The 72,089-nt window shown below is 40.8% G+C and overlaps 1 long non-coding RNA gene and 1 pseudogene across 2 annotated transcripts; one reads left to right on the top strand and one right to left on the bottom strand.

Moving 5' to 3' along the window:
* Positions 1 to 14,398: 14,398 nt before the first annotated feature.
* On the bottom strand, positions 14,399 to 30,551 carry LOC114263170 (uncharacterized). Of its 2 annotated transcripts, XR_014350699.1 has the most exons (3): positions 30,341 to 30,536; positions 30,105 to 30,254; positions 14,399 to 14,679 (listed from the first exon to the last, which is right to left on the bottom strand). It is a non-coding gene; the product is annotated as an uncharacterized LOC114263170 (long non-coding RNA). The 2 variants fall into 2 exon arrangements; XR_003629558.2 differs by lacking the exon at positions 14,399 to 14,679 and having other exon boundaries at positions 30,016 to 30,254; positions 30,341 to 30,551.
* On the top strand, positions 23,455 to 28,137 carry LOC145807855 (protein KINESIN LIGHT CHAIN-RELATED 2-like; annotated as a pseudogene).
* Positions 30,552 to 72,089: the final 41,538 nt, after the last annotated feature.

Genomic DNA, 72,089 nt, shown 5'->3' with positions numbered 1-72,089 from the left:
TCTAAACACATACTAAAAATTTATTTGGTAAAAAAATAAAAATGTAAAAGAGTTATCATTTTTATATAATTTTTTCTTTGGTGGGTGAAAATAATTTTTAAAAATTTTAAAATAATTTTTTGATATTTATTTTGTCAAACTAGTTTATATTTTATTAAATTGATGACTTTATCCTTGAAATGGAGCTATAGTACTTTCAATTGTTTTTATTTGGAATGAAATTCAAAATTCAATATCAAATGTATCACAATTAAAAGGTCAATAACCAAACCGTTAGTGTAATTCGCCCATATAACTATATTCATTTATATTTTGTGTCGGTATTTCATTGCCAACCAACTATAATTTTTGTAATATAACATTAATAGTTTTTACAATTAAATTTTATTTTAATTAAATTAAAATTATTATTCATATTAAATGTGGGGTAAAATTGAAATAACATCTACTATGATGAAGTAATGAATATTTTGAAAATAATTTATAAAAAATAAGACACAATTGTCTATGTTAAAATTTGATAGGACTCAATAGTAATCTTAAGAATAAAATAAGATTTATTGATTATTTTCCCATTAATTTTTTGTATATTGAATTTTTCTTCATTATAAAACAACAAAATTATATTTTATTTTTTTGAGCCTTTGTAATGATCTCTTGATATTTTAATAATTATATTCAACAAATTTTGTGGGGATACTAGAAAAAAAAATTGTAAACATTTACTATTTCATTAACAATTTATTTTTTTGGCAGGACTCAACTTGAAATTTCGCTTAGAGCCCACCTTATTTCTCGTCTATTTTACTTAATGGAAATAAGCAAATGATTTATATTGAAAATAAATTAAAAAATTAGAATTTAAATTAATAAAGTTAAAAAAATAGAATTTATTTTAGAGAAAATTAGTGAAACGTTCAAATTTTTTTTTATTAGCTTAGGTCCCTCAATATTTTCACAGAGAAAATTCGACGCAGATAAATTTTGCCCGACTTATAAAAATTTTGACTGACTCAAAAAAATTTCACCCGACTCAAAAAAATTTGGGCCTCGACTTAGAAAATTTTTGAAATTTCTCTGATACAATCACAAAGAAATTTCAAAATTTCTCTATGAAATCAGGTAAATTTTTCTGTGAAAATTGAAATTTCTCTGAGTTAATGCAAAATTTATTTGAGCCAGATAAAATTTCTATGAGTCAAATTTTTTCTGAAAAAATGTTGAGAGACATTAACTAGTATGGAAATATTGTATATCCTTTATCTTATAAAATCTTAATATTAGGGACCTTAAAAATAATTCCCCTTTATTTTGTTATAAGAGTCCAACTTTGAATTTGTTTATAATTTTTTCAAAAAATTATGATTTTATAGTTTAATTTTTATATAATTTATCATTAATGTGAGGTTACTTTTTTAAACTTACAATGTAATGAAATCAAGAGGATAAATCTTTTTTTTTTTTCTTGCTCTTTGATCAAATAATAAAAAAAGGTTATTATATTTTTGCACCCTGTTCTCTACTTTTATATGAACTATAATTTTTTTAGTTCGTATAATTCAACTCATTTAGAGGTGATAAATTAGGATTTGGGATAGATGATATCCCTTCTAAACACAATATCGTGTTGTGAGTCTTCCAGGATGTGTTTCAAATTTATTTCAATAATTCAAACCATTCATAGTGTATGGTTTGTTGAGAAGGTCATCTATGAAAAAAATCAAGCTAATTAGACATTTGTTACCCACAACATGACCACGTATATGTTTAAAAAAAAATAAACGGTTAACATGATTTTAATAATTTTTTAAGGGTATTATTCAGTTTAATCATGGTGTTATACTTATCCGATTAAATTTATTTTTTATATGAAGGATATACTTAACGAATTCTATAATATAAATGGCTTAAATCAACAAAATATGATCCGAATAAACTACACGGAGCGTGATAGCATGGGTGTTGTCACAACACCCACCCCAAATCCAATAAATTAGGTGGATGTAGTATTTTTTTTTTATTCACAAATGTATTTCATTTTATATTAAAGGAAATTAGGGAGACATCACTTTACAAATTTATGTAAGAGTTTAAGGATACTAACAATTTTCATTCTAGTTAATAGTTTAAGGACACTAACAATTTTCATTCTAGTTAAAGTCACTAAGATTTGAAGTAGTAAGACAAACTTTAACCTATATAATCCAAAATGCTTTTGTAGTCTTAAAAACCCTAATCTTTTTTGTTATACTTCTCATAACACCGTTTTTCTCACTTTTTACATTGTTTAAGTGATTTTGAAATTTTAAATTTTTCTCACATTATATTTCTCATAAACATGTTTAAGTGATTTTAAAGATTTGAGTTTATAATTTTATTAATCTAAATTCTAAATTTAATTTATTTCCAATTTAAATCAATATTCTATTTTTATTAAGTAAAACCGATCAAAATATAATATTTTAGCCATTAAACTCAATGTACGTGTACATGTATAAAATATTTTTTTATTGAGTTTAAAGATTAAATAGAATTTTAATTATGAATTTAATGTGAAATAGGTTTTTTTTTTTCAAGAGTCTTATATTACAATAAAATTATAAATTCTTAACGAGATTTTATTTTTTATTTTTATTTTCCCATTCTTAAAACATCATCCCCTTAAATTTATCAGGGTAAGAGAGTGGAGTTTTAATTGATTAATTTTTAAACAAATTAAAAACTAATATACAATATCCATGTGATTAGCAATAAATTTAAAAGTAATATTTAAAATTTTCTACCAAAATATTCATTGTTGCTTTTGTTATAACACTTGTATAATAATTATTGACTGTCAAAGTGACGTGATCATATTACAAACTAATCTGATTATTTTTGAAAAAAACATCATTCTATATATTTTTTAAAAATAAATTATAGATTCATTCAAAATTTTATAATATTAATAAAATTTACCATTCATATATAATTAATTTTTTTTAAATACATTGTAATTTCCTATAATTTGTCATGGAAGAAGAAGAATTTTATAAATTTTATAGGGGGAATATGAAAAAATGGAAAGTATGAAAAATAATTGCAAAAGAATAAATGCACAAATAAATAAAATTTACCATTCATATATAATTAATTTTTTAAAAATACATTGTAATTTCCCTATAATTTATCATGGAAGAAGAAGAATTTTATAAATTTTATAGGGGGAATATGAAAAAAATGAAAAGTATGAAAAATAATTACAAAAGAATAAATGTACAAATAATTCATATATTTAATTGTACAAATAAAACTTGTAACTTCATAATTTTACAATTATATTTTTTACCCATCACGTTTTTTTTTAAAAAAAAAAATTCCCAATTTTATATAGTAGCATTTGTCAAAAGAAAAAGAGAAGAATTCCCCTCTCTTTCTTGCTCTCCATCCTCCATGAGAAGAGCTTCTTCCAGTGTCTTCTCTCATCTCTCCCCACATCCCAAAATCTCTTTGTATGAAAGGGTTCAAGAACATTGTTGGAAAATTCAAAGATCTTCGAAGAAAATTCAAATTCTCTAAAAATGATTAGAGGCTTACATTCTTCAACGGCCACAACTAGGAACACAATAGTAAGGAGATGGTGGAGATAGCAGATTGGATGAAGAAGAAGGCAAAGCAATTAGAAAGAAAATAATGGCAAAACGCTCCTATGGATGTCCCACTTTCACTCTCAAGGTTAATAATTGAGAAGGGAAATTAGTTCTTTTCCAAGAGTTGTCTCTCCAAAATCCCTCATTTGTAAAGCTATAGGTGGGTGCTATTTATAAGCACCTCATGATATAGGATGGAGCCCATGTGCAAGGCACATGACAAATATTCTCTCTAACTACCTTATCTGAGGAGATGACCTCTCCGAGAATGATGAAAACCTCGAAGAGGAGATCAACCTCTAGGCGATCCATTCTTCTTAGACACACCTAACCAATGATCCCCAATTATCCCAAAGGGTCAGGGGTAGTCCCAGAGGACACCCTACGGCAGAAGGGTCAGGGATAGTTCAAGAGAACACCCTGCCGCAAATATTGTCGAGTCTTAGGGACCCCCTAGATCGTGCCACCTCAATTCGGGTACAGGCTAGTTTAACCGAAAAATGAATTTATCTCCACTCACCGTCCTCGGGATCGAGTCCTTTGTTCGGACTCCATTACGCCCATGGTTCTGGTGCGTAGATCCCGGAAAGCTTCGAGCCCGCAAGTGTTCTGGGACACATTAACAGAGCAACTTCTAGATAAAGTCCGAATCCGTTCGAATTCAAGTACTTTAGATCTCTAAGTTCAAAGATCTGAACCCTTTCGAGTCCGAGCTCAAATAGGTCTCTAGGTTCGTGGTTTCTGTAACGCTCTCAAAATAATACAAAAAACCCAACTCATAAAAGAAATGAATATGACATAATTGGTACACTTTCATATATCAGAGTTCATATTATAAAAGGTACTCTCTCCGTCCTAAAATATTAGTCCCTTATTCCATTTTTTATTGTCCCAAAATATTAGTCCCTTTTCAAAAATCAAGAACAAAAATAATATAAATTTCTTATTTTTCTCTTCTTTTAAATACATTAACAACATAAAAAAAGTACAATTATGATATTGATATCCTCCAAAAAATGTACTATCAAATGGGTAATTTTGGAAAATTATTTTTTTTTAAAGTGCAATAATTGTATTACAAAAAAAAATTTAATTCTCCAAAAAGGACCATTATTTTGGGACAAATGGAGTATTACATGCATTATACATTCATAAACGTTCATTCTAAATCTACAGCATGTAACACAAGTTAATAACTACAAAATAAATGTCATAAGGGCTTACATCTTTCTTACATCTTTCCAAGATTATACTTGGTTAAAACAAAAGAGAGACATAGGCTCTATACATTTAAAACTCTTGGCTTGAATAAACATTTAAACACAAAAATAACCAAATAGAGCCTTCAACTCCTAAGTCCTCCCAAGCTATGTCCTTAGAGGAAGCATATCACCAGTACTTGAAAATGGTTTCCCAAGTAGAGTGAGCCAAAGCCCATTAGAGATAAACTAATACAATATATGAGGTTCAACTAAGATATACGTGTCAGATAAATGTTCAATATTCATGACCAACTTACATTCTTCCCATGACCATTTAATATTGATATCCACATCTTAATCCATTTCCATTCATTCATTTCAAGTTAATTCATCTCATTTCGAGTCAATTCATAAGTCAAGTTCATTGTTATCTATACAACCCAAATGAGACTACAACTCAGTGGTTCACAAATCAATACAACCATTGTTCAAACACTTCACTTTACCATTTCACGGAATTTTCGTCCAAGGGAATCGGCACCCATATATACACAAGATTTCGGGACTTTCACCCTGGACACTCTAACCAACTTAATTTTAAATAGAGTCCATCCCCTATCTCCTCCCAAACAATGGAGTACATCCCCTATCTCCTCTCAAATAATGATACATATACAATGTATTTAAAAGCATCGTCATATACAATGACTATCCACAACACATATTCAATATTTCAATCATATCGTCATATTCAATGACATAATTTAAATGATTAGTTTCAATTCACCTAATCCTTATGTAATTTTTACAATAATCATAGCTATCCTCTACCGATAGCCTAAAATATATATTTATAAACAGATATACAATCTTTATAATAGGTAATTTATCAATTGTTCATAGGTGAGTAATATAACAAATCCAATTACACCACTCATTCATACATCTTCCCAATTTCACATTTTCCATACCAATTCCATTATTTACACAAAATAATTATTCAACATAAATTAGAGCAAATTTCCCCATTTTCCAACTATCAACCCAAATGCTAAATCCCACAATTTTAACACAAGAAAACTTCATATTCAAAGCCCCTTATTCATTTTGTAACCCAACATGGAAAACCCATTTTTTTAATTTGAGCCCAAACCACAGTTTACCCAAAATCACTCCCACATCTTATCATTTATACATAACAAAAAATATCTAGGTTAAAAATCATATTAAAGTGTAGAATATCCCTACCTCAAGAGTAGAAGCCCAAAGGAGAAAAGGAAGAACTTCAAGAATGCCCAAACTCAACTTTGTTCGGATCAAAAGGAAGCCCACAAAATGCTCTATCTTTTTAACAAAGGAAATAGGGTTGTGAGATCCCTAAATCTAGGTGTGTTTGTAGAGAGAGAATATTTTAGAGAGAGAGAGAGTCGATTTAGGGTTTTGAGTGAAAAGAAAGTCAAAAAGTGATGTAAAACTACTCTGCTGCGAACTGATATATGCGAGGCTCGCTCGAGTGAAGGAGTTGTCACTCGAGCGACTAGACACAATAAGTGACCTTGTTCAAGCACAAGAAACGTCACTCGAGCGCAGAATACATACCTTCAGAAGTTTTACAGACGCGCACCGTCACTCAAGCGCAAGAAGCCTCACTTGAGCGAAGAACTTTATCTTCCCAGAAATTCTGCAAGTCTGGGAAAAACAATGGGAACTCTCAAAGCTCGCTCGAGCGCAAGAAATCTCGCTCGAGCGAAGAAGCAAATTTCTAGACAACTACCATTTGAATAACTAGTAACCAACATGTTTCAAACATGCCCAACATGTTCCAACAATCAAATAGGAAGGGGAAAAGAGGGAAAGAGACATGAATAATAATATTAAACCTCACGGCCCGAGTCCAGAATACAATAAAGGTCGGGTTAAAATCGGAATCGCTATAACATCTGTAACGCCCTCAAAATCAACCCATTATATACATATATCACTGACATTCATTATTTAAAGAAAACAATTTATTCATTCATTCATCAGAGTATTACTAAATAAAAGCTTTACATGTAACATCGAATAAAATGCCCTACAGGCTTACATCTTTCCAAGCCAACACTTGGATACAAAAAGATGAGTTCTAACTCAATACAAGAAAAGCCCTAGGCTTGGATGTTTACATGTACTAATAAATAAAGACAATTAACTAAAGATAGTCTTCAAAATCCAAGTCCCTTCCAAGCTAAGTCCTTGGAGGTAGCTTATCACCTGAACCTGAAAATGATGTTCCCATATAGGGTGAGCCACAGCCCAGTAGAAATATACTAAACCACATATAAGCAATGAATAAAGCAATAGCATTCAACAGATGGTTAACCAAGATAATTAATTACTTCATTTTACAGTCTCATGACACTATTGTCTAAGACACGTTTTACCTTCCAATTTTATCAACATGGCTCAGAACCTGGCCAAACTTACAACAGTGAATTATATATATCATTTTCACATTCTCCCAATATCAACAAACAAATGAGACTCAAGCTCAATTCAAAACACTTCATACTTTCAGATTGATACACATTTTAGTGCTGTATCAATAAAACACTTCTATATAAATAAGCACACATAAAAGTGATGCTAATGGAGTCCATCCCCTATCTCCTCCCAAACAAAATCCGGTTTAGAGGTCCATCCCCTATCTTCCCCTAAACCGTGGAGTACATCCCCTATCTCCTCCCACACACAAAACAATGTATGCAAATGCAATGCTCAATCAATACACGTATTTTCTGTATCAATGCAATAGTCAAAATTAATGACTTAACCAATGTGATTAGTTTCAGTTATTCCTAATCCACATGCAATGTCTACAACAATCACGACTATCCTCCACCGATAGCCCAAAACAGTTATTTCTAAACTGAAAATAACCATGTCAACAATTCAATAGACAAATGATTCAAATTATCCAACTACGCCATTTAATCAATGAATTCCCCAATTCCATGAATTTAACCATCTTTTCCCAATTCCATGAATTAATTATACAAATTAATTTAATAATACAACTAGGGTTTTTCCCAAAATTTGCAAAGTATCCCCAACATATCAAAATACCAAAACTTAGAACAAAACCTATAAAATGGAGTAGGAAATCCCTACCTCAAAGAAAACAACCCAAATGGTGAAGACAGAGATGAGTGCCCAAATACCAATGTGCTCCAAATCGCCAAATGTTCAGATTAAATGAAAGCCCTCGACTCCCTCTATATTTTTAATAAAGCAACTAGGGTAGAAACACCCTCTAAATAGATCAAATCTAAGAAAGAAGGTGAGTAGGGAGAGAGAGATGTCGGACCTAGGGTTTGGAATCAAAAGAAGATGAAAAAGACTGATCAAAACCCGTTGCTGTGTATATAAACTGGACAGGCTCGCTCGAGCGAAGACTTGGTCGCTCGAGCGACCAGACACAAAGAAGCTACGCTCGAGCCAAGGAAGCCTTGCTCGAGCCAGCAACCCAAAAGCTCGCTCGAGCGAAAGAAAACTCGATCGAGCGAAGAACTCAAACCCTCAGGTCTGAAACCAGACACACGCTCAAGCGAAGGAACTATAGCTCGAGCGAAGGATGAACTAACTCGCTCGAGCGAAGAAAAGCTCGCTCGAGCCAAGAATGCAAAGCTACAGGTCCATACTGGACGCCATCTCTCGCTCGAGCGACCAAACCCCAGCTCGAACGAAGAACCAAAACGACATCTCGCTCGAGCGACCAACTCCTCGCTCGAGCGAAAAACCAAAATCTGGACAGCAACACTTGGTTTCTAAACCCAACCAACCTGAAACAAACCTGCCCAACACATCCTATAATTCCAAATGAGAAAATAAAGGACAACAACAACAATTATACAATGACAGAATCTACGGAACCTAAGTCCGGATACAATAATCAAATGGGAAAAGACCGGGGTCGCTATAACATCCCTCCCTTAAAGAATTTCATCCCTGAAATTTCAATATAAGTGCCAAACCATTCATATTATTCCCCACTATGGTAGTCCATCAATTCCAATCATCATGACTCATTCTCCGATCATCCATTCTTATTAACTCGATGCACAAGTTTCAACATTGAATTATAACTCATATATTTCCAAAACATTTACAATGTTTATGATTTACTCAAGTTCCCCAAATTTATACAACATATGCAATGTTTCTAAAAAGATACAACACACATAATATTCCATATTTTCAAGACATATGCAATGCTTATTTTGAATCCAAGTTCCCAAGACATCCATAACATATACAATGTTCATATTAACTTGTGTTTTCCAAAACATACTCAACATATACAATGTTTTCGCACTTTAACACATATACAATGTTTCTACATTTCATGAACAAAACTAGAATCTCAACATATGCTCAAACATCAACAAGTAAGTCCGGATATTTCTCATAGACTTCCAATTCACGCTCCCAAGTTACTTTCTCAACCCCATGATGCTTCCACAATACTTTGACCAAGGGAATTGTCTTGCCTCGCAAGACTTGGTCCCATCTATCCAAGACTCTCACCGGTCTCTCCTCATACGAGACATCCTCGTCTACCTCTAAGTCGGTCCAATCCAATACATGCAATGGATCTGGCTCATGCTTCCGATGCATACTAATATGAAATACGTCATGCACTCCGGAAAGTTGTGACGGCAATGCCAAACAATAGACAACCTCTCCGATCCGCTCAAGGATCTCAAAAGGGCCAATAAACCGAGAGGATAACTTCTCACTCTTCCTAAACCTCATCAAACCCCACCTAGGTGATATTTTCAAAAAGATATGATCATCCACCTCAAATGACAAGGGTCTCCTCCTTCGGTTGGCGTAATTTTTCTGGCAACTTTCGGCTGTAACCAACCTCCTATGGATAAGTGTCACTTTCTCTGTCGTTTCCCGAACTAACTCTGGGCCCAACAAAGGTGCATCACCCACCTCAGCCCAACACACAGGCGATCTACACGGTCGGCCATATAAGGCCTAAAATGGTGCCATGCCGATACTCGACTGGAAGTTATTGTTATAGGCAAACTCCACTCAGGGCAGGTGCCTCTCCCACGACCCCTTGAAATCAAGGACATAGCCTCGAAGCATATCCTCAAGGATTTGAATAGTACGCTCGGACTACCCGTCAGTTTGAGGATGGTAAGCAGTGCAAAAGGTCAATCTAGTGCCCAAGGCACTCTATAAACTCTGCCACAACCGGGCTGTAAAATGCGGATCTCTATCCAAAACAATTGTCACAGGGACCCTGTGCAACCTCACTATGTCCCTGATATACAAGTCGGTAAGATAGTCTACCAAATCACTTACGCGCATAGAGATAAAATACGCCAACTTGGTCAATCGATCAACTACCACCCAAATGGCATCGCTACCCCGTTGAGTCCTCAGAAGGCCCACAACAAAATCCATCATGACATGCTCCCACTTTCACTCAGCTATAGGAAAGGGTTGCAACAAACCCGCTGGCCTTTGATGTTCGTCCTTCACTTGTTGACAAGTAAAGCACTTTGACACAAACACGGCTACATCCTTCTTCATACCCCTCTACCAAAACTAGCGACTATGGTCATGATACATCTTTATGCCTCCTGGATGCACCGCAAGGCGTAAACGGTGAAACTCTTGGAGTACTTCCTCTCGGCAAGACTCCGATACAAACAAACGATCACGGTATCTCACACTCTAGTCGGGATATACAGTCAAGCCTCTTTCTACTTTCCTTTTGGAAATATTCTCCCGGAGAGATTCTACCTCAAGGTCACTCCTCTGTGCTTCTAGCACTCGGTTCACAAGTGTAGGTTGTGCAACTACAGAAAACAAGGCGGCAGATTTAACAGACTCACCCAGATGCAAGTCAAACTCCCCAAGAGTACCCAACATCTCCCATTCCCGGATGGCAATACAAGCTACACTACTGATAGATTTCCTACTCAAGCCATCGGTTACAACATTGGCCTTTCCCAGATGGTAATGCAGCTCGAAATCATAATCCTCTATGAACTCCATCCACCTTCTCTGCCTCAAATTCAAGTCTTTCTATGTAAACAGATATTTTCAGACTCTTATGATCAGAAAACACCTCGAATCTCTCACCATACAAATAGTGCCTCCAAATCTTCAAGCCAAAAATCACCGCTGCTAACTCTAAGTCGTGAGTAGGGTAGTTCCTCTCGTGGGTTTTCAACTACCTCGAGCCATAAGCTATTACCTTCCCCTCTTGCATCGATACACGACCCAAACTTTTCCGTGAAGCATCACAGTATACTGAATAGCCCGAACCCCTCTCTAGGATAATCAAGACTGGAGCGGTGGTAAGACTAACCTTAAGCTCTTGGAATGACTTTTTACAAGTCTCACTTCACACGAATTTGACCCATTTTCTCGTCAATCTAGTCAAAGGCGAAGCTAATTTGGAGAAATCCTTCACAAACCGACGATAATACCCGGTCAACCCCAAGAAACTACGAATCTCGAAAGCATTCTTAGGTTGTGCCCAATCTTGCACTGCCTCTATCTTGGATGAATCTACAGTCACCCCTTCTCCGGATACCACATGGCCTAAGAACTTAACTTCCTTTAGCCAAAACTCACATTTCCCGAACTTAGCATACAGCTTATGGGCTCTAAGCAACTTAAGCACCACTCGCAAGTGTTCCTCGTGCTCCTTATCAGATAGTAAGTAAATCAGAATGTCATCCACAAAGACGACCACAAAACAGCTTAAGAACTCTCGAAAGATTCTGTTCATTAAGTCCATAAACACAACTGGGGCATTGGTTAGGCCAAAAGGCATCACAAGAAACTCATAGTGGCCATACCACGTATAGAATGCGTCTTCGGGATATCCTCTTCCCTTACCCTCAACTGATGGTAACCCGATCTCAAGTCTATCGTAGAGAAACAACGAGACCTTTTCAACTGATCAAATAGGTCATCTATACGTGGCATTGGATACTTGTTCTTAACAGTTACCCGGTTCAACTTCCGGTAATCAATACAAAGTCGCAAGACTCCATCTTTCTTTTTAGCAAAGAGAGTCGGTGCTCCTCAAGGCGAAGTACAAGGGGGAATAAAACCCTTATCTAGTAATTCTTGGAGTTGAATCTTCAACTCACTCAACTCAGCTGGCGCAAATCGATACAGTGCCATAGAAATCGGTGCCGTGCCAGGCACTAGATCAATAGAGAATTCTATCTCTCGGTGAGGTGGTAAACTAGTAAGATCCTCAGGAAAGACATCCAAGTACTCACAAACCACTCTTGGCAACTCAACCCAAATTTCACCACACTTACTACTCAAAAAGCTAGTAAGGAGACAACTAAGTTCACTTTCCCCACGTGGATCATATACTGGTGATAAGACACTATCCACCCAGTGCCCCAAGAAATAAAAGCAATCACTGCTCGAGGTACATACAGTAACCCTCTAACGGTAACAATCTATAACAGCCCAGTATGACGATAACTAGTCCATACCCAAAATAACATCGAAACTAGTCATATCAAGCAAAACAAATGCAAATGGAAGTCGACAACCGGCGACCTCTATGTCACAATCCCGACACCCTTGTTTCAAGATAACCTCACCACCAATAGGTGACTCTACATAAATAGGAGGTGCTAACTGTGCCAACTCCAATCCCAAAACCGATGCAAATGCAGAAGAAATAAAGGAATAGGATGCACCCGTATTAATCAACACACTAACAACTGAATTGCAAAACAAGAAGGTACCTCTCACTACAGAAGGAGCAGGTACAAGATCTGACTCGGTAACAGCATACACGCACCCCATAGGCCTCTAATCTACTTGTTCACCCCTCGGAGTGTAAGGCTGCTACACTGACTGAGCCGAAGAGGCTTCCTGATTGGCCCTCGAGACCTGTGCTAACTATGTTGGCTGATGACTCTGTGTCTGCCTCGCGCCAGACGCACTAGGTGTGCCACCCAACTGTGGGAAAAATCTGTTCAAGTGCCCCGCCTGCCCACACTGATAACAAGTGAGCAGTTGGCCTCTCCCTTGACTCTGGCCCTAAGAACGAGCCAAAGATAAAGCTGCTCGTTGCCCTCCTCCTCTCTGTAGGCAAGCTAGAGACTTGTGGCCCAACTGACCACATTTGAAATAACTAATGTCTCTCTAACCACCTCTCCTAAAACCCAAACTCGGCACTGGAAAGGTAGACCTCGAATGCGCTCCCTGAGACTGTTGGGTATTAGAACTCCTCTACCTCTTACTATCTCCCTGGTTATCCGAACTTCTCCTGTAGCCCCTCATTCTCTCATCCTCTGCATGCATGATAGTCTCAAGATGGGCTACAACCTCCACAAGGCACTCATAATCCCTAATCATGGATTCAGCTACTCTAAACATGAGCCCGATCCTCAATTTCTTCTTAAACTCCAAGCAACGGCACTCCTCAGTCGCCACCAACTCCGGTGCAAATCTAGACAGGCTAGTGAACGTGTCTTCGAACTCAGCCACTGGTGTGTTTAGCTGCTTGAGTTGAGAAAATTGATCCATCAATCTCTCCCTTACTATAGCAGGTAAGTACTTGTCCTGGAAGACGTCAACAAAGGCCTCCCAAGTCCCTCCAATGTGCCCCTGCGCATACTTCCACCACTGACCTGCGTCTCCCTTCAACTGGAAGCACGCCAAGGTCACCCTTAAACCTCCGTCTTCAATGCCGAGCATCTCAAACGTCTTCATCATCTACTCTAGCCACTCATTAGCCTTTAGTGGCTCTTTGGGATCACCCAAAAACTTGTCTGGATTCGACCGGAAGAACTCTCTCTTCAAGAAAGATGCCCTGCTTCAGCTACTTGGGCCTAGACTTGATTCTCAGCCTTGAGAATGTCCATGGATTCCTGCAATGTTCTAGCCATTTCACGGGTTAAGGTACCCATGGCTTGTTGACCTACTAGCTCGCCACATTGGCTTAACCAACTCCTTCCTCCTACACCGGAATTTCATCCGGTATAGGCATCTCATGCCTCCTAGGCCTACCAAGCATACCACTACGACCACATCCTGACATCCTAATGAAGGTAACAAAAGAGATTAACACATTAACAAATGTGCCGAAGCTGTTTCACTTACATCCTAATACAATGGACAACAATAATTCACTCCACATAGGCACATAATCACGTAAACACATACGAATTTCCTTTCTAAATAGTGTTTGCCCGGCAGCGTTGCTAGAGTTCCAATTAGAAACAGCAGTGATCAAGTGCTCTTCTAATAGGACTTCCAGAAACCCGTAGACCCAATCAACATCCAAGGAACTAAATCACATACCCATATAATCACATAAGCATGTTATCATATAAACACATATCATCCATACTTAAGTCTCTATCAAGCGAGACAAACCCATTGCGGTACTAACCACTTCCCACGTACCCAAAGTATTCAAACCCGGTATGCTCTGATACCAAGTTGTAACGCTCTCAAAATAATACAAATAACCCAACTCATAAGAGAAATGAATATGACATAATTGGTACACTTTCATATATCAAAGTTCATATTACAAAAGGTATTACATGCATTATACATTCATAAACGTTCATTCTAAATCTACAGCATGTAACACAAGTTAATAACAACAAAATAAATGCCATACAGGCTAACATCTTTTCAAGATAATTCTTGGTTAAAATAAAAGAGAGTCATAAGCTCCATATATTTAAAGCCCTTGGCTTGAATAAACATTTAAACACAAAAATAACCAAATAGAGCCTTCAGCTCCTAAGTCCTCCCAAGCTATGTTCTTAGAAGAAGCATATCACCAGTACCTGAAAATGGTTTCCCAAGTAGGGTGAGCCAAAGCCCAGTAGAGATAAACTAACACAATATATGAGGTTTGACTAAGATATAAGTGTCAGATAAATGTTCAATATTCATGACCAACTTACATTCTTCCCATGACCATTCAATATTGATATCCACATCTCAATCCATTTCCATTCATTCATTTCAAGTTAATTCATCTCATTTCGAGTCAATTCATGAGTCGAGATACAACCCAAATGAGACTACAACTCAGTGGTTCACAAATCAATACAACCATTATTCAAACACTTCACTTTGTCATTTCACGAAATTTTTGTCCGAGGGAATTGACACCCATATATACACAAGATTTCGGGACTTTCACCCTAGACACTCCAACCAACTTAATTTTAAATAGAGTCTATCCCCTATCTCCTCCCAAACAATGATACATATACAGTGTATTTAAAAGTATCGTCATATACAATGACTATCCACAACACATATTCAATGTTTCAATCATATCGTAATATTCAATGATATAATTTAAATGATTAGTTTCAATTCACCTAATCCTAATACAATTTTTACAACAATCATAGCTATCCTCCACCGATAATCCAAAATAGATATTTCTAAACAGATATACAATCTTTATAACAGGTAATTTATCAATTGTTCATAGGTGAGTAATATAACAAATCCAACTACACCACTCATTTATACATCTTCCCAATTTCACATTTTCCATACCAATTCCATTATTTATACAAAATAATTATTCAACATAAATTAGGGCAAATTTCCCCATTTTCCAAATATCAACCCAAATGCTAAATCCCACAATTTTAACACAAGAGAACTTCATATTCAAAGCCCCTTATTCATTTTGTAACCAAACATGGAAAAACCCTCTTTTTAATTTGAGCCCAAACCCTAGTTTACCCAAAATCACTCCAAAATCTTATCATTTATACATAACAACAAATATCTAGGTTAAAAACCATATTAAAGTGTAGAATATCCCTACCTCAAGAGTAGAAGCCCAAAGGAGAAAAGGAAGAACTTCAAGAATGCCCAAACTCAACTATGTTCAGATCAAAAGCAAGCCCACAAAATGCTCTATCTTTTTAACAAAGGAAATAGGGTTGAGAGATCCCTAAATCTAGGTGTATTTGTAGAGAGAGAATATTTTAGAGAAAGAGAGAGTCGATTTAGGGTTTTGAGTGAAAAGAAAGTCAAAAAGTGATGTAAAATTGCTCTGCTGTGAACTGATATATGCAAGGCTCGCTCGAGCGAAAGAGTTGTCGCTCGAGCGACCAAACACAATAAGTGACCTTGCCTGAGCGCAAGAAGCGTCGCTCGAGCGCAGAATACATACCTTCAGAAGTTTTACAGACGCACACCGTCGCTCAAGTGCAAGAAGCCTCACTCGAGCAAAGAACTTTACCTTCCCAGAAATTCTGCAAGTCTAGGAAAAATACTAGGAACTCTCAAAGCTCACTCGAGCACAAGAAGCCTCGCTCGAGCGAAGAGGCAAATTTCTAGACAACTACCATTTGCATAACTAGCAACCAACCCGTTTCAAACATGCCCAATACGTTCCAACACTCAAATAGGAAAGGGACAAGAGGGAAAGAGACATAAATAACAATATTAAACCTCACGGCCCGAGTCCGAAATACAATAAAGGTCGGATCAAAATCAGAATCGCTATAGTTTCGAACCCTTTCAAGATTAGGCCAATACCTCAGAGAATGGATCTCCTCTGAGGGTTTTATCTCTTCTAAAAACAACAGTTAACCTTCTAGAACTCCCGTATGATCTGGGCTTCCTCGGATGCGCTTGTTGGACTCTCTTTAGAGATATCCGCTTAATGGGTCTTCCTCGGCCCAATTTGTTGACTTTCTTATGGGCCCGTTCAATACAATTCACTTGGCCTATTTGGCAATAATTTCTCCAAGCTCACCAATTTTTGGGCGTTCTGATTGGGCTTCGATTGGGCCCAATTAATTAGTTGGCTCAAGTTAACCCCTCTTACATTTTGTCCCTTACATGTATGGGAAATTTTGAATTTCTTGGACATGCATACTTTCACTTCTTCGGCCATGCTTCGTATCACACCCTTAGGAAAAAAAATTTCCTCATGTGGCTTTTGGATAAGACCAATGCCTCATCATAATTTTATGGATAAGATTGCCAACTAATATTGATAAGAAGGAATCTTTTATCCTTATACCATGTTTGGCAAACACACTTTTACCTTTGGGTTACTCTCTCAAATAAATATTTAAACACTTGACTTTGGTAAATGTATAGGTGTTATACCCTAGATGCACTAGATAATTCCTTGTGCATTGCCTGGGCCCACGCAACTTTTTTCTTCACTATTTTGATTCCAGATTTTTTCAAATCCTTACTATTTGATTCTTCAATCCAAACTTTTGTCTTTCAAGTCAAAAGAAAATCAACCAACAGGAGGACCCACATTTTCTCTTTTCAAGAAATTGAAGACCCATTTATATATATATATATATATATATAAATATGCACATAGAATAATTGAGAGACCACAAAACCACACTTTTTTTTTTAGAACAACTGAAGCATATACATATATTTTTTTTTACTCCAGGTAACCATAAAATAAAGCCCACGTATTTTTTAGAATATTGAAGGCCCACTGTATATATATACATCCTTATCTCTTTTTGCCAAACCATACTCTCAGCATATTCTCTCTCTCTACACTGGGATAAGACCCAGCAACCAGCTTGTTTTGCACTCCATTGAAGACCACTACCACTGGGTTTCTTCTTTCTTTCTCCGTCACTTCGGCCAGGCTTGTCCACCTCCGTAGGACTTCTCCTTGCCACAGCTCCATTACAGCACAGATTTCACCAACGTTGTTGAGTACCCCGTTTGCCCATGCGATAGTCAACCGAAGTCCTACCCTATGGGTGTGACTATCCAGTTCGCACGGCTTGCTTCGCGCTCACAACCTCCAACCTCGCCACTGCCTTCAGTTGTGATTTGATCAACGCTGACCACGCCGCCTTTTCAACGTGGCATCAGTCTGTCCTGCTACTTCGTCGCTTGTTCGCGTCACACTCGACGCTGTCATCATTGCTGCGTCTCTGTCCTCTAGCGCCGCTCATGTCACTGTCTACCTGTCCTGGTTGTTTTTTGGAACCAAGCCAGCTCTTAGTTTTGATGAGCTTTGGTCTTTATTTAACGAACTTTGTTCTTCTTCATTGCTCTGGATCTATAGACAAGCTGTTGTTCAAAACTCATTTATGAATTTCATTGTTTTGCCAAAATCTTTCCTCTAATTATAAACTTGATTTGGTTTGGGATTCGGGTTATTCGAAAGCTTGTAATTCTGATTTGAGATGACCAGTGCTCTGTTAAATCTTGCTTTAGTATCTCTGACTCATTTTGAGAATATATATTCTGAAACCTTTGCATGAGATTTAAGCTTCTATTGATGATCCTAACTTGAATAGAACTTTGGTGCTGCAATTTTGTCTTGACATAGCTATTGCCTCTGTTGAATCTTGATTTGCATGAGAAATGTAGTCCTGAAATTCATGTTTTGGAGCTTGACCTTGTGTTGATAAATCTGACATAGATGGAGTATTAATGCTGAAGAGATTCATTGGTGTAGAGAGAGATAATTTGAATCCTTTGAGTTTTGTTGGTGTTGCTATTGAAAATTTTGTTAAACTTACTCAAAGGAATAAAATTGTTGTAGCATAAGTTGCTCATTACTATTGTTGATGTCGCCTGTATTTCGGTAACGTTTGAATCATAATCTGAACTCGATATTGTTTATCTCATTTGTCGACTTTACTATTTCAGGCAAATGAATTCTCGTAAGAACTCCACGACCCCAGTGCCCTCAGAACCCGTACTAATGAGAGCAATGGTTGTTCCTCGGAAGTCCGAATGGAAACAAGACTATCCCTCAGGAGTCCGAAAATAGCACACACCCTACTTCGGCAAGAAAGATCTCTCTAGAAGGCTACCGAGTTTACCAAGCTTGCACCAACATAAGTAAAGATTGTCTCTCGGAAGTCCGAGCGAAATCAAGGTTGTCCCTTAGAAGTCCGAGGTTGTCCCTCAAGAGTCTAAATAGTAGCACACACCCTACTTTGGCAAGAAAGATCCTCGAAACTCGTATTGATGGAAGCAAAGGTTGCTCTTCGAAAGTCCGAGTAGAAGCACACACTCTGTTTCAACAAGAAAGATCCTCGAAGCTTGCACTAATGGAAGTAAGGGTTGTTCTTCGGCAGTCCGAGTGGGAGCACACACTCTACTTCAACAAGAAAGATCCTTTCTGGTGGGCAGTTGAGGAGGTCCGAGTGGAAGCACACGCTCTACTTCAAGAAAGATCCTTTCTGGTGGGCAATCGAGTCTACTACTTCTCTTTCTTCATTGAGGGATGACAAATGAAAAAGGTCATCAAGAAACATAACCCAATGAAAATACACAATATAAAGAAAATAACCTTCTAATGGAGATACACAATATGGAGGAAATAAATTTCTTCATAACATCAGAGAGATAAAACTTCTAACATAAGAAAGATAGAACTTCTTGGACAATGCAATAAATATAAATTGTAAATATCATAGATAGACTTCTTCTACGAAAATTCGACCCTTACTCCTAATCCCCAGAGTTGTGAAGTCATTCGAAAAACTTTCACCAGGTGCTCGGATTGTGGTCGTCATACGCCATCATAGCCACATCCTCGAAGATATCCTGAGGCCCCTGTTCTTTGAACTTCAGCTCATCTGTTTTGACTTTCTTTCTAAAGATCTTCTTAAGCGTCCGACACTTTTCTGTAGGATGTCCTAATGATCGATGAAAAACACAATAATTAGGGCCACCCATTCTTTGACTAAGGCCTTCACCTCCTCAATACTACACGAAAAATAAGTGTCATCCTCGCAGCTCTTCCTCTTTTACCCTCTGAATCCCTCCCCCTACGACTTTTGGGTAGAAGACGCGGAAGCCGCAGTGACAGAAGATCCTCGGGATGACTTGAAGCTGGTTTTATAATTAGTCTCGAACCCAATCTCCTAAGATTGAGGTATGTTGATGTTCCGAGATGCTTCAATTAGTGCCGAGAAGATGAGTAGCTTGTGATTAACAAGAAGCATCTTGTACCTGTTCAATGCCCCTTCAACACAGATTTGGACCAAGTAACTTTCCTCCACAGCCTCATGACAATCCACAGCTTTGTCTTGGAACCTTTTCACATATTTGAGAATGTCTTCACCCTCCCGCTATTTTTCCTTACACAAGGTGAGTGTGGTCACTTTCTCGGCCACCTGAAAGAATTTGGCGTGGAATTTGTTGACCATCTCCTCCCAACTTCGGATAGAGTTTGGGGCCAAGTTGACGTACCAACTATATGCTTGGTCGGTGAGGGACTTGGAGAATTCTCTCAGTCGGAGGACATGATTTGAACCATGAATCCCCAAAGTCTCGATGAACCGAACAAAATATTCTCGAGCATTTCCTTGCTTGCCATCAAATTTGATGAATTTCGACACCGTGTACCCCTCCGGGTATAGATAACTCAACATCTCGATAGGGTATGGTGGCTTGACATCCAGATCGGGCAAAGAGGGAAAAGTCCTCTTGCCCCATTCGAGATCGAACATGGCTTGCACATCGGCGAGAGTGAGAAATTGTTGAGGGAGAGAACTTGATGGTGGTATTCCCGAAACTTAGCTTGTAGACCCGAAGACCAAGCCTGGAGCGACTTAGCTATTTGGGTGTTGAGAATTCATCATCGGTGTAGGAACGTGGTGATATTGACCATTGGCATTTATGGATATGACATTCGGTGATGGAGTGTTGATTTGAGTTCCATGAACTCCGTTACACGCAATGGGTATGCCAGGTTGGGCTTGGAAAGTCGTTACCAGAGCCAAAGGAGACCCGTTCAGTACATAAGTACAATTTACAATTGGTGGAACAAAATTAGGCATGGATGGAGCACCATTTTGTAGAGAAATTTCTGTGAACTTCCTTGAACTTCCACAGCCACTGAAACACCATTCATCATGCTAAAAACTCCTCCAACCACAGATAGACCATGGCTCAATCCTCTAGGTGCGTGATTTTGCACACCATTTTGAGCAACTTCAGGGAGAATTAGGGGTGGGTCTTGATGGTTTTGACCATTTCCAACATTACCATGAAGTTATTGATGCTTGCCGGCATTGACTTGACCTCCATTTGTTACTGATGGTGTGAAATTCGAATCCATCACCAACATGGTGTGGGTGAGATTTTGAAGGGTCGTAAGAATCTCTTGTTGAGTGTGTTGGAATCCTTGAATGACTTCAAGGATGAAAGGTGGTTGAGTCCTCTCATCACTACCATTGGAAGAGCCTTGTTGATGAACTTCTTCTTCTCCCGCTATCTTCACTGAAGTTATGTAGATTTCAGATCTTGTTGAGACCATTAACCAATCCACCTCCCCAGTGGAGTCACCATATATGAAAGGGTTCAAGAACATTGTTGGAAAATTCGAAGATTTTCGAAGATCTTCGAAGAAAATTCAAATTCTCTAGAAATGATGAGAGGCTTAGATTTTTCAACAATCACAACTAGGAACACAATAGCAAGGAGATGATGGAGATAAGAGATTGGGTGAAGAAGAAGGCAAGGCAGTTGGAGAGAGAATAATAGCAAGGCTCTCCTATGGATCTCCCACTTTCACTCTCAAGGTTGATAATGGAGAAGGGAAATTAGTTTTTTCCTAAAAGTTGTCTCTCCAAAATCTCTCCCTTGTAAAGCTATGGGTGGGTGCTATTTATAGGCACCTCATGATGTAGGATGGAGCCCATGTGTAAGGCATATGGGGAATATTCTCTCTAATCACCTTGTCTGAGGAAGTGACCTATCTGAGGATGAGGAAAACCCTGAAAAGAAGATCAACCTCTCGGCAAACCCTTCTTCTTAGCCACACCTAACCAATGATCCCCAATCATCCTAAAATATTAGGGGTAGTCCCAGAGGACGCCCTGCAGCAGAAGTGTCATGAATAGTTCAAGATAATGCCCTACCTCAAATATTGCTGAGTCTTAGGGACCCCCTAGATTGTGCCACCTCGACCTGAGTATAGGCTAGTTTAATCAAAGAATAAATTTATCTCCACTCACCGTCCTCAAGATCGGGTCCTTTGTTCAGACTCCATTATGCCCATGGTTCTGGTGCGTAGATCCCAGAAAGTTTCGAGCCAGCAAGTGTTCTGCGACTCATTAACGGAGCGACTTCTAGATTACGTCTGAATCTATTCGAAGCCAAGCACTTCGGATCTTTAGGTTTGTAGATCTGAACCCTTTCAAGTCCGAGCTCAAATAGGTCTCTAGGTTCGTGGTTTCGAACCCTTTCAAGACTAAGCCAATACTTCATACAATGAATCTCCTCCGAGAGTTTCATATCTTATGAAAACAATGATTAACCTTCTGGAATGCCCATATGATCTGGGCCTCCTCGAATGGGCTTGTTGGACTCTCTTTAAAGATATCTGCTTAATGGGTCTTCCTCGGACCAATTTATTGACTTTCTTATGAGCCCATTCAATAGAATTCACTTGGCCCATTTGGCAATAATTTCTCCAAGCTCACCAATTTTTGGGCTTTCTGATTGGGCCCAATTAATTAGTGGGCTCAAGTCAACCCCTCTTACACTCTTTCTCTCTTCTCTCCAGAGACTTTATCACCCACCTCTCTTCTCTCCCCACCACCACCACCAATCAACACCACTACTACCACCACCTATTCCAAACCCACCTCGAATCTTGTACCAAATCCGATGCTTTACTCTTCTCTAAGTTCAAAACCCATCAATTTCAGACCTACCCATCTCACAATCTCAACACCCTCGTGGACCAACAACCTCCAATCTCCTCAAGGCAGAGAAAGATTGAAAAGAGAGCTTTTTACTATTTTTCTTACGGAATTATGGTGGAGTTCTGGAATAAGGAATTATGATAGCAACAAGATAGAGAGAATATGGAGAGAATTTACATTGCCTTCTTCATTGGCTTGAATTCCAATTTATAGAATACATATTGTATATACAGACAAAAACCAAAAGTTATGGCATATCTACCTTACATCCAATTTTTACAACTTTTGACAAAACTTTACAACTTTTTACAAAACTTTACAACTTTTTGACAAAGTCTACAAGCCTAGGCATAGGCTTATACAACATTTCCACAAAACTAAATACAAAGACAAAAAGTCATAAATGAGAGACTTTAATTATTTGTCATCTTTATACAACAATTATATACATACACTGTATATAATATATACATACACTGTCTATCCTCTCCGATTTTCAAAGAGATAGATTGTTATAGATAAGCTTTGGTTGAGTGGATTTGTCGTGTAGCGTGGGTTGAAAAGATTTGGCTGATCACTTTCCGCTGAATGATGCAGGTTGCTCCACGTGTCCTGGATAAGGTTGGAGTCGATCAGGAGACAGCTGCATTTGATAGTGGGGTCCACTATGCTTCCATCATGTTGATGAGATTGTGATATTCTTCATCAGTCTCTGATGGAGGGGAATCCGGATCTTGGCTGTATTACTCATTCCGGAAATGTTCTACATCATCCGCGGTCATGGCTAGTTCCAACGGAAGATCCAAATTATTTCTCTTTTTGAGATTTATTAACATGTCAAAAGACTCATTAATTTGTGTAGGAAACCTTTGATATGTTATGAGAAAATGGGTTACAAATAATATTCTACCATCTATAACCATGAACGGCAATTTTGCTGAGCCATGGATGTTGGACGTTGCTTGTGAAACAGATATTAGACTGTCTATCCAATATTCTGTCAAAGAAAGTTTTTGAATATTTTCCAATCGCTCTCTCCGGTGATCTTCATCTAAATAATCGTCTTCAAATTCAAAATTTTCAATTTCTTTAAGATACCAAATCTAGTATGGTTAGAAAAAATATTCTCGTTCTCGCCAACCAACAGTGCTGGAGATCGAGAAAGTAAAATATTTGCTCCATCGAAAGCCTTTTACTATCCATGAGAGCATTGCTTTGATGATCATTGGATAATCTATCTATTGAATTGGATCTAAAATTTGAAAAATAACTTGATTAGTTATTCTCCAATCTATATCCTCAAAGAATCACATGTCATGGTTTGCCATGATAGTTATTTTGGAAATTACATCTTTCAAATTTAATTTATCATAAGATCGTTCTAAGATTTGTCTAATCTTATCATGATGATCTTCAACTCGATTTTTGATTAACATAAAAATTTCTTTTAGAAGCAAAGTTCTTGCTTTTTCAAAAAGACAAATTCTTTTATTTGTTCAAAAACTGGATCAGAAAACCCATCTGATATGAGGTTTGATAGTTGAAGAAAATTGTTTATTTTTTCAAAATTAAAATCTTCATTCCAATTCATTTGTTTAAGAATATTGAAACAAGGATTTTGCAAATTTGTTAATTTAGCTGTTTGTTCAGCTAATTTGTTGGCTAGAATTCTCATGTGTTTTCGAAATTTCACTTTGTTGTCTACAAGGTGAGTTTTCCAAACTCCATTGAGTTCTGTATAAATTTCTCTGGATATACCAGGGTTGAAAAAATCTTTTATCTCAGATTCATCTGGTTTAGATGTCTGAGTATTAGTTAGAACTAGGTTAGTTCTCATTTGATTCCTTTGATAAATAGGCATGGCTGGTGCACTGTAAAAAGATTTTTTTGCTTTGGTCATGCTAACATATGCTTTAAAGCTTGCTCCTGAGTATCCACAAACTTGTGTTTTGCAATCATTCCATTCTGTGTAAATTTCAGGTTGTCTTCCTGCAAACACAACATAAACTTTTTCTTCTCTGGGGATTGCTTTTTTAGCAATTGTCACCCAATCTCCTTGAGCGGGTTGTTTACCCTTATCCATTGTTTCCTCTTGGTCTAAAGGTCTTCTGCAAAAATTAAATTTACTTGTTTAGCAATTTAATTTTCTGAAACAATTTCTGCTAAGAAAATCTGCAAGAAAATTGTTAGTACCTTTAAGATGTTCTACTTCAAAAGTATATTCAGAAATTTTATTATACCAAGCTAATCTTCTTCCTTGTTCAATAGGTTTTTATTGATCAAGAAATCTCTTACTGCCTTATTATCAGTGCGCACAATAAAATTTTCTGGGGCTAAATAAATATGAAGACTCTTTATTGCTAATTTTATTGCAAGTAATTCTTTTTCAAAAATAATATATTTCTGTTCATTTGGTTTAAATGTTCCAGAATTATATCCGCAAATTAATTCTTCTTTTTGTAATTTTATGGGTATTGAATTTTTTCTTGGTCTAATCCCATTTTCTAATAAAGGTATCTCTTTATCATACCATAAATTACTTGGTATTACTTTAAGAACACATCCACAGCATGCTTCTGAGACATCAGTTTCTAAAATTAATTTATCACCTATTTTAAGAAGATAAACATCTGGTAAAGTTTTAACATTTTCTTTAATTTGTTTAATTAAAACATCTTCTGATGTCCATTCAAAAATAACATTTTTCCTTAATTTAGTTAACCAAGAAATTTCTATTTTTGAAAGATTTTTGATAAAATTTCGTCCATAATTTAAAATGCCTAATAAACTCTGTAATTGTGTTATATTTTCAAGAGTATCAGGAAAATCTCGTACTTTGGACAAAATATGTTCTTGTAATTTTAAACATTCTGGTCTAAAATTATTCCCAAAAATTCAATTGATTCTTTTTCTAGTTCAATCTTTTTTGGAGACAAAATAATTCTATGTTTTTGGAATTTTTCACAAAGTAATTTTAAATGTTTCTATGCTCCTCCTTGGTTTTAGAGAAGATAAGTATATCATCAATATAAACTACACAACAATCTTTAAGATCTTTAAAAATTGTATCAATCCACCATTGAAATACATGTGGTGCAATATTTAACCCAAAAGGCATAACATTCCGGTGGTAATGTCCTCTAGGTGTACTGAAAGCTGTCAATTTTTTTGACTCTTCAATTAATTGAATTTGCCAAAATCCACTTTTACAATCAAATTTGCTAAAGATTTTTAATCATTTGGTTAAGTCAATCAAAACATCTTTTCGTTGAATAAAATATCCATCAAATTTTAAATTTTCATTTAGCCGTTTATAGTTGACTACCATTCAGGCTTTTCCTCTTTTAATTTCAGCATGGTTTCTTACCATAAAAGTTGGACTGGAGTGAGGGCTTCTAGTTTCTTCAATTAACTTTTTGTCTAAAAGTTCCTGAAGTTGAATATCAAATTCATCTATATCTTGTCTAGTATAGATCATTGGTCTTACTCTAATGATAACATTAGGGTCTTTCAATTTTAAACTACAATAACGTGGGCTACGTTGCCATAGTTTTAATAGATGTTCACTAAAATTTTCTTCTAAAATTTTATAAATCCAGTATGATTCATCAATAGTTTTGATGATGGAAGTTAAATCACCACGCGGCACGGGCGCAAACTCTTTATCATAATTGTAGTATAAAGATGACAAATAATTAAAGTCTCTCATTTATGACTTTTTGTCTTTGTATTTAATTTTGTGGAAATGTTGTATAAGCATATGCCTAGGCTTGTAGACTTTGTCAAAAAGTTGTAAAGTTTTGTCAAAAGTTATAGAAATTGGACGTAAGGTAGATATGCCATAACTTTTGATTTTTGTCTATGTATTCTATAAATTGGCATTCAAGCCAATGAAGAAGGCAATATAAATTCTCTCCATATTCTCTCTATCTTGTTGCTATCATAATTCTTTATTCCAGAACTCCACCATTATTCCATAAGAAAAATAGATGAGGCTTTTGAGGCTGCCAAGACCACTGAAGATATGCTCAAAGCATTCAAGGACATGGAGGCAAGTTTTGATGAGAGGGAACTTGGATTGGCTTGCTTGAAACTCGGCCTCAAACTTGACCAAAAAGGTGAGGACCCTGAAAAGAATCTTTCTTTTGCTAATAGAGCTTTGAAAGCTTTGGATAGAGATGATAATAGAGTGTCTTTACCTCTTTCCATGGCTTTACAATTGTTGGGTTCTACTTGTTATAGCTTGAAAAGTTTTAATGATAGTTTAGGATACCTTAATAGGGCTAAAAGGTTCTTGTAGTCTTGATGATATTAGACCGATTCTTCACGCAGTTCAGCTTGAATTGACGAATAGCAAGACTGCAATGGGAAGGAGAGAGGAGGCTCTTGTTAATTTAAGGAATTGTTTGGAGATAAAAGAAATGACTTTGGAGAAAAACAGTAGGGAAATTGGTAATGCTAATCGGGATTTGGTAGTGGCTTATGTTGCTGTTTTGAATTTTCAAGAGGCGTTGCCGTTTTGTTTAAAAGCATTGGAGATAAATAAGGGACAATTGGGGAATAATTCGGTGGAAGTCGCGCATGATAAGCAGCTTCTTGGGGTTTTCTATACTGGGTTGGAGGAGCATGAGAAGGCACTGGATCAGGATCAGAATCAGTTATCACATAAGGTACTGAAGAATTGGGGTCTTAGTTCTAATTTCCTTCGGGCAAAGATTGATGCCTCCAACATTCAGATTGCATTGGGGAAGTATGAGGAGGCCATCAATACTTTGAAGGACATTGTTCAGCAGACTGATAAAGAAAGTGAAGATCGAGCTATGGTCTTCATTTTGATGGCGAAAGCTTTATGTAATCAAGAGAAATTTGCTGACTCAAAAATGTGACTACAGATTGCTTCTGGGATTCTTGATAAGAAAGAAGCAACCTCTCCAGTAGAAGTTTCTGAGGCATATATGGAGATACCGATGCAATATGAGACTATGAATAGTTTGAAACTGCAATTGCGTTGCCAAAGAGAACACAAGCTATACTTGAGAAGCTCCCTCAAGAGCAACACTCAGAAGGAAAGTGTTTCTGCACGTATTGGCTAGTTGCTTCTATTAACAGGCAAGGTGCAGGAGGCTATACCCTACTTGGAGAGTGCAGCAGAGAGACTGAAAGAGTGCTTTGGTTCCAAGCATTATGGGGTTGGGTATATTTATAACAACTTGGGTGCGGCATATTTGGAACTAGATAGGCCTCAGTCAGTTGCACAGATGTTTGCAGTAGCCAAGGAGATTATGGATGCGTCCCTTGGTCCTGGTCATGTGGATACAATTGAGTCATGTCAGAACCTTTCAAAAGCATATAGTGCCATAGGGAGGTAAGAAACTAAGATTACCTTAATTTCTGGTATCTTTGCATCACATAATATACACTTAACTGATTTATTGGTTTTAAGTATAGCTTTGCAAACTACTAAAATAGAGGAGAATTTTAACAAGTAGGTGATAATGGGATATCATTAGAAACTGACACTGGTTTTACATATACCTAAACATTGTCATCCATTGAAGTTTAAATCATTTGGCATGCCAAAACTAACTATGCTTTCATTCTAATGTTTAGCTCTTATATGGACCAAACCAGCCTTATGTACACCATAGAAGCTAATAATGCCGTATGATTGTTAATTCTTTTAAAACTGTCATACAAGTATGTGAGGACTGCAGATTTGCAGATTCCACATGAGTAACTTCCATGAACTCGGTCATGGGTGTCAAGTGCGGATGTTTCAAAAGTGTCAGATTCATCTAATTCTTATGTCCAAGGACACCACGACGCGTCCAGATGTCATGTTTCTTGAGTACATTTTTATAGGATAAAATAATATTTACAAACTAATATAGATCATGCTATGCATAAAATGGACATCTTATTTATACATAGTTATTTAGTAAACTTGACTATTTATACATACTTGTTGGGCGCATGCCCAACTAGACATGTCAGACACATATCCCACATATTTCAGCATGTTTGTTTGGATGGACTGAATAAGAGAGATTAGAATCCATTGGATTGTAATCCTGAGATTCATAATCCTGGGACTATTTGATTGGATAGGATATATATGCCATATTTGTTTAGTCATGGCATTAGATGTCAGGAAATGATTATTTAATTAGATAGGATATGAATCCTGTGTTTGTTTGGGATATTATGGAGAACGATAGATGCTTAATTGACTATTTTACCCTTTTCAATTATTTACTAAGTAATAGTAATATTAAACATATTTTTAATATTTTAATTATTTTTAGCTAGATTAATAAAAATTTATTTTATTTTATTTTTTACACAGTTAAATAATTTTTTTAAATTAAATAAATTAAATAAATAAAATATCAATAAAAATATATGCTATTTTTTTAATTAAAATTTTAAATAAATTTATTTTAAATAATGAAATTAAATAAAACATCAATTAAAATTTAAATAACGAAATTAAATAAAATATCAACAAAATTTTAAAATAAAACGTCAATAAAATATCTATAAAAAATTATTATAAAATTTTAAATATATAAAACATCAATAAAAATTAAATAAAATTATTTTATTTTTAAATTGAGACTATTTTATTAAGTATAATTAATACCTTGAGAAAAAAGATATTTAATACTAGAAGGTCAATAATGTAATTTGATGACCTAATCCCATGGGATAAGTTATCTCATAATTTGTGTCTCCCCTCCCATAGGATACAATAGTCTAACAGATTTGGGATTAATAATTCGGTGCAAAAAAATTGAAACAAACAACGGACTATTAATCCAATCTCACCCTTCAATCCCACCAAATAAACATGCTCTTAATGGCTATGCATCACAAAGCCACAAGTCATAACTTTGTTTTTTAAATAATAAAAAATAATAATAAAAAACCAGAAAGATAACCCAATTCCCCAGTTTGAATACAACTCTCATAACTCAAAAAGAAAAACCTTTTAAAGAAACAAATTCTATTTCAAGGTCTAAATTGCTCAAACTTTTTAATTTGTCATCAAGCTTTACAACCAAGCCTTCATCATGATAATCAAAATTATCAATATATATGTATTGTATTATTAATTAATATATCATGTGAATCCACCAGTTCCTTACTTAATTTAATCAACTAAAGTTGACAACCATTAACATCATGTTTTGAAGCATTTATACATTTCTATATATATTTCATATATATGTAAAAAGAAGTTTTGTTGTTGTTTCACATGTCAAAACAATCCATTTTTCAAAATCACAAAGAATTTCATCGAGGCATTTTATCATACATTTGGAATGCAAAATGTAAGTCTAGGCGGAATCACATATGCTTTCAATTAATCATTTCAACAAGTCCATTTTTTCAAAATCACAAAGCATTTCGGCAAGTCTATTTTCATAATCACACAGCTTTTCATTATGGGGATTAAACAAAGAGGATTTATAAATAAAAAAACAAAACAAAATAATCACATAGCTTTTTAAGTGGGGAGGATTTATAAAAAATAAAAAAGAAAAAGAAAAAGAAAACAAAAATCTGACCTTTTTTTGGTTGTCAATTGAGGAGATTTAGGGATCTAGGGCTTCTAATGTGTTTGGGTAAACAAAGCAACATGTCAATGCAAAGAAGGAACACCGGAAGCCCTCCACCGCCACCGATGGGTTTGCTGATGGAGAAGAAAGAGGCCAAATCTGAAAATGTAAGTCTAATGAGAGAGAGGTTGAGTTTTCAATCTGGTCTAGAGAAGAAGAGGGGATGAAGGGTTCCTGTCACTTACCTTTCGTTTGGCCAAAACAGCAGAAATCAACGTCATGTCGTTTGGCTCTTGAACTCCACAGACGTGCCTCCCTCCTCAGCGTCAGATTTGTCATCACCACGCGTCTCCATCCGGTGGATATGGCTAGAGGGTGCTGAACCGTAAAGGGCAAGAGATGAGGTGAATCAAAAAAATGTGATTTAAAAGGTTAACTTTTAACCTAGTTACCAAAATAGGCAGTGTTCCAAAAGCCATTAAAGCGTATCATGAAATGGGCTTTTAAAATAAATAAATAAATAAAATAAAATAAAAAGACATAGCCAAACAAAGCCTAAGAAAATATGTTAGGTCCTCCAATAAAATCATTATGAGTTTATAAAAATATAATTTTAAGATGAGTTCAATCAACTAGGTTCAAAATGATTAATATCTATCTGTAGAGGGTCAAAAATTAAGCCCAAAACTAAGCATGGACCCAAGCACTAAGATCGTCCTGAGAAGGCGACCAAGGATAAAAAAGGAGCATGGGCTAAAGCTCAAGGGAAGCGTGCCAACAAATGGGCCGAGGCAAGTCCAACCCACCAGGGCTCCAGATGGACTCAGCGAGGAGAAATGCCTAAGTCAAGTTGCAGAGGCAACATCTGCAGCGGTGAAGTTGCCAATAGACCATTTGCAGCGGCAAAGTTGCTGAGGCACTTTGCCTCAGCGCCGCCATTCCTATTAACTTCGGTTCTGCCGCCATTTAATGTTGCCGAGGGAACATGTGCAGTGGCAAAGTTACTGAGGCAATTTGTCTCAGCGCCGTCATTCCAAGTATCTTCAGTGCCACCGCCATCTCTAATATCTTCGGTCATGCTGTCTGAACTTGCCGCGGGAAATGACTACCGCACCAACTACCACCGCAAAAACTAAGTTGCAGAGAGACTATCCTGCCAAGGTGATAGCAGCCTTTAAGAGAGGCTTCCCTCTGCAAGTAGAGGCTAATGTCTAGCGCTGACAGCAGGCCCCAAGGCATTACTGGCCTAGGGCTAATAGTCGGCCCCACAGTTCATTTAACTTGGTGTTGATAGCAGGCTCAGAAATACCAGTTTACCGTGGCAACCCCGCAAAGATGGGAATAGGGCAGCCCGAGTATAAGGGACTCCCTTTCCATTACCCAGGTCATGGACCTGCCTTGGTCGCATAGGCAGGACTAAGGAAGCCCCCTTGGGCTTGGTACTAAGGCACAGCATGGCTGATAGCAGGCCTGGCTGTGGCCTTTGCCCTGGGAAATTGGGGAGTTTGTGGTTAGGTGGCTAAGGGTGGAGGCTACGTTGAGGTGATCATGAACATAGTCGATAGCAGACTAATGGAGTCCTAAGAATGCATGTATTGGCCAAATAGAACTGAGAAGGCAAGTGCAACGGCGAGGTTCACCGTTGCAAGTGCACTTGTTGAGATTCAAGCTGAGAAGGCAAGTGCAGAGGCGAACACTCCCGCTGCAAGTGCACTTGTTGAGGCCCAAAAAGGGAGTTGCCATGCCAAACACTCCCGACGCAACTACAGTTGCTGAGGTTTGAAAAGGTAGTTGTAAAGGCAAACAGATAGTACACAATACATGCAGAGGGACATGTGGCACCTTCAGCCTAGTGGCTCAAGGCAGAATATTCCATGTGATCCTCTAGGACACATGTTTTCTCTCCATTTGGCCATTTGGTGTCCTCTTGGTACCAAGGAAAAGCCTATAAATATGACCCATTTCCCAAGGTTCAAGAGGAGAAATTTTGGGGATTTGGGGGAGATGTTACCCATTTTAGCACTGCTATACACTTTTTCTTGAGCCACTTGCTTCACCCTCACCTAGCTACACACTCTCCAACTCCCACACAGTTGCTGTTACTTATTCTCCAGCCACTTCCGCTATTATTGGACCATTAGCATAGTTCTGCCTCTCTAATCACCTCTCTAACCTTGAACACTCTTACATTTTTGGCGACTCTGCTGGGGAGGCCGCTTTGTTGATGGTTTATACACGCAGTGGCTTACACACTTCACTGGAAAAGATGGTAGAGGATGAAGTTCAGCAACTCCCACGGCAGCAAGGCTCTTCCAATGGCGGAGAAGCACATACGGAGGACCATGACCATGATTTTATTGTTGAGGCAGTTCAATCACAACAGGATATGCAGAGGGAGATTCTGGCAGCTTTGCAAACTCTCACTGCGGCTATTATGGCCATGGCCTCTAGACCAGCTCGAGCTCCAATCCAGGTGCCTCTGGTGGTACCTCAAGCGAACGGTACAGTCATTGATTTAGCTATCCAGGAGCAGACTGGACTATTCCAGCCCACTCACTTTGTTACCCTAGCCAATGTACAAGCTATGCTCGAGCAAGAGCGTAGCAAGAAGTAACTACCATCTCTCCCCGACCCAGATGTGAAACCCCCATACTCTCAAGAGATATTGACCATGCCCTACCCAACTGGGTATACAGTGCCCAAATTTATTAAGTTTGATGGAAAACAAGGCAATGCCAGAGAACACATGGCGAGGTTCATTGAAACTCTTGGTGTCCATGACAGTGACCACTCTCTGCGCCTTCGAGAGTTCTCCAAATCACTTATTGAAAGGGCTTGCAGTTGGTATGTGAACTTGGCTCCCAACTTGATCAAGAGTTGGGAGGAGATGGTGAACAACTTCCACACGAAATTCTTCCAAGTCCAAGAGAAAGTCACAACCTTCACACTTGGGCGAGATGTCCAAAAAGAAGGTGAAGATATATTGGACTATGTTAAGTGGTTCCAAGACAAGGCTATTGACTGTCATGAACCAATAGATGAAGCTCACTTAGTTAGCATATGTGTGGAGGGTGCCATACGCAACTACAAAATTTTCTTGGTGAACCATAATCTGCCTACCTTTTCAGCCTTGATTGAGGCAACTAGAAATCTCAGTACCACTGGTCCTTTACACGAATCTCGCGACAGCCACCGCTACTCTCGCAGTAGTAGAGTTTTTGCGATAACCTCCACATGAGGGAGCCGCTCGCAAGCAAAGGCCTCGTCCTCTCAAAAGATGAAGAGTTATGAGGACAGGAATCCATATCCTTGTAGCCTTGAGAATGTTAAGGCCTTGGTTAAAGAATGGGTCGCTGATGGTGAACTTACTTTGCCTCCGGTTGATGTTACTCCAACCAAGAAGGACAAAAAAAGCCCAGATTATTGTGTCTATCACAGAACCACTAGGCACCCTACTAGGGATTGTTGGACGTTAAAAAATATCTTCAAGAAGAAAGTTGACGCGAATGAGCTAAAGTTCAAAGATGCTAGTAATCGTGACGTACAGAAGGACCCTTATCTTAACCACAAAGAGAAGGAGAAAAATGTACACATGATCGGCTACCTTGGGCCTGTGCGCGATCAAGTGCACATGGCATCCTACCATGATGAGTTAGAAGAAATTGCAACTGGCCAGCTCCCTGAAACAGTACCTGAAGAGGCGAGATTCGTAGAGGATACTCATGCTCAAGCCTTGCAAAATTCTATTAAGTTTCGCACCTTCTTTAACCAACTGGGGTTGAGCCAAGCCCCCAGGATAGAAGCAATAAAGGCCCTCATCAACATCTCTGAAGTGCACCATGCTGAAGTTGCTGAAGGAGTATGTGCCTCGACGCATCCAGGAAGATTATAGGGCCATTACCTTTTCAGAAGTAGACAGAGCATACCTATTTCCTCATAACCGTCCTCTTTTTGTCATAGTTTATATTAATGATATAGAGTTCAAGCGTGCTTTCCTCGATGGTGGGGCGTCCATAAACATCATTACCGCTGACACCTTTGCAAAAGCTGGTATCCTGGAGTCCAGAATGGTTCGCCAACCCATTACTATAATCGATTTTGGTAGTGAGAAAAAGGTCACTAAAGGCCATGTTGTAGTGGACTTAGCAGTTAACGAAATTTGTTCCGCAACTAAATTCCATGTGATTGAAGCAGATACAAATTACCACATGATACTTGGCAGAGTTTGGATGCACCGATATAGGGCTATCCCGTCCAACTATCACCAATGCGTGAAGGCAAAGTTGGAAAAATGCACAGTTACCATAAATGCGTCTGAAAAGCCATTCAGAGTGGAAGAGGCACACTATTCGGATGCAGTTTTCTTTATTGAGTTGTCAACAGATGAAACTCCAAGGACTGGCAAAATTACAGTGGTAAAATTGCCAAAGTGAGAAGACATTCGAGATGTAGAGGCTACTCCAAAAAGCAGTGGACAGAAAAGGAGCAGCAAATCCCAAGTCCTCCGCCCAAGATGGTCAAGGTGCGCGAGGGCGGCAAGACAGTTTACTACCTTTGACAGTTTTGGGGGCCAGACTTCATACCTTGGGAGGATGGCCCTGAGACAAATAAATGTGACGGTAATGAGTCCCAAGAAGGGTTGGTGGAGACGCTTGAGCTCGCCCCTGAATGCATGCAAGACAACCCCAAACCCCAGCATGAGGTACTTGCTGAGGTCAATCTCAGTGCCTTACCTGGGTAGAGCAAGCCGGTGTTTGTCAGTGATACAATGGCTCCAGTGGCTAAGGTGGAATTGATAACACTACTAAAGCAATACAATGATGTCTTTGCTTGGACATACGATGAGATGCTTGGTCTTGACCCATCCCTTGTCACTCATCATCTGGACACTTTTCCCATCTCTAGACCAGTCAAGCAGCATGCTTGAAAGTATCACCCCGATCTTGAAGCAAAGATTAAAGCAGAGGTAGAAAAGTTACAGAGGGCTAAGTTCATTGAGCCTATATAGTACCCAACTTGGCTAGCAAATATTGTTCCTGTGCAGAAGAAGAATGGTCAGATCAGGGTCTGTGTAGACTTTCGCGACCTGAATAAGGCTTGCCCGAAATATGAGTTTCCATTGCCCCATGTTGATACACTTGTTGATTCAACTGTAGGCCATCAGATGTTCTCTTTCATGGATGGGTATAGTGGTTATAACCAAATCAAAATGGCACCAGAAGATGTAAAAAAGACAGCTTTCAGAACACCCCTGGAAATTTTTTTCTATACGGTAAATGCCCTTCGGTTTGAAAAATGCAGGGGCAACCTACCAACGGGCTATGACTGCAGTGTTCCATGACATGCTGCATCATGAAGTGGAAGTATATGTAGATGATCTTGTGATCAAGTCTACAAAGGCAAACCGCTACCTCTGCGACTTGGAAAAGGTTTTTCAGCGTTGTCGCAAATTCTGCCTCAAGATGAACCCTCTCAAGTGTGCCTTTGGAGTTACTGCCGGCAAGTTCCTTGGCTTCCTTGTACACCAACGGGGGATTGAAGTAGATGGGGACAAGATCAAGTCAATCATGGAGATGCCTCCACCACACTCTCAAAAAGCTCTGAAAGAATTCCTAGGGAAAATGTCATACCTCAGGAGGTTTATTCCAGCCCTTGCTGAGATAACCTTTCCCTTTGGGACACTGCTGAAAGGGAATCACAAGTTTGAATGGTTGTATGAACAGCAATAGGCATTTGATATGGTGAAGCAACCATTTACCTCTCCACTTACAATGATTGCCCCACAACATGAAAAGCCTCTGCTACTGTACCTGGCCTCTACTCCGCAGTCTATTGGAGCCCTACTTGTCCAAGACATAGATGGCATTGAGAAACCAGTCTATTACATCAGTCGCAAAGTCAATGGTGCCAAGTCGCGATATACCCTAATTGAAAGGCATTGCTTAGCCTTAATCTTCACAGCGCAGAAGTTGTGTCAATAATTTTTGGCACACCCGATCCAGGTTGTGACCCGGAGTGATCCAGTTCGCTACTTGCTAAGCAAGCCCGCTCTGACTGGGAGAATGGCAAGATGGCTCTTGGCTCTAGCAGAATATAATATCACTTGTGTTACTCCCAAGGCTATTAAGAGCCAAGCACTTGCAGACTTACTTGTCCAGTTCCCATCTGGTGAAAATGAACCTACAGAGGTACCTCTACCAGGTGAGGTCCATGTCTCAACCGCTACAACTGAGACTATTGGGACTTAAAGTTTGATGGAGCTTTCGGAGCTGGGAAAGGTGGAGCTGGTGTAACGCTAACGAGTCAAGAAGGAGAGAAGTTTCATCTATCATATAAGCTTGACTTTGAGTGTTCAAACAACGAGGCCGAATATGAAGCGTTGCTACTGGGCCTAATAGCTACCCAAAAAAAGGGCCTCTACAGGTTAAAAATCTGGGGCGGCTCCAAGTCAGTTGTTAAGTAAACGATGGGTGATTTCGCCTTGAAGGAGTCCCTGTTGGCCCCATATCGCACTGTAGTTCAAAGGCTACTCACTCAATTTGATGATGTCCAAATTCAGCATACCCCTCGAACATATAACCGTTTCCCCGATGCCTTGGCTACACTGGGGGCAAAGGTGGAGATACTAGATGATAGTATAGTCATCGTCATTGAGAAAAGAACAACACCAGCTGTGCTAACCGAAGAACATGTAGAGTAAGACGCTGAGGGGTGGAAAGCATATATAATCCAACAGTTGAAAACAGGCCAAGGAACAATCAGATCAGCAAAGCTTGCATCATTTCTCCTCCTCAGAGGAGAGTTGTATTTTCGCGGTCCCAACAACTTGCTGGCAAGATGCGTCGGTAGAAAAGAAGCAACTTACAGACTTGAGCAGATCCATGCTAAGTCCTGTGAAGATAGAGATATCAGTCTATACCGACGAATACAGAGACAAGGGTATTACTGCCCAGAGATGGAGAAGGAAAGTACTGAGTTGCAGAGGCAATATGCAAAGTGTCAGTCTCATCTTAAGAAAGAGAAAGCCCATTTCTTAAGCAATGAAGAATGGAGGCAGCCATACATCGACTACTTAGGAAATAGCACATTGCCTGAGAATAAAGCTGATGCAATCAGAGTTAAGAGGTGAGCCCTCTGCTTCTTTCTTGACCAGGGCAAGTTGTATCGAAGAAGCTTCGAAGGGAAACCTTTAGCATGCTTATCAAAAGATGAGGCAAATGAGGTGTTGAGGGAAGCCCACAAGGCAGAGCATCAAGGAGGGTAGCGGTTATATGGACATCTCATTTAGAAGTGCCCAACTTCATCAGAGAGAACATAATCTGCAAGTTTGGCATACCAAAAATGATGTTGTCTGACAATGGAGCTCCTTTTGTAAATCGCCATGTGGAAAGACTGCTGAATGCCTACCAAATTAAGCATCACAAGTCTAGTCCATAATATCCCCAAGGGAACGGACAAGCTGAGGCGACCAACAAAACCCTCATCCGAATACTGAGTAAGATGATGGATGAAACAGAGGGCACATGGTCTGAACAACTCCCCATAGCATTCTAGGCGTATAGAACGTCAAAGAGGAAGCCAACTCAAGCAACCCCATTTTTCCTAGTATATGGGTCTGAAGTTGTATTACCAGTTGAGTTGGCAGTACCCTCTACAAAAATGGCTATGTCAGCACACTTAGTTCCATACAACAGGAAGAATAACATAGAGGCGGCTGAAGAAAGAAGAGATCGGGCCTCATAAATAATGGAAAAGTATCATCAATCCATAGTTCGCGCCTATAATCAATCTGTTCAACACAGAAAATTGAAAAAAGGGGACTTAGAATCGAAGACAGTGGATGCGATCATACGGGAGCAGCCAATTCCTAAGTTCTCACCCAGATGGGAAGGCCCCTACAAAGTTACTAAGGCAAACAGCAGCAGATACTACAAGTTGACAAGAGTAGACGATGGATTCAGAACTGGCCCTATCAATGCCAAGTATTTCAAAGAATATTTTTCTTAATTTCTTTTGTCCATAAAAGAGTTGTAAAGTTTCTTTGTTAAATGTTTCCAAAGCAAAGTGCAAAGAAAGTGTCATACGCTTAGTAAACCTTTTGCTCGCGTATTCACTTAGTTTGAGTAAAGTTTTCCATACTTAGTGAAATTTTACACTTGTAAAAGCTTAGTCATGATGAAATTTTGTTCACTTCAAGAGCTTGCCTTATCTTTAGAAGTTATGTAAGAAGCAATGTAAAAAAAAGTGATGAAATGAAACCCAAAAGTACTACCAAACGTCCATGCTTTCCATTAAAGTCAAACTTCCAGAACATGATTACAATGTTTGAAAAGAAGTTATGACAAAAAAAAAAAAGGCGCACCAAGCGCAATGTAATAAAAAAATAAAGAAAAATGGAAGAAATCATAACAAGGTCACAAAGTTACATCAAATCAAACCTTTTAAGAGGGAGTCCATCAGAGTCACATCTTGAGGCAACTAGGCAACCAATGCAAAGTCCTTCTCTTTGAACCGAGCCAGGTTCTGCCGGTGCTGCTCCAGGGCACCCTCACACTCCTTAATAGTCTCATCCAGGGACGCATCCATCACCACATTGTCGGCCTGCTAGAGGAAGCCGTCAACCGTCTGAAGCCTGGCCTTCATCCATGATAGGTTAAAACCATTCCTCTCAAAGCCACTCAGATTGGCCTCGGCACTCTCCATGAACTTGCTGGGAGTTGTCAAGATCTGCTTGGCAGCAAGGTCACGAATAAAGCTAGCAAGTGACTCCAGTAGTGCTGTCTATACTATAGATCCAGGGACATTAAAGGCAGTAAAGGTGTCTGGATACAGTGTTTGGATACGAGTAAGAGTTGAAGCAGCTTCGGTGGAAACCCAGTAACTTAGGAAGGATACTTTCTCTGAGGGCCGGGGGGACTCTCTCACACCACCGCCAGCTTCAATCACTGGAGGGAGACTAATGGAGTGACCAAAGGTCTGAGAGCGGCGCACTTCCTCTGAAGATGATTGCCCCGCGGAAATGGAGCAGGTAGACGCTGGCTGACGACCTGGTGAACTGGCCTTACGAGAAGGCCAAAACTGTCTGCACCATCGCATCGTTCCGAAAAGAGGTCGTCCATCTGATAATCTCTAACATTCAGATATGGAACCACAGTGGTATCCATCCCAGTATAAAAATCACGGGACATCCCAAGGTCAGCTGGCACCTCTGGAAAATGAGTGGGGTACAAATCTGCCAATTGTTCAAAGGTTGCTGAAGCAACTAGATCAGAGGCCCCAGTAGTAATGGTAACAGTGTGGGCGGCTAAAGTGACAGCTACCTTTGGAAGTCTGTCCAAGTTCAGAGGGGTCACAGTAGGGACAGTGGCAGCAGCCGCTACACTTGCACTCCCTTCAGCCACTTGAACGTTTGGAAGTGGAGTTTGCTGCATTAGCGAAGACTTAGTAGATTGGGAGGAACCGCAAGATGCAGCTCCAAGGGGAGGTGGTGCAACTTCTAGTGGCTCTCTCATGCCGCGATCTTCTCTAGGGGTCTCAAGTATAAAATCATCCCCACCAACAGAGGAACGGCCAGAGTGCACAGAGTCAGAAGGATACGGAGGCTCTAAACCCTCAACAGCTATATCACCCGCTGTAGCTTCCACAGTAGGAGGAACTTGCACATTGGTTACGGCCTCCACAACTGGCTCATCCTTGGCAACTGGCTAGGCCTCAGCGGTCGGTTTGCCTCTCGCACTTGGTTCCTCTTCAACGTCTGGAAGAACTGTCCTGCGAGTCTTGAATCTTGTCACCCTAATAGCAATGGGGAGGTTGTCATCGTCGTCTGAGTCTGAAGAAATGCCAATGGCAGTAGAAGAACCCCCTGGACCAGAGGGCAATATGGTCCGCAGTCCCTAAAAAGAAAGAGAAGATCATGAGGTTATTACAATAAACATAATACGTACAAGGAAATAATACAAAATACTTGTCTAAGTATGGATACCTTTCGGAGCCTCTTCCTACTGGGCGAGGCATGTGCCTCGGGAACCGATGCCACTGCTGCTTGGGTTGCCCTCAGCCTGCAACAGGTCATGTGCACTAGTGCATCCACTTCAGGGGGAGCAATCTGTAAGGGTTGAACAGACATTGCCCCAGACGGGTGAGGATCCTCCACAACGGGCAGGGATAGAAGCTTAAAACGACAGAATATGCTAGATTATTTCCCTCGGCCAGAAGGCAGACGAAGGGATAGGTTGGTTTGTGGGATGTGTTCCATTGTTGGGACGACCAAGGCACTATTACAAAAATTAAAGAAGGAATTGAGATTGCGGTGCCAGAATAGCCTATTTTCAGGAGTACAGGCGCCCTCTCTCCCGGGTAAGGGAAGCTCCATGACTCTTAGGCCCTCTACAAGTAGAGTAGTGCAGTCATGGGTAAATCGTTGAAAACTCTAGTGGAAATCAGTCTGAGGCGAGGGAGCATATGGGATGCCCTGATCCATCCCGAATTGTATAAGGACCCTGTCCAGTCGGTAGACGACACTGGACATGCCTTCTTCATTCCACACGGGCAGAAATTCAGGGCGAATCATGGCAGCAATAAGGAGAGAATTAGCCTGGATACTGTCGAGAGAAAAATCAATGTGGCGGGCCTCAGAAAAATAAAAGAGGACAACAGAAATGTCTGGGAGAGGCTGAGTGAAAGCGCGAAAGACGCACTCCTCCATATGGTCAACATAGTCTGAAAGGGCCTATTGGTGCCATGACCAGACCACCGAGAGATGCGAGGGAATGACTGACACACTTGCCTCGTGACAGGCCGACCCTCTGCATCTAGGACAAGGTGGCCCTCTACATCAAAGACTTCATCAGTAAAGAAGGGTTCGTGTTCCTTAGAGATGGGGCCCATGGCAGGAAATCTCTCATAGAAAAAGGCAGTCAGGAACTGGGTATACACAAAGCTCCACACGTCATAACGGCCCATTGATCTCTCCATGTCTGAATGGATAAGGTCAAGACGGAAATATAAGTTGCCAAGGAAGAGGGGAGCTAGAGGAATTTGATTACCGCTGCAAAGCTTTACAGCTAAGGGAAATACTAGGGGATTGATGCTTTCGGCAGGGTTACTAGATAGGATAAAGAATGAGATAAAATAGCTGATGAACACCGCCAAGTACAAGTCACCTCGGTAGCCCGGACCAACTACGAAGTCATGGCTCTCCTTAGTGATGTCCCCTACAACTGGTTGCAAGTCCTTAAAGAAATGCTTCAACCAAGAAAGATGGGTAGTCTTATCTCTTTTGGGCCTCTCTTGGAGCAGTTTCCCAGTTCTAAGATCATATCAGGAACCAAACTTTTGTGCCTCCCAAAAGGCGATTTGAAGAGCAATGACAGCGACTTACTCTGCAGGGGTCAGAGATGCTAGGTCAAAGGGGTGATCTCCGCGGGTGCTGAGGCGCAAGAGGACGACAACATCTTCCAGGGTCGGGGTTATCTCCCCCCCATGCCAAGGTAAAAGCGTGGGTGTCACGACTCCAACGGGAGACAATCATATCAGTGTTGGTTTGTACCTTACGCACTGATAACTCTCTCGAGATTAAAATGGCATTGAAAATGAGGACATCACGCAGACGCTGCTTGAAGCCGCCATCCGCAATGACATCATCGGCCCAAAGGGACCAATCTACTGGAGGGCCCGAATGAGTACGATAGTAGATGTAAGAATGTAGAAAGTTACCACGCTCCACACAAAACTACAGCACAGAAACTGGGTTCACCATGTCCACGTCTTCCAAGGTGGCCTCCCCAAAAGGAAGCAGAGGCTCCTCTAAAGGAGGGGCGTCAAGAATAAAGGAGTCAACCGCCTTTCAAAAGGGGTCGACCAGCCCTTCGAAGTAAGGGGTCTGCCTTCACTCAGTAAGGGGTAGGGCAGCCCTGTCAGCAAAAAACTTTGTGCTGGCCATGAAAAGGAGTAAAGAAAGTCAAAAAACTTTAGAAATAGGGGACAAGGGAGAGAAGAAGACAAGGGAGACAGAAAGGTGTGTTGGGAAGAAGTGGGGGACTAGTGGACCCAAGGACATTATTTATAAAGAAAATCAGTAAAGGGCGCTGGCACACTGCCGTAGGTCATTATGACCTGGCAGTCAAAAGGGTACCTTTTCAGAGCCGACGCAACTTCTGACCCAACTGACGCAACCCTTAGGTTGCCCGCTGATGTCATGCATGCGCGAGAAACAGGGAAGGTGTCTCCCACGCCGTAGGGGACAAAATGTAGAGGGTCAGACATTAAGCCCCAAACTAAGTATGGACACAAGCACTAAGATTGCCCTGAGAAGGAGACCAGGGATAAAAAAAAAAAAGGAGCATGGGCTAAAGCCCAAGGGAAATGGGCCAACAAGTGGGCCGAGGCAGGTCCGACCCACCAGGGCTCTAGATGGACTCAACGAGGAGAAATGCCCAAGTCAAGTTACAGAGGCAACACCTGCAGCAGTGAAGTTGCCAAGGGAACATGTGCAGCGGCAAAGTTGCTGAGGCAGTTTGCCTCAGCTCCGCCATTCTTATTAGCTTCGATTCCGTCGCCATTTGAAGTTGCCGAGAGAATATGTGTAATGGCAGAGTTATTGAGGCACTTTGTCTCAGCGCCGCCATTCCAAGTATCTCCGATGTCGCCGTCATCTCTAATATCTTCGGTCATGCCGTCTGAACTTGCCGCAAGAAATGACTACCGCAGCAACTACTACTGCAGTAACTAAGTTACAGAGAGAATATCCTACCAAGGTGATAGCAGCCTTTGAGAGAGGCTTCTTTCTGCAAGTAGAGGCTAATTCCTAGCACTAATAGCAGGCCCCAAGGCATTACTGGCCTAGGGCTGATAGCAGGTCCCACAGTTCATTTAACTTGGCACTGATAGTAGGCCCCAAGACTTACTGGTTGGAGCTAATAGCAGGCCCAGAAATACTAGTTTACCGCGGCAAACCCGTGAAGGTGGGAGCAGGGTAACCCAAGTATAGGGGACTCCCTTTCCATTACCCAAGTCATGGACCTGCCTTGGTCGCCTAGGCAGGACTAAGGAAGCCCCCTTGGGCTTGGTACTAAGGCACAGCATGGTTGACAGCAGGCCTGGTTGTGGCCTTTGCCCTGGGAAGCTGGGGAGTTTGTGGTTAGGTGGCTAAGGGTAGAGGCTTCGCTGAGGTGAACACGAACATAGTCGATAGCAGACTAATGGAGTCCTGAGAATGCATGTATTGGCCAAATAGAACTGAGAAGGCAAGTGCAACGACGAGGTTCACCGTTGCAAGTGCACTTGCTGAGGTCCAAGCTGAGAAGGCAAGTGCAGAGGCGAACACTCCCGCTGCAACTGCACTTATTGAGGCTAGTTGCGGAGGCAAACAGATAGTACACAATACATGCAGAGGGACAAGTGGCACCTTCAGCCTGGTGGCTCAAAGCAGAATATTCTATGTGATCCTCTGGGACACATGTATTCTTTCCATTTGGCCACTTGGTGTCCTCTTAGTACCAAGTATAGCGATCCCGGGTTTACCCTTGTTGTACAGTGATCCGGACATGTGTCCGTGGATGTTGGTAGTTGTTTATTATTTTGTTTACATCCTTTTTACTTAGTATTTGAGTTATAGGATGTGTTGGGCGGGTTTGTTACAGGTTGGTTGAGTTTAGAAACCAAAACTAGTTGCCCAGATTTTTGGCCTGTACGCTCGAGCGGAGGTGTTGGTGCTCGAGCGGAGATTACACCCATTCAGTATTTTCCTGTGCAGCGTTGTACGCTCGAGCGTGGTATTGGCCGCTCGAGCGGGGTTGTCTGAGTGCCGCTCGAGCGTAGGATTGGGAGCTCGAGCGGAGGCCTGGTTCTGCAAAAGTGCTGGGCGAGTGCATTCTGCGCTCGAGCGGGAGGTTGGCCGCTCGAGCGGAAGTCTGTGAGTGGCCGCTCGAGCGGGGTGTTTTACGCTCGAGCGGAGACCTGGGTTAAAGTCCCGAAATTGTGACTTTTCAAATCACTTTTTCACTTTCTCTTCTCTCTCTTACTTTTCCAAAAACACCATTGTTGAGTCTCTCTCTCTAGATACTACCTTCTCTCTAGGTTTTGATCTAGTAAGAGTGATTTGCTCACCTTTGGCCTTTACAAAAAAGTTGTTGATCGTCGAGGGCTTCTTTTTAATCTGAAAATCTTGGGTTTTGGAGCACGTTGGGTTTTGTCGTCTTCTCCTTTGGGACTCCGAATTTGAGGTAGGGATAACCTACTCCTCTCTATGGGTTTTGTCTTTAAATTTTGGTATTTTGAGAAGTTGGGCTTGGTTTGGTAATTTTGTAAAAGTTTGGGGCTTTTGTGTAATTTTACAAAAGTTGGGGTTTAATTCATAATAAACCTAGATGCATGTTTGGCATAGAAAAATGGAATGATTATTGAATCATTGATGAAAATGGGACCTAAGGGTTGAAATGGTAATTATGAAAAATGGCCTAATTACATTGTTTAATTAATTGGGATAATTAATTGGTGAGAAATGAGGAAATGAAATGTTGATTGAATATCCATTTGTGCATTTATTTTCTGTTTTTAGAAATAACTGCTTTGGGCTATCGGTGGAGGATAGTCGAGATTGTTGTAGACAATGCATGATGATTAGGTAAACGGAAACTAATCAATGGAATGTGTCATGGAACTTGACGGTTGATAGAATACATTAATTGTATGTATTGTGTGATTGTATATAGAACCAATGTGTTTATATACGTTATGTGTAGAGGAGGAGATAGGGGATGTACTCCGCAGTTTAGGGGAAGATAGGGGATGTACCTCTAAACCGGATAGGTATTGGGAGGAGATAGGGGATGAACTCCGTAGACACAGCTCATATGCTTGTCTAGAGAAGTGAAGATAGAGCTCATATGCTTATCTTTGTGAAATGTGGATACAGCTTGTATGCTTATCTGTGGATATTGTTGATATACATATCTGTTGTAGAATGTGGATGTAGCTTATATGCTTATCGTGGATATTGTTGTTATACATATCTGTTGAGAATGTGGATATAGCTTTTATGCTTATCTGAATGTGAGATATAGTTTTTATACGTATCTGTGGAAATGATGACAGAGCTAGCATGCTTATCTGTTGAAAAAGGGAAAATGAAAAGTAATTGGGACTTGTAAGTCGTTGGCATAAATATGTAATTTATGTGATTGTATCAGTGTTGACCAACTATCAATTGCTAATATTTTAGTCATTGTCCATGGTTGGTTTAGTGTATTTCTACTGGGCTGTGGCTCACCCTATATGGGAATATCATTTTCAGGTGCAGGAAGCATGCCACCTCCAAGGACATAGCTGGGAGGCTAGTGGCGGACATACTTTTGTCGCTTAACTTTTGATGTATTACATGTAATTTCAAGCCTAGGGCTTAATGTGTAAACGAGTTAGTACTCTTTTGTTGTAACCAAGTGTTAACTTGGAAAGCTGTAAGCCCGTAGGGCATTTTGTTATGATGTTAACATGTAATACTTATGTAATGGAATTCTAATGAATAAAGGAATGCGGTTAGTTTAAATGTAAATGCATGTCTTATTTGATGGGTTTAATGTTACCTTTTTGAGGGTGTTACAACTTGGTATCAGAGCGTACCGGGTTCGAATACTTTGGGTACGTGGGAAGTGATTAGTATCACAATGGGTTTGTCTCGCTTGATAGAGACTTAGATGTAGTACCATATGCTATGTGCATATTTGATAACATGCTTATGTGACTATGTGGGTATGGGATTTAATTTCTGGGATGTTGATTGGATCCTTGAGTTTCTGGGAGTCTTGTTGGAAAAGCACTTGATCAATGCTGTTTCTAACCGGAACTCTAGTAACGTCTCGGGACTATCATTATCCGGAAATGAAATTCGTAAGTGCTTATGTGTTTATGTGCTTATGTGGAGTGAATTACAGTTGTCCATGCATTAGGACGTGAGTGTTTAGTTTCGGCACACTTATGAATGTGCTAACGTTCTGTGTTGCCTTTACTAGGATGTCAGGACGAGGAAGAGGTGCTAGGCGTGGTAGACCTGCGAGGCAGGAAGCGCCGTTACCGGGTGAGATTCCGGCAGTGCAGGAGGGAGTTGGTCAGGCCAATGTGGCCGAGCCAGTGGGTCAGCAGGCTATGGGTGCCTTGGCCAGAGAGATAGCAGGAGCTTTGGGTATTCTTAGAGCTGGGAATCAGGCAGCTGAGGCAGGGCCTTCTTTCTTGAAAAGGGAGTTCTTCCGGTCTAATCCGGATGAGTTTATCGGGGATCCGAAGGAGCCACTGAAGGCTGATGAGTGGTTAGAACAGATGAGTAAGACGTTCGAGATGCTTGGCATTGAGGACGGAACACTGAAAGTGACCTTGGCATCCTTCCAGCTGAAGGGAGATGCGGGTCAATGGTGGAAGTACGAGAAGGCTCGTGTTGGTGGTACTTGGGAGGCGTTTATAAATGCTTTTCAGGAGAGGTTTTTGTCTGCAGTAGCTAGGGAGAAGCTGAGAGATCAGTTTAGCCGGCTTAATCAGCAGGGCTTGTCAGTGGCCGAGTTTGAGGCTACTTTTACCAGTCTGTCTAGGTTTGCACCGGAACTGGTGGCGTCTGAGGAACGCCGATGCTATGAGTTTGAGCGGAAGTTGAGGCGGGGCCTCAAGTTGAGAGTTGGTGGGTCTTACATCCGAGAGTATAGACACCTAGTTGATGCTGCAGCACATATGGAGCTTATGATGCAGGAGGAGGATGAGGGTCAGAGAGGCTCCAAGAGGAGCCAGGATAGTCAGAGTGATGGCAGGAGGCAGAGGGGTTATAACCCTCAGCAGTCTCAGGGTGCAGTCTCTAGATCGACCTTTCCAGTGCCGAGTGTAGGCTCGGGGAGAGGCAATCAGGGGGAATTCACTTGTTACAAGTGTGGCCAGCTGGGTCACAAGGTTTCTGTTTGCCCACAGAAGGGTGGGGGTCAGAAAGCTGCCTCTTCTTCAGCTAGACAGCAGAGTCAGAGTTTGGGCAGGGGGCAGCTCTTGACTTGTTATCAGTGTGGACAACCTGGGCACATGAAGAGGTTTTGCCCACAGTTGAGTGCCACATCGGGAGCGTCTGGTTCTAGGCAGACGCAGGGTTTTCAGCCAGCTCAGTCTGTGCAGGCCTCGAGGGCCAATCCGGGAGTTTCGTCATCCCAGTCTGTGCAGCAGTCTTTTGCTCCGAGAGGTGAGCAGGTGGACCAGGGGCCTACGGGGCGCGTGTATGCTGTTACCGCGCAGGATTTAGTACCAGCTCCATCAGTAGTGAGAGGTACTTTTCTGTTTTGCAACTCGGTTGCTAATGTGTTGATAGACACGGGTGCATCTCATTCTTTTGTATCTGCTACATTTGCATCGGTTTTGGAATTGGAGTTAGCACAATTAGCATCTCCTATTTGTGTGGTATCGCCTTTGGGCGGTGAGTTGATCCTGAAACAGGGTGTTAGAGGATGTGATATTGAGGTCGCCGATTATAGGCTTCCTTTTCCGTTTGTTGTCATGCCCATGAAGGGTTTTGATGTTATTTTGGGTATGGACTGGCTATCGTCATACCGGGCTGTTATTGATTGCTACCGCCAGAGGGTTACATTATGTACCTTGGGCGGGGAGTGGTTCCATTTCTTGGGAGACCGGGTTGGTAGTGTTTTGCCACCGGGGTATGATTCGCGAGGGCGAAGTGAGCTTAGTAGTCTACTCGCTAGCTTTGAGAGTGGTGAGAGTGGTGAGACCCAGCATGTATTGCCGAGGGTGGTTTGTGAGTATTCGGATGTTTTTCCCGAAGATCTTGTTAGCTTGCCACCTCACCGAGAGATAGAGTTCTCTATTGATTTAGTGCCTGGTACGGCGCCGATTTCTATGGCACCTTACCGTTTTGCTCCAGCAGAGTTGGTTGAGTTGAAAGTTCAGCTCCAGGAATTGCTAGATAAGGGTTTTGTTCGCCCTAGTGTTTCACCGTGGGGAGCACCGGCACTCTTTGTTAAAAAGAAAGATGGTGCCTTGAGATTGTGTATAGACTACCAGAAGTTGAATCGGGCTACGGTTAAGAATAAGTACCCTATGCCCCGTATAGATGGTTTGTTTGACCAGTTGAAGGGTTCCCGTTGTTTCTCTAAGATAGACTTGAGATCGGGTTACCATCAGTTGAGGGTCAGGGAGGAAGATATTCCTAAGACGGCATTCCGTACGCGGTATGGCCATTACGAGTTTCTGGTGATGCCATTCGGGCTTACCAATGCACCGGCAGTCTTTATGGACTTGATGAACTGGATTTTCCGGGAGTTCTTAGACCGATTTGTGGTTGTCTTTGTGGACGACATCCTTATCTATTCGTCTTCTGAGGAGGAGCACGAGGCACACTTGAGAGTGGTGCTTGAGTTGCTTAGAGCCCATAGGCTGTATGCCAAGTTTGGGAAGTGTGAGTTCTGGCTGAGGGAAGTCAAATTCTTAGGCCACGTGGTATCCGGGGAAGGGGTGTCTGTTGATACATCCAAGGTTGAGGCAGTGCAAGATTGGACACAGCCTAAGAGTGTGTTTGAGATCCGCAGTTTTCTGGGATTAGCTGGGTATTACCGTCGGTTCGTGAAAGATTTCTCCAGGTTAGCGTCACCGTTGACTAGGCTGACTCGGAAGGGAGTCAAGTTTGTGTAGAGTGAGACTTGTGAAAAGTCGTTTCAAGAGCTGAAAGTTAGATTGACCACCGCTCCGGTGTTGATTATTCCGGAGAGAGGGTTGGGTTATGCGGTTTATTGTGATGCCTCACGAGAGGGTTTGGGTTGTGTGTTGATGCAAGAGGGGAAAGTGGTAGCTTATGGCTCACGACAGTTGAAAATACACGAGAAGAATTACCCCACACACGACCTAGAGTTAGCAGCTATGATCTTTGCCTTGAAAATCTGGAGGCACTACCTTTATGGTGAAAGGTTCGAGGTATTCTCGGATCATAAGAGTTTGAAGTATCTGTTTACACAGAAAGACTTGAATCTGAGGCAAAGGAGGTGGATGGAGTTCATCGAGGATTATGATTTTGAGTTGCACTATCATCCGGGAAAGGCCAATGTTGTGGCCGATGCCCTTAGTAGGAAGACCATTGGTGATGTAGCTTGTATAGCCATCCGGGAATGGGAGATGTTGGGAGCACTTGGCGAGTTTGATTTGCTACTGGGCGAATCTGTTGAGGCAGCGGCCTTGTTTTTTGTTGTTGCACAACCTACACTTGTGATTAGAGTGTTAGAGGCACAGAGAGGTGACCTTGAGGTAGAATCTCTTCGAGAGAAGATCTCCAGTGGGAAAGTTGAGAAGGGCTTGACGGTGTATCCTGACCTGAGTGTGAGATACCGAGACCGTTTGTTTGTACCGGAGCCTTACCGAGAGGAAGTACTCCGAGAGTTTCACCATTCGCGCCTTGCGGTGCATCCGGGAGGTACTAAGATGTATCAGGATTTGGGTCGCCAGTTTTGGTGGCGGGGTATGAAGAGAGATGTGGCTGTTTTCGTATCGAAATGCCTTACTTGCCAGCAAGTGAAGGCCGAGCATCAGAGGCCAGCGGGTTTGTTGCAACCCTTGCCTATTGCCGAGTGGAAGTGGGAGCATATCACTATGGACTTCGTTGTAGGTCTTCCGAGGACTCAGCGGGGTAGTGATGCTATTTGGGTGGTTGTAGACCGGTTGACTAAGTCGGCGCACTTTATTCCTATACGCGTGAGAGATTCGGTAGATCATCTTGCCGATTTGTATATTCGGGACGTAGTGAGATTGCACGGGGTCCCAGTGACGATCGTCTCAGATAGAGATCCTCGTTTTACTGCTAGGTTGTGGCAGAGTTTGCAGAGTGCCTTGGGCACTAAGTTGACCTTTAGTACGGCTTATCATCCTCAGACTGACGGGCAGTCCGAGCGTACTATCCAGATCCTCGAGGATATGCTTCGGGGTTGTGTCCTGGACTTCGGTGGGACGTGGGAGAGGCACTTGCCATTGGTAGAGTTTGCCTACAACAACAGTTTTCAGTCTAGCATCGGTATGGCACCGTTTGAGGCCTTGTATGGCCGACCGTGTAGGTCTCCAGTGTGTTGGGCCGAGGTGGGTGATACACCTTTGTTGGGTCCGGAGTTGGTTAGGGAGAGGACGGAGAAAGTTGAGCTTATCCGTAAGAGGCTTGTTACAGCCCAGAGTCGACAAAAGAGTTATGCCGACCGTAGGAGGAGGCCTTTGGCGTTTGAGGTAGGTGATCATGTCTTTCTGAAGATATCACCTAGACGAGGCTTGATGAGGTTTGGGAAGAGTGGGAAGTTATCCCCTCGGTTTATTGGTCCTTTTGAGATCCTTGAGAGGATTGGTGAGGTTGCTTATCGGTTAGCCTTACCACCGCAGTTATCCGGAGTGCATGACGTGTTTCATGTGAGTATGCTTCGGAAATATGAGCCAGATCCATCACATGTGTTGGATTGGACTGATTTAGAGGTAGATGAGGATGCCTCGTATGAGGAGAGACCGGTTCGGGTCTTGGATAGGCGGGATCAGGTCCTGCGTGGCAAGACCATTCCTTTGGTGAAAGTCTTGTGGAAACATCACGGAGTGGAGGAAGCCACTTGGGAACGTGAGTTGGAAGTCCGAGAGAAATATCCGGACTTGTTTGTTGATGTGTGATCTTGTATTTAAGCTTTACATTTTGTTGAACTTAAGAACTTTTATATATGTCTTAAGTTGTGAAACATTGAAAATGTTTTGATTATTGGAAGTATGTTTTGGAACTTGCCTCATTTGGAAGTTGAATGTAACATTATATGTGTTAAATATATTGTTGACATTGGAAAGTTAGTGCATAATGTTGATGCATGTTGAAAATACATATGTTGTTTACATATTGTGATATGTCTCTTGTTAAAGGGATGGAATGACCGGTAATGGGTCGAATTGTTGAATGTTCAGGTGTAACATTGTCTAAAATGAAGGAAAACCTGTTTTTGCAACTTGTGCTTAATTTCGGGGGCGAAATTCTTTAAGGGGGGGGAGGTTATAGCGATCCCGGGTTTACCCTTGTTGTACAGTGATCCGGACATGTGTCCGTGGATGTTGGTAGTTGTTTATTATTTTGTTTACATCCTTTTTACTTAGTATTTGAGTTATAGGATGTGTTGGGCGGGTTTGTTACAGGTTGGTTGAGTTTAGAAACCAAAACTAGTTGCCCAGATTTTTGGCCTGTACGCTCGAGCGGAGGTATTGGAGCTCGAGCGGAGATTACACCCATTCAGTATTTTCCTGTGCAGCGTTGTACGCTCGAGCGTGGTATTGGCCGCTCGAGCGGGGTTGTCTGAGTGCCGCTCGAGCGTAGGGTTGGGAGCTCGAGCGGAGGCCTGGTTCTGCAAAAGTGCTGGGCGAGTGCATTCTGCGCTCGAGCGGGAGGTTGGCCGCTCGAGCGGAAGTCTGTGAGTGGCCGCTCGAGCGGGGTGTTTTACGCTCGAGCGGAGACCTGGGTTAAAGTCCCGAAATTGTGACTTTTCAAATCACTTTTTCACTTTTTCTTCTCTCTCTTACTTTTCCAAAAACACCATTGTTGAGTCTCTCTCTCTAGATACTACCTTCTCTCTAGGTTTTGATCTAGTAAGAGTGATTTGCTCACCTTTGGCCTTTACAAAAAAGTTGTTGATCGTCGAGGGCTTCTTTTTAATCTGAAAATCTTGGGTTTTGGAGCACGTTGGGTTTTGTCGTCTTCTCCTTTGGGACTCCGAATTTGAGGTAGGGATAACCTACTCCTCTCTATGGGTTTTGTCTTTAAATTTTGGTATTTTGAGAAGTTGGGCTTGGTTTGGTAATTTTGTAAAAGTTTGGGGCTTTTGTGTAATTTTACAAAAGTTGGGGTTTAATTCATAATAAACCTAGATGCATGTTTGGCATAGAAAAATGGAATGATTATTGAATCATTGATGAAAATGGGACCTAAGGGTTGAAATGGTAATTATGGAAAATGGCCTAATTACATTGTTTAATTAATTGGGATAATTAATTGGTGAGAAATGAGGAAATGAAATGTTGATTGAATATCCATTTGTGCATTTATTTTCTGTTTTTAGAAATAACTGCTTTGGGCTATCGGTGGAGGATAGTCGAGATTGTTGTAGACAATGCATGATGATTAGGTAAACGGAAACTAATCAATGGAATGTGTCATGGAACTTGACGGTTGATAGAATACATTAATTGTATGTATTGTGTGATTGTATATAGAACCAATGTGTTTATATACGTTATGTGTAGAGGAGGAGATAGGGGATGTACTCCGCAGTTTAGGGGAAGATAGGGGATGTACCTCTAAACCGGATAGGTATTGGGAGGAGATAGGGGATGAACTCCGTAGACACAGCTCATATGCTTGTCTAGAGAAGTGAAGATAGAGCTCATATGCTTATCTTTGTGAAGTGTGGATACAGCTTGTATGCTTATCTGTGGATATTGTTGATATACATATCTGTTGTAGAATGTGGATGTAGCTTATATGCTTATCGTGGATATTGTTGTTATACATATCTGTTGAGAATGTGGATATAGCTTTTATGCTTATCTGAATGTGAGATATAGTTTTTATACGTATCTGTGGAAATGATGATAGAGCTAGCATGCTTATCTGTTGAAAAAGGGAAAATGAAAAGTAATTGGGACTTGTAAGTCGTTGGCATAAATATGTAATTTATGTGATTGTATCAGTGTTGACCAACTATCAATTGCTAATATTTTAGTCATTGTCCATGGTTGGTTTAGTGTATTTCTACTGGGCTGTGGCTCACCCTATATGGGAATATCATTTTCAGGTGCAGGAAGCATGCCACCTCCAAGGACATAGCTGGGAGGCTAGTGGCGGACATACTTTTGTCGCTTAACTTTTGATGTATTACATGTAACTTCAAGCCTAGGGCTTAATGTGTAAACGAGTTAGTACTCTTTTGTTGTAACCAAGTGTTAACTTGGAAAGCTGTAAGCCCGTAGGGCATTTTGTTATGATGTTAACATGTAATACTTATGTAATGGAATTCTAATGAATAAAGGAATGCGGTTAGTTTAAATGTAAATGCATGTCTTATTTGATGGGTTTAATGTTACCTTTTTGAGGGTGTTACACCAAGGAAAAGCCTATAAATAGGACCCATTTCCCAAGGTTCAAGAAAAGAAATTTTGGGGATTTGGAGGAGATGCTGCCCATTTTGACAATGCCATACACTTTTTCTTGAGCCACGTCCTTCACCCTCACCTAGCTACACACTCTCTAACTCCCACACAGTTATTGCTACTCATTCTCTAGCCACGTTCGCCATTATTGGACCATTAGCATAGCTCTGCCTCTCTAATCACCTCTCTAACCTTGAACCCCCCTACATTTCTATCAAGTCCAAATGAACCTCTAATTGAGTTTTAAGTTTAGGAAAAAACTAAATTATCTCAAGGTGGACCCTACTATCTACATAATTAAGAAGGAACAAACAGTTAAGCATGAGTTACATACATAAACACAAATTACAATAATTTCAAGTCATGGATTTTGAAGTAAATTCCCACCCATGAGAAAAATATAACACAAATATACCTCAAAATAGACTCAATCAATTTTATCTTAAGTCATGATTTTAACATCAAACATCAACACAAAAATTGAATTTCAAATACAAAATTCTGCTATAATGGTTAACTGATCACCGATCAATTTGTGAATTTTATAAAATTAAATACTTTTCCTTTCACACTGAAATTTGTATCCATTATACTAGATTCATAAGGAACAACAAATAAAAATTTCAAAATTTTCTAAGATGGAGAACTCTTTTAAAAAAATTCATAAAGATAAGGTCTCTAACTCAAGAGATACAAACTTCAACCCAAACTTGCGTAAATTAAAAACTTTGTTTCAATCCTCATAAGCCATTTTACAATGGATCTTTTACTATTAAAAAAATCACTAACCACATGATCCATCAAACCATTCAATTAATTTATGTAATGATTTAAAAAATAATAATTTCTGGGTCATTACAACTTACCCTCAAAATTAGTCTCAAAGTAAGTTTTATGCGTCCCATGACCGCCCACAAGCTAACTCGAACACTACAAATGCACCAACAAATTTTTTGTCACCATCACATTTTCCTCAATGGCCACATCGATAAATGAACTAAACTATCACATCTACATAAAAATTGATTCCAAAATCCTAACTAGTATAAACCACCAAGTGATTTCTCGACCTACATTGAGCACTCAATAAAATAAAAAGTATCTCATCCCCTGAGCATGACCAAATTTTCGCAAAAGAGAACCCTGTAGAACGTCAGGACACCATACTTCATTGGTGATAACTCACCATGAACAAACTATTTCCGTAGTCTAGTGCAAAATGCATCATAAGGTCAATGCCATCATGATCAATCTGAGACTTCAAACAGAAACTAACAATCTCCCTTTAGGAACACTTACCACTTGTGAACTCTAAACTACAATATCTGTTACCCTGCCAAGGCAATTTTCACAATGGTTTGACTTGCCAACTCTATTCAATATGAAAATAAACTTACCCTCACCAAACTAATTAGAAGTCTACTCAGCTTGCCAACATCAACCCAAACGACTCCACTTCAACGGGAAGCTTACTAAAAACTTCCCAACAATGGGCTTTGAGTCCACATCGAACTCATCACGACTAAGTATACACCTGAACTATACTTAGGCCCCAAGTGGAAAACTACTCATGCCAACTCCTAGGACACTTACTCTCAAGCTGCAACACAAACTTCACACTAGCATTGCGATAACCCATATGGTCTAACATGAGTTGAACAATATTTTGACTAACACAAACTCGCATGAGGCTAAAAAAACTTGCTATCCCCAAGCCAACTAACGAGAGATCCTACTTTCCTTCTAACAAGTATCACGTACTAACTATCATAAAACAACCACTGGGTCTAGTATACATACTTGGAAATTAAATTATTACAACTCACCAAAATGCGAGGAAAATATAATCTAATTCTCAAAGCTACATGAATTATACAACAATGATACTGACTATCATTCCAGCCACACAAAGGCCAATACAATTTAAAACATAAATTACACCATCGAAACCGTCATACTCATAAAGTCACCCCAAAACTCAATTTGGAAACCAATAAATAACCCATCTGGACACAAGATATCCCAAAAGGAAACATCATCATGGGTCATAACACTACCCATTCCATCAAAATAACCTCCTTGTCAACAAGTGTAGGACACTCCCCTGCAACCCAATAATGAAATTTAAGAATAACCATAATTATAAATATTCTCCACGCTAACTCATTATTCCAAATAAAATTCAACCTAGAAACATCTGAGACGTCATCCTAAAAACGCATCATGAAAATTAATTAGAACTAAGAGATCATTCTCTACTTCTAAGAAAACCCCGGTCATTCCCATTCAAACCACTATTGATCACTCAAGATCGAACTTGCACCAAACCAAACCTAAAGCTAATCCTAGGCCTACAAACTTGTTAGGATCATGGACACCCAGAAAACAAACAACAAGCAATCACAGACAATCGAGACGCCAATATTTACGTGGTTCGGCCCAATGCCTACGTCCACGGACAGAAATGAAATTTTTTCTAAAATAGAGCAAATACACAAACAGAGGAGGAGAACAACTCTCACTCAACTCACAGCTCTCTATCTCTCAAATTTCTGATGATTCATCCTCTCCCTCCCGTCTCTATTTATATACAAAGATGAAAGAGAGAGAGAGGGAGACAACCCACCACAATTTTCTACCTTCATTAATGGTTAATGGTGAGAATCAACACAGGCAACAACGTGAAGAGAAGGGAGAGCTAATCTTCAAGATGCCCAGCTTAGACCTCCTTCTCTGGAGGTGGAAGTCTTCTCACGCCATCTTTGCTTTGCATCTCTGCATGCATGCATAGGGTTGGAACAACAAAACTGGTGATACAAATTCTCATTTCCCCTACAACAGCATAAGAAACCAACATGAGGAATTCACAACTCTTACATCAAGTATACCAAACAATTTTTAACTACAATTTTTTTTTTGGAGAGTTATGTGTAGGTTCTAATAGGTGGACTTATTGTTCAATACGTCCAGTGAGAATTAATGACATTTTTCATCAAACACTATTAAAAAAGGTCATTAATTGTTAATTTTTAGCGATAATTTGAAAATTTTATCACAAAAAATGTCACTAATTATAAGTTTTAGCAACAACTTAAAAATAATTATCACAAAAAAAGTCATTAATACTTAACTTTCAACAATAGTTTGAAAATTTTGTCATAGAAAAATGTTACTAATTGTTTATTTTAGCGGCAATTTATAAATAATGACAAAAAAAAAAAGTCACTAATTGTCAATTTTTACCGACGTGCAAAAAAATCATAACAAAAAATTATTTATAGCGATGATTTTAGTAGGACTTATTTTCAATAAAACTTTATAAGAATTAAGTCCAACTATTACGACCTATTGATAATTTACCCTTTTTTTTTCCCAAACACTTGCTACTAACCATTAACTCACCCAATATACCATAACATGCCCAAAACTAACTCTGAAATTTTTCTATAAGGACACGGGCCAGCCCCATCTGGTGCCACAACCACACAACTTTCTCAACTACCATCTTCTACTCAAGTAGCCCAATACCTCATTCCAAGACAACAAACATAATCAATACCGAAGGTATTCAAAACCAATCTACGTGTCCCAACCATCGACACGCAAATTACTAATGCTTGGCCATTACTTCCATTACAAGAGGTTCAACCACACGACGCAACCTTGATTAAATATGTTTTTCATTCCAATCTACCTTAAAGCTCTTTACATAGTTTGCACTCTTCAAATTTTGCAACAAAATCCCGACACAGTCAAACTCTACAGGGCAACATTTCCCTTACCACACGTCGCAATTCTTACCATGTCGAGGCCACGCCTCTTTCTAATACACACAAGGGCATTCTACCTAGGTCCAACACTAACCCCATACATTATTACTAAAACAAGTAAAGTAACTTGACCGTCATATAAAGCAACATTTACAATTCACAACAACAATAACACCTCTCACTGAGGTACACAACATATTCCAACACGAAACTCAACATATGCACATCACGCAATATAAAATCACATAAACACATAACATATAATAGGTTGCACCTACGAAGATTGTTAGTCATTCTAGGTATCTCTTTAGACCTCCTATTAGAAATCACGATGATCAAGTACATTTCCAATGGAATTTCCATGAAAATTTTTAGACCCGACACAACATTCCCAAGACTCAACCCCATGTCCACATAAAGCATATAACAATTTAACAGATAAATATGTTATCACATAGCATGCAAACGTCCCTCATTCTCATGAGGTAAAACCCAATTGTGGTCAAAACCACTTCCCACGAGTCAAGCTATTCAAACCCGACTAACTATAATACCTTTAAAAAACTAATTAGGCAGAAACTAATTAACCTAGGCATGAGGTTTTATAAGAAATCTCATTCTTATTCATTAAATTACCAAAAATTTCTTTTCCTTAACAATTTTTTCACTTTCTTAAGTTCACACGATGGGACACCCCCCCCCCCCAAAAAAAAAAAACAAAAAAAATCTTTTTTTCAAAAGATTGTATAATTGAAAAAGAAATTGATAATACCAAAGATGGAAACCATAAACCCGCTCTCTGTGTATTGCATTTAATATAACTTGTTTCTTACAAACAAAAGGCCCCAAGCGCTTACAATAATAATGAGGGCGCAATGTTAAGTCAAATAAAATAAAATAAATAAAGCCTAAAGCCAAACATTACAAATAGAAGCACTACAGCTCATCACCACATTAAGACAATGATGAGACAAAACAAGATATCTAATCCTCTAACAGGAAGACATCCACCTGCAACTATTTGGTAGGGGGTGAGCAAACCACACACCCACCAAATAATCTCATATCATTACTTTAAAAACATACAGGTACATTGATACTATATACACATAATATCAAGCCATACCAATTTTTCTAATTTAATTAGGTAATTCCTTAAGTCCGATTTATTTACTTAACCCCACCAGTTAACTTAAATAAATAATTAAATCAAAATAAGATAAGATAAGACTATCAATAGGGAATCCATTCCAACTTATTTAATTAACTCATCCTAGTTAAATTAAATAATTAAACAAACTATAGTGACTGTAATAAAGCATCAATTCCATTTTATTTAAGTGACTCATGGTCGTTAACTTAAAAGAATAAACAAACTACAGTGACTACCATCAGGACATCAATTCTATTTTTATTTAATCAACTCATAATAGGTAACTTAAATAAATAAATCTTTCAACTTGGCCTAAACCTCATTTTATTTAATTAACTCACCAGTTAACTTTAAAAAATATTTATAAAAAAAAAAAACAACAACAACAACTAGATACAATGACTACCAATAAGGCATAAATCTCATTTTACTTAATGAACTCAGTTTACTTAGCTTAAACAAAAGAATAAACCTTAAAACATAATAATTGCTAACAAGGCATGCAACAAGGCACACCGTTTGTTTCCAGAGATTGAATGGAGGGGATTGATAGTGAGGGGATTAATAGTGAGGGGATTGATAGTGAGGGGATTAATAGTGAGGGGATTGTTAGTGAGGGTCGTTTGTTTCCAGAGATAGAATGGAGGGGATTGATAGTGAGGGGATTAATAATGAGGGGATTGTTAGTGAGGGGATTGATAGTGAGGGGATTAGTAGTGAGGGGATTGATAGTGAGGGGATTAGTAGTGAGGAATTGTTAAATTATTTTTATATAAAATAATAAAACAAATAAAAAAATATAAAAAATTAAAAATTATATTTTAAAAAAAATTTCCAATATATAAAAAATAAAAAAAATAAAAAAATTTCTAATCCCCTCACTATTTTTCTAATACCATCTCTACCTCCTCACTATGAATCCCCTCCCCAAGGGTATTAGTAATACCAAGGTATTAGTAATACCCTCCCTATCTCTCAAAACAAACAAGGTATTAGTAATACCAAGGTATTAGTTAGTCCCAAGGTATTAATAGTCCCAAGGCTATCTCTCAAAACAAACACCCCATATACTAATCCCAAGGTACTAGTAATCCTAATCCCCTTGCTATAACCCAAAACAAATGGGGCCTAACTCGTCTCGACGCCAATACCATGTCCGAGCCATAAAATCAATAATAGGTCCTACCATGATTACACTCTAAGGCCTCGTTTGTTTGGAGTTATAGGAAGGAGATCGGGTTTGGTAGTGAAGAGGGGATTGAGAATGGAGTGTTTGTTTTGAGAGATAAGGAGGGGATTAGTAATCCCTTGGTATTAGTAAGGAGGAGGAAGGGGTATTGGTAAGGAGGAGGTAGAGATGGTATTAGAAAAATAGTGAGGGGATTAGAAATTTTTTTATTTTTTTATTTTTTATATATTGAGAATTTTTTTTTAAATATAATATTTAATTTTTTATATTTTTTTATTTATTTTATTATTTTATATAAAAATAATTTAACAATTCTCATAATTAATCCCTTTACTATCAATCCCCTCACTATTAATCTCCTCACTAACAATCCCCTTACTATTAATCCCCTCCCTTCTATCTTTAAAAATAAACGGAACCTAAGCTCACTCCAAGCTGTGTGTCAGAAAGAAGCTCCACCCACAACCACAAAGGTTACCTTTCCTTTCAACTGCGCTTTTCAACTGCGCAGTGTCTTGGTCTATACCGCAGATAATTGGTACCACTATCTCCCACAACTTGAACCAACAATACCGACTAGAAGCCTATAACCCAGGCCACGCCTGTAAAATTAATAATACTGACACAAAGTCTGAAAATCAACTAAGTATAGTAAATAGACGCCAAGTTACTACATACTTAGTTAAAGTCAATTTTTCATTTAGTTCCCAATACTCAGACAATTATATCAAAAAAAATTTTGACTATAATTATAAAATATATCACAAATGTTCTTTTACTATTTTATCAATATTAATCTCATCCATTTAACCCAGAGAGACAAAATCAATTGCTATTTTTCAGTTTAATCCAAAACGTCCATTTAGCCCAAACAAACTAAAATCATTAAAAAAAAAACAATAAACAATCCAAATATTTCATATATGAATTTAAAGGTACGAAAATAACATATTAAAATCCATCAATTAGCAAAACTAGCAATCAAATACTAAATCACTTGACTCAAACAATTCTTTAAAATCAAACTGTGTTCCCCACCAAACAAACTAACCATAGTGATTTTTCTCAAATCTCTTACTTGTCGAATCTTACCATTTTATTCCCACTATATCAAAAGTCATGGTACAATTCTAATAAAATAATTTTAATCACATAGGATATAAGACAATAGCAAAACTAGATGAATAGACAAATTAGTAAGCTCATCACATCTAAAAATTCCAAGAAAAATACTGACTCTAATCTAGAATTTGCGATACTTCAACCTAATCACATTTATGTCAAGCTACACAAATAGCTAATTTTTACTCAAAATTTCTACATTTATCAATTTTTTACAATTTTTTCAAAGTTAATTAGTCAACATGAGGTTTACATCAAAATCATAAAATTGACCAAGAGTACACATTTTATGGTTTGAAATTCAAAATCTCAAATTTCATATTTTTCATTTCCACAAAAATAAACAAACTATATATTAATATTCATCAAATGTCATGAATCATAACACCTTTAAAATATTTAATCCCCAAACACACTCTAATTTGAACATAACACCTTTAGAATGGATTATCAAGCCACAAACCCACCGATTGGGTGATTTTGTGGGTTTCTCGGCAACCCCTCTTCTTTCTTTGCCTTGCTTTTTTTTTTCAAACCACACTAACTAATTTTCAAGGGAATTAACTAAGATGCTATGAATATATCCAAAAAGATGCTATTCTTCGTCAACAAGATTTATACAAAATAAAAATAATAATAATTTACAATGCCCATGTGGGCTTGTACTCTCGGCAGAGATGCATGGGAAAGATGCTATTCTTCGTCAACAAGATTTATACAAAATAAAAATAATAATAATTTAAAATTCTGCAATAACGGTTAACTGATCCATTGATCAATTCGTGAACTTTATAAAATTAAATACTCCTCCTATTATTCTGAAATTTTTATCCAATATACTAGATTCATATGGAAATAGTATATAAAAATTTTATAATTTTCTGAGATAGGAAATTCTTTTAAAAATAATCATATAGATAAGGTCTCTGACTCAAGAGATAAAAACTTCAACCCAAACTTGCATATTAGATTAAAAAGTTTATTTCAATCCTCTTAAACCATTCTACAATGGATTTTTAAAATTAAATTAATCACTAACCACATGGTTCATCAAACCATTCAATTAATTTCTATAATGATTTAAAATAAATAATTTATGGGTCATTACACCTTGGATTACTGGATTACTTGTGACTCTCTTATTATCATAATTAGACCCTCCTTGATTTACATTATTGTATTGATTGGTGTGGTATCGTGATGGTAGAGTAAGATTGAACAAAAATCTTGATTTGAATGATCGTCCTTGGAATAGTCATCACTCTTTTATCATTTATAGGGCCCCCTCTATTTCTTTTACGGCTGATGCAGATAAACACTCATTACCTTTATCTTTTTCCCCTGCATCTCGATCCACCATGTCCTGGTCGTCCCCTGTCACATCATCCTTTCTGCTCAACTCCTCATTCCCTGTATGATCATCTTCATCTTCCTCATTGCCTCTCCCACCATTTTTTGACAGTTGATCTACTTCATCTTGAGCAATAGATCCAATGACCTCCATGCAAAAACTTGTGCAATGACATGGCTTAATTGCTGCTGGTAGCTCTTCACACACTCTAACTAGGAACATGCTTCCATTACATTCAACATTAATCACCGTATTGATGAACTCCATTCTGGTAGTGATTATTCGTACCTTCCCACACTGAAGAGAATTTTGGCTACTAATATCGTTATCAAATTGAACAACCTCACCCCACAACTTACCAATATCTCTGAATGTATTAACACTCCACAAAGTGAATGGTACACCTACACATGTAAGCCACACTCACCTTTCTTGTTCAATGTACTTACCTTTCTCCCAATCTATGATAGAATCACACCATTCTAGCATCCACTCTTCTAGCTTGAATCTTGCCTCCCTTTTATGCTGCTGTGATTTGAAAGTTAGCACAGCTAGCCTTCCTCCTCCATCTCTGACTCTTACTTCCTCCATACCTCGTCTACCAACCTCCTTTTTAAACTCATTAAAGGAAAGAAAAGATTGCAGCTTCACTATTACACTGTCATAAAGCGACCCATTTCCAGCTTCGAAGGCCTTTACAACCAACTTCGGCTTCTCATTACTGCCACCAATCTGTACTACTTCTGCAAAAGATCTTCTACCTACACTATCCAGCCTTCTTTGCCCAAGACTCCTGTGTGGGCACTGCATCATCCTACCATCTCCTCTGTTTGCCATTACATGTTGCTTATACTCTCCTTTTTTGAACTCTGCTTTCTTCACTTTCAGGGCCTTATTATTTCACCATAGGCCATCAGCCTTCAGCACTGCCATTTCAGTAGCAACCTTGCAATCATATCTCACAAAACCAAACATTGACTCCGTCGCTTTTCATCCTTTTGACGGGATAAAGGCATCCTTAACTACACCATACTTGTTAAACAGAGTAAACAGACTCTTAGAGTCATTGAGTTTGGGATCTCATCCACAAAGATAGTGAACAATCCATTTTCCACTGATCTATTGCCTTGGTTAGCCACTCGTCTTCTTCTTAGCACTGGGTTCCAACCTCCTGCCTCCATTAAGAATTTCTCACCTGTTTTCAAGGCAACTCATACTTAAGGCCTTCCCAACCCATTTATCAGTCCAAAATAGAGTTCTGTTCCCATCCCCTAGCACAATCTGGGACACTTGTTAGCAAAAACTATTAAGATCATGCTTCATAATTTTGTATTGATGATGCAGATTGAGATTTTAAAATATTATATATTTTTATTTTATATTTCAAAATTAATATTTAGTTCGGCATATTTAATTTATTATAAAATAGTATAGATTTATTTAATTTCTTAATTTGATTTGATGCAATTTTCCTATTCTATTAGCTTTGACTTTTATTTCTTATTTTATTAGTTTCTTGTTCTCCAAGAAATAGGTTAACTATAAAGTTGTGAGCCTGAGGCTTATGAGAGTTGAAGTTAATATTTGATTAATAAAAATATAGAGTTTTCTCAATATTATTAGTTCGTAGAGAGAATATCTCTAATTTAAATTTGTTTGTGGTTTGATCTTTTTGTTTGCTCTTGTTATCTATACGCTTTGTTGTATCAGTTGATATCAGAGCATAGGCTCAATTCTGACCATGGCACGACAAAAAATATGTGGTAGTCAATATGATGTTGTTTAAGAGAGGTGTACGGGGAGCAAATATTCCGGCAAGCCCATATTCCTTTCTTCCGAGCTCCGTCAATGTCCGATCACCTGCGAGCAAGTAATGGTGAGCTACCCGGCGGTGTGTGGCTGGAAAAACCCTCCGACGATCAAGTTAGCACACACGTTAGGATGGATAGAGAGAAGGGAGAGAGTGTTTGAGTATAAGAAGTCCTTACAGAGATGTTCGTGTGTTACGTATGGGGGGCGCAGACATGCTTATATACCTTTTGAACCCCATATCCACTCCCAGTCATCTCCTGACACGTGGCTCTGCTATCCCATCTGTCAGCATAAACCATGCCATTCATCACCTAACCTCAACTGCCTGTCATCACAGCTGGAGCTCGGCAGTCGAGCTGCCCTATCCGTTGTTGTGCCATACCGTGCTCCATACCCTAGCACTTCACTGGCCAAGACTGAGGAGGACCGGGCTAGGCAGCATCTCGGCAAAGCCTAGCCCGAGGTGCCTCCACTGGCCAAGACTGAGGAGGACCGGGCTAGGCGGCATCTCGGCAAAGCCTAGCCCAAGGTGCCTCTTGGGGTCGGCCTTTCTTCCGGTCAGATAACTTCCTCGGATGTCCGCGCCTTCCCGGGCGCCGGTCACTCGGCCTATCTGGCTTCGGCCATCCTCGGACCGAGCATCATGGTCCGACCGAGCACTGCCTTGCCGAGCAGTCTCTGTCCGGTCCGGGGTGGCACACAGCCCGAACTCTGCCCGGCCCAAGTTCTGGCAGCCCTTCTCTGGGCGAACAGTCGATCATCTTGGCCCAATGCACTGCTGGGCTTTCAACCTTCTCGGTCGATATCTCGGCCCAACTCCAGATCATAAATCACCCTCTCAATTGCCCCTTAATTCCGTCCGCGAAAGCGTGACTGGGATTACTCACTTCGACCGAGATAACATTTCTCCGGTCTTCAAGACGCCGAACCTCGTCCGGGCTAGTTAACATAATTGTCTGCAAACTTGCCCGGTTATGTTCCCCGGCTGACATCTTTTCTCCAAAAGTAGCTCGGCTGGCTCTTCGACTCTTCAACCCGTCGCTTCAGTCCTGACGTCGCCATAAATAGGGACACGTGGCGGGCTGCCATTGGTCATCGAGCAGCCCACCCGCCGTCTGTGTCAGAATTTGAATTTGGGCGGTCTCATGCTTACATATACACGACCCCCACCATTTCATTTCGTCCTACTGCTGCTTCCATTTCTGACGATTCTGAAGCTCAAGCCTTCTCCTCAAACTCGACTGCCATTCTTCGTGTTCGAGGGACACGACCCTGTCCTTCACTGGTAAGTCATTCCACCCTCATTTTGTTGCTATTTTCCTTCATATTGCACACATTAGGGCACAAAAACGTAGTCCTTAGGGCATAGGCCATAGAAAACGTCTCAAACCTCCTACTGTTCTTGGTGTTCTTCGTCTTCTTGAAGAACACTGAAGAACTGGGGCGAACCGGGCTCTCGGTCTTATTTTGATCCAAAAAACCAATCAAACCGAGCAAACAACATGTTTGTCGCAACCCCGGCACAAACCGAGATACCAAAAGGACTTTGTCGCTCAACCGGGCTAACATCTGGTCTGCTTGGGCGACCGGGCTCCTTAGATAGAGTAGACAACCGAGGTGGTTTGGCACTCTTAATGACCGAGCTAAAATCCAGCTCCTTTTGCGCGACCGCGCCCAAACCTAACACTTACCATCCTTTTCCTGCAGAGTCCAAGGGGACCACTGTCATTCCTGAGGCTCTCAGGACCGAGAAGCATCCAATAACCAGTGCCAAACCTCTCAGCCGGGATACACTAGGCCGGCCACCAATGGGGAAATTTCGCTTCCTAGTGGATACTCCGGCCGCACTAGCTGCTTTCAGAGAGGACTACGGCATCCCGGCCGATGTTCATCTCGAACTGGCAGAAGAAGAGACCACACCCTGGGGCAGACTTGATCAATGCCCCTTTACCGTGCTCTCAATTGTCGAAGGGGGTCTCCGTTTCCCGCTCAATCCTCTTATAACCGAGTTCCTTCGTCGCACCGGGCTGGCACCTACACAAGTGTCAACCAATACCTATAGAATAATCAACGGCGTTCACGAACTGAACAATCGACTAGGCACCCACTTAGGTCTAGCCGAGATATTAAAGCAATACACAATGGGCCACACCGGTGACGGCCTAGCATATTACTTGAAGATTAGACCGGGCAAGGAAAAAATTGTGACCGGCACCCCGGATAAAGATCTTCACGACGATGATTTTTTCTGGGTGTCGGGCAATTACGAAACAGCCGAGGTGCCGGGCTGGTTCATAAACAAGGACTTCGGTTCTTCCTGTAAGTCATTCAAACTTGCTCGGTTTAGCTTAACGTTTTATCTTGTAACTAACCGGTTTTCTTGTTTCCTTTGCAGCAATCCAAGCCTTGCAAGCCAGCTATCAATTTCCCAACGTCGAAGCAATTCGGGCCGTGCTTCGGTATCCCCGCCGAGATTGCAACGAATTACTTGGCTACACACCGACATACAAGTATTCTGCTCCGCGCCGGAGTAGAGTAACTGACTTCCTCCGGGCTCCTTCGCCACCTCCAGATCCTACCCTTCCAGACGTTCCTCTCATCCGCCTGACCGACGAACAAGAGATGGCCAAACGCAGCAGAATCAAGAATCTTCTCACCGCCACATCCGCCGAGCTGCCGAGCGTTGTAACCCGGTCGCCAGTTGCTGGTCAATCCAGCAGCGCTGTGGTCGCCCTTGCCTCCCAATCCGCCGGGAAATCCAGCCGAGAACCCTCTGCACGGCGCGCCGGGAAAAGAGCTCGGGCAGACCCATCCACCGAGCTTGTCACCGAGCTTACCACCGAGCATCCAACAGACACCCCCGCCCCAGTGCCGGCCTGGCGCCCACATTTGAAGCACCGGGGCTAAGACATCCCGGCGACGGCTTCGATCAAGGGTGACAAAGAGCATCTGCTCGCCTTTGATCTGGCAAAAGCTCTGCTACTACCGAGCGACGTGGTCGGCAGCGACCACGTCCCCGACACTCGGTTGGTCAAGTCGTCAGTGAAGTCTATGGCCAGGGTAAGTTGATGTTCCTTTTAAAAATTTCACAAGTGTTTGCTCGGTCCCCTTTCTGATCAACTTTGCTTCTTTGTGCAGGCCATTCAAAAACAACACTTGGTTTTGGAGCGCATCCACCGGCTTAGGCAAAAAGCCAACGACACAGCCAGCCAGGTTGAAAGCCTTCAAGCCGAGCTCGGCCGAGCTAAGTCTTCGCTTGAAATGGCCAACTCCGACAATAACAGACTGCTCGGCCAACTGGATACGGCCGAGAAAAAACGAGATGAGCTCCAAGCCGAGGTGGACACTCTAAAGAAGTCGAAGAAGATAGCTTGCCGGGCTGCAAACACCGCTGGCTTCAACGAGGCCGAGGAGAGCTACAAGAAGCAGGTCTTTGCAACGCAAGACATCTACTTCAAAGCAGGTTGGAAGTCTGCCTGTGAACACCTCGGCCAAGGCTCCGACACCGACGTATTTGCCAACCCTCCTCCAGCTTCGCTACCAGTCTACCTTGTGCCTTACGCGAACGACGTATTCAGCGCTCTGCAAGCGGAGGCCGAGGAAGGACTTGAAGATGGAGAGGATGACACAGATTCTGAGGCAGAGGAGGCCGAGGTGCAAGAGCAGCCCGGCAGTGCTAAGCCCGGTGCTCAAGACGTCAATCCTACCATCAACCTTGATGCTGGCGAGGACGAGTTCACCAATCTCTCCCCCCTGGTTTAGTTTTCTTTTCTGTTTTGTATTTTTGCTTTCAACACTTTTGATGTAACCGGGCTCTGTCCCCACCTTTGTACTGAATTTCTTATCAATGAAAAATTCAAATTTTTGCAAGTGTTTGCACGGTTGTAATCAGTTCTGTCTTCAGCAAAACATCTCGGTATAACTCATCGTTTGAACACTTTGTCGATCGGAATACATAACACGGTCGAAGCACTTCAGCAGAAAAAGACAAATTCATGAACCGAAATAGCCACCTCGGCTGTAACAAAGTTGAACAAATCAACACTTCCAACCGGAGTACATCATCTCGGTTGGGAATCCTATGTTGGACAAGACCCCAACTCTTCCAACCGGAGTACGTCATCTCGGTTGAGAATCCAAAGTTGGACAAGACACCAACTCTTCCAACCGGAATACATCATCTCGGTTGGGAATCCAAAGTTGGACAAGACACCAACTCTTCCAACCGGAGTACATCATCTCGGTTGGGAATCCAAAGTTGGACAACACCAACTCTTCCAACCGGAGTACATCATCTCGGTTGGGAATCCAAAGTTGGACAAGACACCAACTCTTCCAACCGGAGTACATCATCTCGGTTGGGAATCCAAAGTTGGACAAGACACCAACTCTTCCAACCGGAGTACATCATCTCGGTCCGTAACATTAAAACAACAATCCAAGTGCTAAAGCAAAATTACTTCTATAAATTGACAAAAAGAATTACATGCTGTGGTGCAAGCCAAAAAATTTCTTTGCACAAGAAAAGAAAGCAGAAGCTTAAAAATAATACAGTTTCAAGTTGGCCGCATTCCATGGCCGGGGTATTGCTCTTCCCTCTAAATCCTCCAAGTGGTAAGCCCCCTTGCCCGCCAGACCAGTGATCTTGTAGGGTCCTTCCCAATTTGCCCCTAGTTTGCCTTCTCCTGGCACCAGGGTGTTGCCCATAATCTTCCTCAAAACCCAATCTCCAACTTTGAACGGTCTGGGTTGCACTGTCTTGTTATACTTCTTGGAGAGCTCTTGTTGGTAGGCGGCCACATAGATGAGGGCTTTCTCCCGGCGCTCTTCCACTAGGTCCAGCCCCAAGGCAATAGCCTCGGCATTTAGCTCGGGCTCAAAACTCTCGGTTCTGAGGGTGGGCATTTCAACTTCCAAGGGTATGACCGCCTCCATGCCGTAAGCCAAAGCAAATGGAGTTTCCCCGGTTGAACGTCGCGGGGTTGTTCGGTATACCCAAAGGACACTGGGTAATTCCTCAGCCCATTTGCCCTTGGCCTTTTCCAGCCGTTTCTTCAACCCATCCAGTATAGTCTTGTTCAATGCTTCGGCTTGACCATTGGACTGCGGGTAAGCCGGGGTGGAGTTGTAGAATTCTATCTTCAAATCTTCACAAAATCCTCTGAATAGGCGACCGTCAAACTGGGTGCCGTTGTCAGAGATCAAAATCTTGGGGACGCCAAACCGCGTGACCACGTTCTGCCAGACAAATCGCTTCACGTCTTTCTCTTTGATGGTTGCCAAGGGCTCAGCTTCAACCCACTTTGTGAAGTAATCAGTGGCCGCGATGAAGAATTTCCGGTTGCCCGGTGCTGTTGGCAGTGGTCCCACTATATCTAGCCCCCACATGGCGAAAGGCCAAGGACTGGTGAGGGGAAGAAGTTCCCTGGCAGGCTGGTGGATCTGATGGGCGAATTTCTGGCATTTTTCGCACTTGCGGACATATTTTTGTGCGTCGGCCTGCATGCACGGCCACCAGTATCCCTGCGAAATAGCGCGGTAAGTCAAGGACCTGCCTCCTATGTGGCTGCCACAAATGCCTTCATGAATTTCGTACAAGAAGGCCTCCACACTATTCGGGTGCACGCACTTTAAATAAGGACCAGTGAAGGACTTCTTATATAACGCGCCAGATGAAGAGAGCCAAAACCGCTCTGACTTCACCCTGATTTTGTGTGCTTCTTTCTTGTCGGTTGGAAGAGTCCGGTCTCTGAGGAACGAAATCAAGGGGTCCATCCAAGAGGGACCAAGCGCGGCGCAGAGTACATCTGTCTGCCCGGCGAGTTCAATGCTTGGCCGCGGAAGAAAGTCAATCAAAAGAGGGTTTGGAAAAGTACTATCTACCATGGAAGCGAGGCCAGCTAGTTCATCAGCTCGGCTATTTTCTTCCCGGCCAATCTGTTGGACTCTAATTGCCTCAAACTGCTTGATGTGTTCCCTGACCAGAGCTTGATACTTCGCCATCCTGTCATCCTTTGCTTCATAAATCCCAGAAACTTGGTTAACCACAAGCTGGGAATCACTGTACACAAGGAGCTCGGCAGCCTTCATTTGAATTGCGCTCTTGAGCCCGGCGAGAAGTGCCTCGTACTCAGCCTCGTTGTTAGACGCCGGAAAGCCAAGCGTGATAGAATGTTCAATGGTGAGGCCATCCGGGGATATAAGAACAATACCTAGGCCGGCACCATGGCGGTTGGACGCTCCATCAACAAACAGCTTCCACATGTCCCCCACAAAAAGCTTCCAGCAGTCAGATGGGTCCTGAGAGTTGCGAAGGGCAATGGGATCACAGCTGCTCAGCTGTGCGGTGTTAAGTTCGGTGTTGACCGGTTCAAATTCAGTGCCCCTTGGTGATTCGACACCGGACTCAGCAAGTTGTTCTGTAATGCTCAAGTCCGTAGGCGAATCATCAGGTTGCGGTGTGAAGCCGGCCGCAGGTTCTGAGCTATGTGGAACCATTCCTTCCCCCCTTGATGATTCGGCACCGGACTCAGCAAGTTGGTTCGGAGTGCCCAAGTCCGTAGGCGAATCATCTAGTTTTGAGCGGTGTGGTTCAATTCCTTCCCCCCTTGGTGATGCGGTACCGGACAGAGTGGATGGGTTGGTGATACACAACTCCGTCATCGCATCACCGGGTGGTATGACCGTGCAAACTGAGGGAACTTTGATGGTGCGCGTTGACTCCGCGGCGCTACCTAATTCAACTGGTTGTTCCTCGGTTGGCATTGCGTGCATCTCATCATCTGCCTCGGCAATGTCGACCGGGCATACCGGATGAGTGCCAGGTGAGAACTCGGCGACAAAATCTGCCAAGGTTTGGGCTTTGATGGCGGTGCGCGGCTGGAACTTCACATCAAACTGTCCCAACTCGACCGCCCACTTTAGAATTCGGCCTGAAAAGTCCGCGCGTTCAAACAAAGCCTTGAGGGGAAACTCGGTCAATACGATGATGATATGGGCGTGAAAATAGTGCGCCAATTTTCTAGAAGCCATCATCAAGGCCAGGGCAAGCTTCTCCAACGGCAAGTACCTTGATTCTGCCGGTAACAAAGTTTTGCTGACATAAAAAATTGGGAGGTGCTTGATTCCTTCAGCCCGGACCAACACCGCACTTACTGCGTGCTGGGAGACGGCAAGGTAAAGGTAGAGTTCCTCACCCGGCTCTGGTGTAACCAACAGCGGCGGAGAAGACAAATAATCCTTGAGCTCGGCCAAAGGTCGGTCACACTCGGCATCCCATGAGAACTTTGACTTCAATGCTTGAAAGAAAGAGCGGCAGCGATCTGATGACCGGCTTATAAATCGATTAAGCGCAGCGGCCATCCAGGCCAGATGCTGCACGTCTTTAGCCGAGTTAGGCTGCTTCAATTTTTGCACGGCTCTGATCTGAGTAGGGTCTGCTTCGATGCCTCGGTTCGTGACTAAGAATCCCAAAAATTTTCCGAATCCCACGCCGAAGGCACACTTTGAGGCGTTCAAGCGCAGCTTGTGCTTCTTCAGAATGGCAAACATATCGGCTAAGTCGGACAAATGGTTTGCCTCATGTTGGCTCTTTACCACCATATCATCGATGTAAGCCTCCATTGTCCGGCCGAGCAAAGGAGCAAACATTTTGGTCACCATCCTCTGAAAGGTTGCCCCGGCGTTTTTCAAACCAAAGGGCATAACTCGATAACAGAAGAGTCCCCTTGGAGTCGTGAAAGAGGTGATCTCTCGGTCAGGCCCATGCATGGCGATCTGGTGATAGCCGCGGTACGCATCCAAGAAACTAAGCCTATTGTGCCCAGCCGTCAAGTCCACCAGCTGGTCAATGCGCGGCAAGGGGAAGCTGTCTTTGGGACAAGCTCGGTTGACTGTCTTGTAGTCGACACAAACTCGCCACTTCCCATTCTTCTTAGGCACCACTACTGTGTTGGAGATCCACCGGGGATAGTGCACTTCTTGGATTGCTCGTGCCTCAAGCAGGTTCTTGACCTCCTCGGCAACTACCTCGGCGTGATGCAACGCCGATCTCCTTGTTCGCTGGATGACTGGCTTTGCTCCAGGGAAGACATTGAGGTGATGGCAGATAAAATTCGGGTCGAGGCCAGGCATGTCGTAAGGCGACCATGCAAAGACTTCGATATTCGCCATCAAAAACTTAATCATCTCGGTCCTCTCTATGGCCGTGAGACTTGAGCCCAGCAAGAAGAACTTGTCCGGCTGCTCGGTATCAATCCGCACTTCAACCAATTCCTCAACAGCCTTATCTTCGGCCTTGGTGCCTACATCATCCAAGACACCCTGGTCCTCCGGTCCCTCAATCATTTGAACGAATCCTTTGGCAGCCCGGCTTCCGTTGACCGCCACGAAGCACTGTTTGGACATGATCTGATCGCCCCAAATC

This window comes from Camellia sinensis, chromosome 14 (assembly GCF_055761805.1).
Source record: "Camellia sinensis isolate YWXY chromosome 14, ASM5576180v1, whole genome shotgun sequence".
Lineage (NCBI taxonomy): Eukaryota > Viridiplantae > Streptophyta > Magnoliopsida > Ericales > Theaceae > Camellia > Camellia sinensis.
Note: the sequence above shows the minus strand (reverse complement) of the source record. Positions and strands in the feature narration are given on the sequence as shown.